The following is a 72,089-nucleotide window of genomic DNA, read 5'->3' as shown; positions in this document are numbered from 1 at the left end:
GGAAATAAAAATTCTGGTTATATTATTATTGATTCATGTTATAATTTTTATTCATGGCTAGCCCTTTGCAATGAACACAGATTATGCCTAATGCTCCTTTTACATCCAAAAAAAGATGATTTGACAATTACTGACAATGGAATATATAAATTAAAATTTAAGAAATATGGAGGTTCCCTTTTCCATAATTTATGTTTATTTACCAATTTTTTTCACAAGAATTTATCATGTGTGAAATGACTGTGTGAATGACTATGTGAAATATATTCCACTAGATTCTTAAGGTACACGTTTAAAAAAATAAATCTGTGTCCCCAAGGAGTCTAATGGCAAAGTAGACAAACACGACATGACTGCTTTAATGGAATAGGCACAACACATATAATGTAAACACAGAGGAAGGAATAGCTAAGCTTGCTGAAGGAATTCAGGAAAGGTTTCACCTTAAAGCTGCAGGTTATATAGGCGTTTTTCTGGTGAACTGAAGATGTGAGAAGGAAGTGTTCTACATGGAATGTTTCCAAAAGTCTGGAAGTGTAAAGAGCACAAGTAATTTAGAATGTACAAAGTGCGTATGGGGACAAAAGCTAAGAAGTAATTAGGAATACTAGTGAGGTGTCATATCATGAAGATTTGTACAAAGGAGCTCAGCTCTTACATAATTTAAAGGCAACCAATGGGGAAGAAAAACATTTTAACAAAGGCACAGGATGATCAGATTTTTTGTATTCAAGAGATTACTTTTTCAATAGTTTTAGAAGATGGATTGATGAAGTTTGAGACTAGAAGCAGGAAGACCAGAAGAGAGAGAAAAAATCTGAACGAATGAGTAATAACAAAGAGAAATAAGGACAGATATAAAAGATAAGTAGGAGAAAAAATGGAATTTAACGTGAAGAGTAAAAAAAAATGAAGATGGGTAGGGTGATTCCTGTTTCTGACTTGGGCAACGAAGTGGATTATGTAGCCAAACAGTAAGAGGAAATCCAGGAGGAGGAACAGATTTGTGTGGGATGGGAAGATATGTTCATTTGAATTAAGATGAAAATATCATGTTGTGGGTATACTAAATGAGGCTGTTTTTTGTAAAAGTAGCCCCATGGCTCTCTGTATTAGTCATAGTACATTTATTTATTCAACATCCTTGCAGAGGAATAACAATGCCAAGACAGGGTGATGGGTAGGGCTGGACAGTGCAATAATAAATATGCATGGTCCCCGCCCTTCAGAAGCTTACACTTGAGCTGGAGAGTGGCAATAAATTACACAAATGATCAGTTTGTATCTTCAGAGATATTCAAAAGGATTACTATGAGAATTCAGGTAAGAAAGAGATAATATTTAGTGGCAAGTTCCAGTAAATATCCTTGAAAAAATGGGACTTAAATTATATCTAAAAAAAGAAAAGCATTTTGATAGAAAATTTGGGGAGGGCATTCCAAGTAGAGAAAAGAGAATGGGCAGGGAAGGCAAACCACGTAGAAACATCTCGTGGTTACCCAGTTTGATTGATGTGGGAATTATATTTAAAGTAGTCATGAGCAGTAGTTTTGGAAAACTACAATTTGCCCTTGAAAGAGGCTGGGGAATCAGGACTTAACTTAGTAAGAGTGGGAATCCACTGAGAGTTTCTGAGAAAGGGAATGAATGACCTACCAGAGCTGCTCTTACTGAGATTAATTTTGAAGCTGGTTTAGCAGGGAGGCTTTTAAATGGTTATCAGGGCTTAACTAAAAAATGATTAGCTATGACAAACAAAAGAAGACAAAGGGTCTGATTTGTTGGAGTTGGCAGAACTGAAATAAATGATGACACTAAGGTATCAAACCAACATTACTGGATGTATCACAGTGACATTAACTAACATTGAGAAAAACTTTTGTTTTAGGAGAAAACAGTGAAAGGCCAAGGATGAATGCCCTGAAGCATTCAAATGATGTTGTCTAGCAGCCTTTTGCCAACAAAAAACGAAAAGTCAAGAAAGGGTTTAAGCCTGGATTTACAGACTTGCAGGGTGATAAAAATCAGTAATATATGATCTCCATTGTAAAAATAATGATTCTGTCTTTCCGAAATATTTTGAATCACCTATTTATGCTCGTCCTACTTCAGGTGACTGAATCCTGTATGTGCAGAGGTATCTTTACATCTCAAGAACCTAGAACACAGTAGGTGTCATTGCTGAATGTTCGGTCAGACTCTTTCGGTTGCAATGAACAAAGTCATTTAAACATGCTCCAGGAATAGAGGTCTAATATAAGGCTCAGTAAGAGAGATGAGGCTTACACTGAAATATATGAGAAGGACCCAGAATAGAATTAGGACATGTGGGGATCGGAACTAGATTCAAGGTAGCAATAGGGACCTCAGAAGCAAGAACTTATGGCTCTTCCCTTTAGAGATAGGAGATGAATATGAGACCCCTACCTTCCTTCCCATTCCTCCTTTTTGAGTCGGTTTTGTTTCTACTACAAACTAATGTTATAGTTCTCTTTACTTTATGCTTACTGATAATTTCTGCGTTCTTATACATCTGCGTTAACATCATGCCTTACGGTCCTTATTTGAATTCCCAGGCTCCCTGCATTCTTTCATTTCTAGTTCCTGTTGTTACCTGCCTGATGTTCTCTGTAGATCTTACTATCTGGTCTAGAATATACAGTGTTATTGGCCCACATCATCCCAGTTTTTGCAGAGCTTTTCAGGCTTATTTGCCTTTTAGGCTTCCTGGCTAATCTCTAAATTTCCTGACTTGGGTTAGCTGCTCATTCTTGGCCCCATCAACTAAGATCATGTGGGAGATGGGTGTCTCATGATGGAAAATGTGGCCACCTCGTGCTCTCTGCTCATTACAAGTTCTGAGTGTCATTGAGGTGTCTAGTACAAACACAATTTTTTCCCATTAGACGTCAATTGTTAGCAGTGCATATATTTAATTCAAAATGCCTTGACTTATGTAAATATTATGTCTGTAAAAGCAATATAGAAACATCAAACCATAATTATATTAAATACTATGGAAGATAAATGAATTTATTTAAGTAAAAACATTCCTCATTGTATACATTGAAACTTTTAGGAAATTAACATAATCAACTGTTTATTGTTAATAAACTGCTATGATCATATTGAACTTATAAAGTTAAATTGTATGCAACTGGTGGTAAAGCATTTTGTTTGATTTCAACTTGTAAATCATAGAATAGAGTCGTGGAGGTGACTTTTATTTCATGTTATATTTTAGAGATTTTCTTTTGTTATTTTATTAGTATGTTTTCTTTTTCCATTTATCAGATAAACTACTTCAAGTCAAGCAGTGTTTTCAATTAATATTGTATTCTCCCATAAATCTTAACAGAATTGTGAGTAGACAGTTAAAGTTGTCGGATGGCTGATTGATTTCAGGTTTTATGAATTCACAGTTTTAAATTTAAAGTTTAAGAGGTTTGATATTTATGTGCATATATATATGGGCATGTATGTGCATGCACGCACACACACACACGTTATTAAATGCCTATACATTATAACTAATTAATGTCTCTTACGCCCAATCCCATATAAATGATAAAGGAATTGCTGTAGGGAAATTTCATAAGCAAGTGCATGTATGTGATCACTCTTCCCTGTCTTGTACTATTTGGCATTTGACTTTTTTTATACTTATTAAAAATGTGAAGCTATATAAATAATACAAGTGGGAGCAAGCTCCTTTAGGCTTTTCTGCTCACTCACTCTTATAGCATGAAGGGATCTAACTATATTTATCATTATCTTTTTTCCTTTTTCATTATGTGGAATTAATGTATGTACCTATTAATTAACTCTCAAAGGCTAGTAGCACCCTCAAAAAAGGAGCCAGGGAGTCACTCTCTACTTTCAATATGTATATATGAATACTGAAGACTAGAATCAAATTTTTTTATCGTTAAAACACAACTGTGGGAATTCCCTGGCGGTCCAGTGGTTAGGACTCTGCACTTTCACTGTCTTAGGGACCAGGTTCGATCCCTGGTAGGGAAACTTAGATCCTACATGCTGCACAGTGCAGTCAAAAAAACCCAAAAAGCAAAACATAACTGCTTCTTCTTGTTCTTTCACTTTCCTTTTCTTCATGTTAGCAGTACAGTCAAAAAGGGAGAGCAATGAATGAATAAAGGAGATAAACATTATATTTTTAAAACATTACAGTGACCACTCTGAAATAGCTCCTTTTACTCATGAAAGAATCAAAGATTAAAGATCTTGAATTAAGTCCACACACATTTAAGAACCATTGTGGGCAAGTATTGTGCAGGTACTGGTAATAAATAAATAAAACTGATTTCCTGCCTTTCAAATGTTTATATTATAGGTGGGGAAGACAGACTTGCAAACAAATAAATGGAATAAAGTGTTATAAAACCTATATTTGAAGTTCAGCATGGAAAAAATCTTACTCTTCAAATTCAAGGTGCATGAAATGTGATTTTGTTTTTTTCTGGAATTCAACCTATTTCTATTTTGACTCCCATTCTGCTGGATAACAGAAGTTAATCTCAGAATCTCAGTGAATTTAAGATAGCCTCAGGAAACCTTTTGAGTTCCCTCAGTCATTTCAGAATTTTCCTGGTCAATTCAGAGTCCACCCTCCCACTAATCCTTAGAATTATATCTATGTTCTAAGGGATTTCTCAGGGCCCAGACACAGTGCAGGAATAGAAAAGGGACACTCTGATGAATAGTTGTAATCCTCTATTCATACTTGTCTCTGCTAACATGTTCATATTCTCATTGGCTGCCTAGTTATCAGTCCATGCACGTTTCTGCTTCTTCTTCTTTAATCTTACTTAAACCCTAATCCAGAAGAACAGATCTCTTAGGTATTTATGAGCCCTTACGAAGCATATAACAAACAACTGGTTTTTCCTTACACCACCCTGGGTACAAGCAAACTCTGGAGTCTGTCTCAGGCATTTCTGTTCTCACCCCTCCGAACTCCATGCTGGCAGCCAAGCACATGTTCTCTCTGCTCTCATACTCCATCTTCCCCAAGCCCTCTAGTCTTTCCATTGTATTTTCCTATGAAATGAGGCCAGAAAGATAGGGCTCAGGGTCCACTCTCAGGATGCACCCAGCAACTCATTCTTCCCACCTCCATTCTGACTCTCCCATTTCTCCCCAGCTCATGGAATATTTCTTTCCTCTAGAATGGGAAAATTTTGCTTTTAGATGATCATACTGTTTTCAAAGTCTATGATTTATCAGCATAAAATTTATGATCTGCATCTTTCAAGGGTTAGTTTTGGAAGCTCGGATACCTAAGGTATTATATACATCAAAAGCTTTTGCTTCAGAAATGAAAACAACTTTTTTTCTCATTTTTGGTGGAATCATTCCTCCTTTGAGGCAATGGACACTCACTGTCTACTTTGAATGGAAAATAGGCTATATGGATAAAAGAAATTACTAGAACAAAAGACACATCCGTTGATAATCTGTCTGGCCTCCACCCTTGCCCTCTGGTTTCATACTGAGTTAGGCAAGTAGGAGGGAGGGAAAGGAGATGGGAGAAGGGAGGAATGGGAGGTCAGGATATTCTTCCAGCTCTTTTCCTCCGGGTTCACCATAGGCTGGCTCTGCCCTCTAACTAAAAGCTAGCTTGAGGCATCCATCTTCCTACGCTGCTCCCTCCAAGTTCCAGTAACTACTCTCTCTACCTGTCCCTTCCGGCCCAGGGAGATGACACTTTCTGCCATTGTTAACCTCAGGGAATTGCACTGTCCTCTCTTTGTTTCCATAAATCTTGCCTACACATTTCTGGTTAGTCTCTTTATTATGATCTTTAGATCACCCAGTTTGATATGTCATCCTTTTTCCTGCCAGGACCTTAATTGATCAATGGTACCACAAAATAAGACAGGCATTATGGGCAGAGGAGCCAGTTTAGAGAGAAATATAATGAATACAATCTCTATACCTATCTTCTAGTATCATCTAATCTCTGAGGACACAAGAGTGGTATAGTTCAGCCATTCTCAAATATGGCCTTTGGACTGCTAAGGGTCCCTAAGACCCTTGCGGGGATTGTCTTGGTCAAAATTACTTTCATAGAAATACTAAGAATCTCTTGGCTTTTTCACTGTGTTCACATTTGCACTGGCAGGTCCAAAAGTAATGGTGAGTGAACTGCTGGCACCGTAACGTGATTCAAAGGCAATGGCACCAAGCGGTTCTAGTAATCATTGCATTTTCACGGCCACAACTCATAGTTTAAGAAAAAGAAGAAAAGAAAAGAAAAAACAGCCAGTTTCACCTAAGAATATTTGTGATTGAGCAGCAAAAAATATTATTTTTCATCAAATCTCATGGGTGAGTACACATTCTAGCGCATACCACGTTATGATGGTTAACTCAATGAAAAACACTTGTGTGTGGTAAGAGTTGCAAGTTGAACTGGCCACTCCTTTTCATGGAATACCATTTTTAATTGAAAGAACAACTGACAGACAAACTAGGGTGATTTACATTTGGATATCTGGCCGATATTTTTTCAAAAATGAATGAAGTGAGCCTGTTGCTTTAAGGAAACTAGGTGACCGTATTTATTGCCAAGGACAAAATTTAAGCTTTCAAACCAAAATTAGAATTTTGGACTACTAGTTTCCACCTCTGTGAACTTGACCAACTTTTCTGATGTGACTTGTGGTGACATTAACAAATGTGGGTTTTTTGATGTTGTATAATGAAATGTGTTTGCATAACTGAGTTAATATTTTCACAATGATCAATGCATGATGTTATAATATCACGTATGAATAAAAGATCAATTCAAAGTTCAAGATAGACCAATTGCTATAGACTGAATGTCTGTGTCCCCAAAATTGACATGTCGAAACCTAATCCCCAGTGTGACATTAGCAGAAGTTGAAGGTTTGAATGGGAATATGTAAAGAGAGAAGAGAACAATGAATAGAACCCTGGGGAATGTCCCTGTTTAAAGGAAACACAAATGAAAATATACAAGCAGAAGAAGACTGGAAGAGACAGCCAAAGGTTTATGAGAAAAAACAACAGAGCCTTAACTTAGAAATAAGGGAATGTTCAGCTGTGTTGTCCTGACACAGTAGGATTGATTAAATAAAGAGTGGGGAGCAGCTCAGTAGAAGGTCATTAATGACATAGCCAGAAACAGTTTGGGCAGAGTTGTGAAAGTCAAAGCTAGATGACTAGAAGTTTCAGAGAAAATGGAAGGCTAGAAACTGGAAACATTGAATCTGTCCTAACATTTCCAGAAGTTTGAAATTAAGGACACAGGTCAAACATTCCACCTAGTTGTGCTTACAAGTGGGTATTGTTGCTGTTGTTTAGTTTTGGTTTTGCTACTGGAAAAAAAACTGATAAGCTATGCACAGGAAGCTACACAGTCTGTATCAGTCTGCTAGGGCTACTGTAACGGACTACCACAGAATAGGGCTTAAACAACATTAATATATTTGCTCACCGTTGTGGAGGCTGGAAGTCCAAGATCAAGGTGCTGGCAGGCAGGGTTGGTTCCTGGTGACATCTCCCTCCTTGCCTCGCTGACAGATGGCTGCCTTCTTGCTGTGTTCTCACATGGCCTTTCTTCTGTTCTTAGACATCCCTGGTGTCTCCTCCTCTTATAAGGACACTAGTCTTACCAGATTAAGGCTTCACCCGTATGACCTCATTTAACCTTAATTACCTCCTTAAAGGCCCTATTTTCAAATAAAGCCACATTGGGGATGAAAACTCCAGCATATGAATTTGGGGAGGGGAGGAGACACAGTTAGTCTATAAAAAGCACAGAGAAGGGCACCTAATATTAAGTGAAGTGTCAGAGATTTAGTGATCTGATATCCAAAGGCTGAAAAGTGCAGATGAAAAATAGATGATATTGTAGTTTAGGGCAGAGTAAAAAGTTCAGGAGGCATGAGAGCAAACAGCCTGTCGAGGGAATTTCAGGTAGTGTATATTCAGTACATAACAGGTGAGACAGAGAATACCAGTGGGGTCATCATGAAAGAGATCTTTAAAAAATGTGGAAACGACTTTTATATCAAAAAAGGCTACAGTGGCAGTGTTACAGAAATAATAATTAGTAATAATACATTGCTTTGCCTTTATTTAGTAATAATTTTTTCTTAGGCTTTTACTATGAAAAAAGAATCCTATGATGAAAAATGAATCCGATAACTAATTTGATTTGCCCAAGATTAGAAGTAGAAACCTGCTCTCTGGGTTTCTAGTTTACTCTTCTGACAGGCCTTGCTCTCTCAGAGAATGCAACAATTGTATCTGAGTGGCCAATGAAAGAGACTACAACTTAACTCTGCCATTTTATTTCATCAATTCTCTTCAAATTACATTCAGTAAAGTAAAGAAGGCGTGTCTGTGGGAAAGGACACACAAAATCAAAGGGTGGTTCCTGCAGAGATATTGGCTTGTGCTCCGGACTTCAACTGAGGGGGCAGATTTTACATGTATCCTTGAGGTATTGAGAGCTTCTGATTGTCTACCATTAAAATGGGCTCATACACTCAAATAACAGGACAAAATTTGCAATCAAGAAGAGGCAGGCACAGAGATTCAAAGCACAAGGAGGACTTGATGAAGCAAGAGCGGGTCATATACAAAGGAATGTGGGTGGTCTTTGGGAGATAAGACAGGGCCCCAGCTGACAGCTAGCAAGGAAATGAGGGCCTGCAAGGAACTGAAGTCAGCCCACCATCTGAAGGAGCTTGAAAGTAGATTCTTCCTCAGAGCTCTACATGAGCAAGCCTGGCTGAAGTCTTGATTTTGTCTTTGTGAGACGCTAAAAAGCAAGACCAGAATAGCCATACCAAACTTCTGACCTAGAGAAGTGGGAGACAATAGATTTGAGTTTTTTAGGTTACTACATTAGAGGTAATTTGTGACATGGCTATAGAAAACGAATACAGTTATAAACATTCTGCCCCCCAGTTAGGGAAAACGGAATCAGTCTTGCTTGGAAGTCTTGGGAAGGCTCCATTAGGTTTCAAGGCCCGGGAATATCCTCAGTGGCTTTCCTCCCTGCCTTCTGAGATCTTAGCTGTGAGTCATCCTTCCTTTATCATGAAAGATAGATGCTATTTGCAGCTGAGTAGTAACCCTGCTTCCTGCCAGGATAATTTGGGGATGCTGAGAGTCTCCTTTTATTTCATGCTCTTTCTGTCCCTTACAGTCTCAGTTGGCAGCACCCCTGCTGATAAAATATTCCCAAGTACCTTGTGGCTTTATGTGGCTTTCCACATAAAGGCTCATCCACAGACTTTTTTCCTGAGATAATTCTTTTCTATTTTTGCCTTCAGCTGAGTTTGCTGAAGCACACTGCCCATAAAGCTTCTTAGAGGTCTTCTGGCTTGATTGAGATCTATGAAGCACACCTTTAACCTCGGGTGACTGAACACCCTGAACTTTTGATCTTTTCAGGGTTGCAGCAAAAGGTTGTATAGCCACACCTACAGTTTTTACTCTGTACACACTTTCAGGAGTAACCTCTTAATTTTAGCATCTTTTGCCATCTCTATAGGCTTAGAATGTCCTAAATCAGCATGTCCTGGTTCCTTTTTGCTTAACCATCTCAATTCAATATCCAAGTTTATTATTTACGAGTTCTGCTTTCTATATAACTGCAGGAAACAATTTTCCTAAACTCCCCACTACTATATAACAAGGATCTCTTTTCCTCCAGTTTCCAGTAACGCGTTCCTCATTCTCTGCTAAGCGCTCACCAGCAGCGTTTTTAGTGTCCATATTTCTATGAACAGTCTTTTCAAGCAGTCTAGGCTTTTTCTATCATGCCCCTCGCAATTCTAACAGCCTCAGTTCACTGCCTGCTTTCAAAATCCCTTCCACACTTTTGGGCATTTGTTATGGTGGCACCCTTGGTACCAAAATCTGTATTAGTTTTCTATTGCTCCAAAATAAATGATCACAAACTTAGGAGCTTAAAACAGCATACACTTATTACCTCACAATTTCTGTACATGAGAAGTCCAGGCAGGCTCAAGTTGGTTCCAGGAATTCAAGGCTAAACTCAAGATGTCGAGTGGCTGTGTTTTCATCTGGAATTCAAAGTTCTCCTCCAGCCTCCTTGTTATTGGCAGAATGCAGTTCCTTGCACTTATAGGACTAAGATCCCCATTTCTTTGTTGGCAGTTGGCCAGGAGTCACTCTCAGCTTCTTGCAGCCACTCTCTAAATCCTTGAACATGGCCCCGTCCATCTCCAAAGGCAACAATGGTGTATTAAACCCTTTTCTACTTCAATCTTTTTGTATCAAAAAAAAAAGGTTCTACCTTAAAATAATCACCTATGGTTGGGTTTAGTTCTACTGTGAGGCTTCAACTGTGATGTTTCATTTTTATTTAGTGTATAATTTGTGGACTTTAGTTCTAATGTAACCTCCCCACGTGAACTTGTCAATAATCATTTCTGCCTTGGCCTGAGCACATACCTTGATTAAAATACGTTCTTCTCTCCAACCTCTTACTCTTGTTATCAAATAACCAGCACCTTGTTCCTCTTGAATTTCAGGAACTGTGTGAGAATTTCCTTTATGTAACCTGTGTACCTATCTGAAAGTCTTGCTTTTATCTTATCAATTACAGATTATAGACTGAATGCCAGGTACTTACGTAACATTTCTAAATTATTCTGGAAGCAAATAATGAATGTATACAAACAAATACAAGTAAAAAATAAAATATTCTTTATTCACTTTAATTGGAAGTTAGCCAAATTAAACTACCATGTATTATAATACTTGTTAACATTACAAAGGTTATGTTAAATAAGAAATATTTCTCAATATCTTGAGAAGATATTGCTGATGTCAGTTATTTAGTGTGAAGTTATTTTTGAAAAATGTTCACGTTGATGTATCTTTTAACACACACCAGTTAATTTTTTAATAATTAACTAAAACTAAGCAAAGACTGATACTGAGCAAAAATTCTCCTTCACTTTCCTGTTTGAGGGAACTTCAACCACCAATGACTAAAGAAGATAAAATTAAGTTGCTTTTAACATTTTTAGAGTAAAATAATTTAGAGATAGAATGACAAATTGATTAAAATAAGAACATCTCTATAGAACTAGAAAAGAGCATATTGTCTTTTGTTATGTATTAATTTATATAAGTGACATTCCATTCGAAGTCAAACAAATTATCAGTCTCTGTTCAACTATGATATTCACGTTTTCTGCGCCTTAACTCCCCAAAGTCCTATCGAGTAAAAACATAATTTTTTATAAATACAAACCCTAACACTGAGAAAAATGTCAGTGCAGATGGACATACTTTAAAAAATTGTTTTGACTGTATTCCTGTTTATTCCTGTTAGGTGGCACACTGAATTTAGGGGAAGCTGTTTAAATCAGAATTTCTTAGTTTCTTAATCTGGAGTCCTAGGACATAGAAGGGTATCATTCCTTTAAAATTAACACAGACTTTGTGTATGTGTACATTTTTTTTCTTCTGGTGGAGAGTTTATGTCATTTGTCAAATTCTTAAAGATTTCTATTTGTCATACTTAAAGAAACAGGACCATCCCATCAACAGGTAGAGTCTTTCCCCCCTCTTGAATCAGTCCTTGTGAATTTCTTTGACCTAGAAAATTTGGCACAAGGGATGCTGGGTGAGTTCCAGAGCAAGGCCTCAGAGGCTTTCCAGATTCTGCCTTAGCTCTCACTGTACTCCAAGGCCACCTTGCTATGAAGAAGCCTGGCGAGAAAGCCACCTCATTCTCTGCAGCCAAAGAATGATGACCGAAACATGGGAGTGAAATCAGCTGAATGCACCTAAATGAGGGAGCCCAGGGGACACCAGCAGAGGAACCACTCAGCTGATCCAGAGAATTGTGAGAAATAATAAATTAGTGTGGTTTTAAGCCACTTCTTAGGTTAGGGTATGTGATGTAGCAACAGATAACTGTTAGGTCAAAATCTAACACTCCACAAAAAACTGGTTTAGAGACAAAAAGCGAGTTCACCTTGAAATACTTTTCCCTTTACTACAGAGACTTTTGGACAAATGTGTTAAAAAAGGAGACTATTTATCAACATTTGATGATATCTCTCTTCTGCTCTCGAAGTCAAAAGGACTTAATATTGAGTTTCAGAAAAATGTATTATTATACAATATTTTGTAATAAAAATATATTTAATGGGAAATGGAAACCACCCTACTGCCCATATTGGAAACAAATAATGGAGTAGATTATGGTCAGAAATCACTTGTTCTCAGCAAGGGCCCTCTTTTTTCCTTCTTTCTTTCCTTCCTTCCTTCCTTTGCAAAATATATATAGATATATTTTAAAAATAAATTTTATTAAGTAAAAATTATATATAGATTTTGTTTCCTTTGAAGAAGTCAAAGTTTCCAGGATCATTTTATCAATACAAGAGTTCACAGGCCTAAATTCATATTCAGCTTCTCAGGGTTAGGTAGCCACTTTTGCAGGTAATATTTGCTCTGCCCTATTATTCCCTGATTTCTCTTTTTTCTTGATTTTTCCTCCTTGGCACAGAGAAGTAAGAAATTCTGTGAGGGTAAAATTGATCTATGCCAATGTAGGAAATAGAGCCCAAATCTAGGAAATCTTGTTCTCTAGATTGAGAAGCAAAAGGGTTCAGCAGACTGCAAACCAGGATACACGTATTACATTGACGGGCAATTGCTTTCTTTAAGGAGCCTGGTAAGCTTACCTTGTTATTTTTCTTCAGCCCAAACTCTTACAACACTGTCAGTGGAATTTCTTGACCTTCTTTATGCAAACATATAGAATCTCCAATTTGAACTTTTAAAAGCTCTCTTAGGGGAGAATTCTCCCTCTGAGAAATTGATCACTTTCCATTCACTGTGTCTTGACTCAAAAATAATTATATATTTAGATCATTTATTCTATATCTTCTTTGACCTGTTTATTCCCTGTCTGAATGAGTGCATAGAATATGAATTTAAATGTGGTCTAACTTAAATAGAAGGTGATCTCAATTCACTTGTCACTGATGGTTTACAGATAAATGGTGCTGCTCTTCAATCCATGATTTATTCAGTTGTCATGTGACATTAAAATGCTTAGCTTTCCTCACGCATTTTCATTAAAATAAAATTTTAAAAAATCTTTCAGTTATCAACTCACCACCTGTTTTTATATTAGATTTTCATTGTTAATGTCTTTATTGATTTATTATCAGTGTAACAGAAATATCATAATTTTAAGACAAATTCAAGTAAAATTTCCTCCCTAAGGTTCAGAATGTTAAAATAAATAAAATAGAACTACTTGGTGAATATTAAGTTGAAGGGAAATAATCTGATGCCAATAAAATGAAAGAAATTATTGACTTTCTCATGTCAATTGTTTTCCTAGGATTTAAAAAGAATCTTGATATTTTATTATAAACTTCTAGTCTTCTATCATTTTTCTTAATAGGTGATGTCCTTCCTAGCTTTATTGAACTTCTTCCCCAGTATGCACTGCACAATGGGCCATTTCAATAATGAAATGCATGAACCAAAATAATGCGTTTCCTTAGCCTTCTGCTATTTTTCTTTGACAGTCCCCAGCCCTGGTTTGCCCCTCCTTGTCTGCTTTCTTCATTCTTGCTCCAAGGATGCTGAGCAGTCCTAGAGAAAGTCACAAAGCTATTCAGATATTGCTAAGTGTCTTCACAATGAACTGTCTCTACTTCTTACAATAGAACCCTGATTTTTTTTCAGGGCAGCAATGTGTCTAGCTAATACAATCTATTTCCCAGACTACTTTCTGTAGTTCTGGTAAATTAGATGTGTGCTGAGAATTACTGGGAAAGTTTTACTTTCCTGATAAAGGTGCCACCCATTTCTTATTCCCTAATTCTTCCCTCATCTTCTTCCTGGCCCCAATGGATATGAGAAGCTGGAGGTAGAATGTCATCTTGAGACTATGTAGGGTCACCAACTGTCCTGGTTTACCAGGGACTAAGGAGGTTTCTCAGTGTGTTACTTTCAGTTTTAAAACTAGGACAGGTTGGTCATCCTACCATGAGCTGACAATGAAGTGAAAGATACTTAGGATGGCAGAGAGAAAGATGAAGGGGGCTTCCCGAGTTCTGTTGAGCTACTATATAAGCCATGCCATCAGGCTTTTTATTACACAAGAGAAACAAGCCCTTATGTATTAAGCCATTGGGTGTGGGTTCTGTTACACTTGCTCAGACACAGTCTCTAACCGCACTCACTACCTTGATACAATCTGGTCCGTTTGAAGTGGATCATAGTCCATTTGAATGGTGTAACCTGCAGTTGTGCAGTGAACAGCCTATGCAGCTGTATCTGGTGACCCTTACCCAAACTATACTTCCCTAAAGCCATGAACCTCCTAATGTTTCAACCACGATTTGACCTTACAGACAATCCTCTTTTTCAGATACACTCCTTCTCAAAATATCTCCAAACCATTTCCCTTTCTTTCTTCTATGTGAGCTCTTAGAAAAAAGGATTACTTCTCCTTCTCAAAGTGTACCTCTCCCAGGATAAAGTTGGTCATTTCTCTTCCCACCTCCTCTGGGCTCTCAGTTCACCTGATTTGATTGAAAAATATTCAGTTTTATTATCCTTTTTTGATTATAACAACCAATTTGATGAGATTCTCACATAAAGGTATGATCCTTGGGTAAACCAGTTTGTCCCCATGTTAGATATTCTAGTATTAAAAGTAAAATTTTGATTTTTAATGAGTTTGTTCACCCAAAATTTAGATCTATCTTTTATCTGCATAAGTTTCTTAATTATGTGTTCTTAGCAAAAGATAGAATCCCCTAAGAAAAAAGAAACAGAAATGAAACAAAACCTTTTTATTACTTAAGGCTAATGCTAAACCAAAATGTTTTATTCTTTTTAAATTTTGAAGTAGTCAATCTCTAGGCATTCAGAAATTAAATCAACATTATTGAGATTATGTGCTTCTGATTTAGATTACCCCCTGACACACCATCCCAGTTATATATAAAACTATGTTGGCAAATTGAGAGGGCAGCTTCTGATTCTCATTTATTTTAAGGCACTTTGCTAGAACCAGATGTTTTTTGTTTGAAAATATCATATGGCTGTCTGACAGGCTAGAATCAGAGATGTTCTTGTTGAGTAAAGATTTCTAATATGATAAGAAATATGCAGTGGGGAGAAAAGAAACTTGGAAATAAATATAAATTCTCATTCAGTCTATAAAATTTTAAAAAGTTCACTTCTGTCTCATTTCTCTAGTTCTCAAATGGATAGAAAACTAGGATGGTATAAATAATGTTTCAGTTCTTCAGAACTACTTCAATTGCCCAAAAGACTAGATGAAGAGAGAGACAGAGAAATAACGTAATAATTGCAGAACACTAGGATATTTCTTATTTCCATCAGGTAGTGTTTTAGTTATGTATTACTATATAACAAATGACTCCACAACTTAGAGGCTTAAAATAGCAATCATTTTGATATCTCTTATGGTTCTGTGGTTTGACTGGGCTCAGCTGGACAATGCTGCCAGTGGGCTCACCTGGGGTTCTTCGTGAGGTTGCATTTAATGGTAGCTGGGGCTGGAGTCATCAGGAGGCCCAACTAAGATGCTGGGCTGGCTGGACCTCTCCACATCTCCATTTGACCTCAAGTCCTCTCCATGTGGCCTTCTTGTGTGGTCTCTCCACATGGTCTCTTCAGCAGGGTAGCCAGACTTCTTCAACAGTGATTCCCAAAGTTGAGCATTCCAAGACGGGACACAGAAGCTGCCCGTCCTCTTCAGATCTAGGTCTGGAGTGAATATAACATCACTTCTGCCACATTCCATTGGTTAATGCAAGTCACAGGTCAGACCAGGTACAGTGGTGAGACAACTGCTTAAGCGTGTAAATTTCATCAGGTATGGTTCCTTGGGGGTGTCTCTGTCCTACATACTCTGGACTGGTAGCATTAACAGTTGGAAGAAAGGCATAAAAACATTGCTTCCTTTTTCAGGAGCATGGGGATCTATACACGTGCCTTTCGGAAAATAATTTGGGATGGTATTTTCAGTATGGTTCTAGAATAGCGATCATCTCTGATAGGGTGCTTGCTGTGTTTCATGGTTAAAAGACTTGGCAGATGGTGGACCTCAAACAATTCAGTTCCAGACTTGGGATTTTAGTCACATTTTTCAGTCAGAAGAATTTTTAAAAACAGAGAGGGCTTACTCAAAATTAAATGAACGTGTAAGGGATGAGCTAAAGGAATGATCACATTTTAGGGTAACTGAAGAGTGCTAATAAGAAATATAGTCACCCAGATAAAACTGACTATTAAGGAAATTATCAATTACCTTTCGGAGGTCATTTGACATCTAGCCTAATAAAACAAACGAGCTTTCTGAGAAGTTAACTGCCCTGCCATGGGCCTCTTGGCGCTGCACTGCTATATTGTACAACTGTCTCTGCCTGCACCATCACCATTAATATAAACGAGTTCCCTGGTAACGTGTGTGGGATAGGAAGCGTGGGATTCCCAGGAGCCTCTGTGACCTTCGAAAAATGCCTTCCAAGATGAGTTACTCCCACAGACACTTCGTTCAGCTTATTTTTATGCTTTCTAGTATATAATACTTATCTTCCAAATTAATACAAACCTATCTCTCAGAGGTTGCTAATACCAGGGCATGTTGGCCTAGTGAGTAACAGACCTGGAAAAAGACAAAATAAGGAATGCTTCTACAAGAGCAGAGGACAATAATATCTCTCATTTATCTGGGAACCTATCAAGTTAATAACTACGTACAGCAAATCGAGATTAATTATATTAATATTTCACTGTAATTTGGCCAAAGAATGCATAGTGGACATAATAAAGTTATGCAAGTCTACTTTGATCAATGACATTTAGCATTAGTTTCAAGTTACTATAATTATATCTAATTATTGCTATTTTTACATATAACCACGTGACATAGGAGTCAGGAAGGTAATATTGCTAAATCAGTTTCGATTGTCCTCCTATGTTTAAAATGAGGTTCAGCGACTACTTCATGAATGACTTTTATTAGGATGAAAGATTTGATAAAAGGATGATGGCGACTCTGTGGTTGGGTATGGGCTCATAGAAGAAAAAGCAGGAAAACACAAGTATAAGAATCCATTGGAGGGACACATTTTAGAGGATCCTAATTTGCTTCTTTAAATTCCTCGCTGTATTTGAGAGGTGGACCAGAAGATGAATTCTGGATTCATTCTGTCATGTGTACCGTAGGTGTAATTTTGGAGTCTATGGAGAGTTTTTGTTCTAAAAGATTGTAGATAAGGTGGGGAGCCTTGTAAGCAGCTACTCAGTAACCGCGGCTAGTGTGTCTGAATTCCCCTTGGCTGGTAATTCTGCAAAATAGATCTTATTTTGGAGTTTGTTTAATTCTTTGAAAGAAAGGCCTATACCTTACACATTTTGTAAGTAAAAAACTCTTTTTAGGCTTGTCTTCAAGAACAGGAACAAATACAGCTGGCAACAGTAATTTTAACATGTAAGGCTTAAATAAGCATTCTTTTAAAAAGGGTATTTAAGAGGGCAGCCACAGCTGGATGTTCCTATCATTATGCTTACTTTGTCAATCAAAGGCTTTCTATAGTCTAGGACCACATCAAGTCCAATTAACATAACTAACATAACTTGTGCATGTTTGTGTAAACCAAGCACTGTTACTATTAGTAGTATTAAAATAATCTGGAATAGGTTTAGTAGACCTTCCTTCATATTTATTTCCAGCTTCTACCATGGTCGTGTTTCATAGTGTGTGAGACACATTAGCAATGAACAGAGTTCTTTAAATTTGCAGGGAAATCTGAAAGACTGCCAGCAATAACTCTTTTCCGGACTCTTTCCAGATGCAAAGTAACTAACCCCTTCCTCTCAAGGATAGTGGGCAGGATACTAGCTGAAAAAACAAAATTCAGCTTGATATGAGAGGCTAGGTATAGCCAACTCCTGGTCTTGGTAGTAGTCAGTGAAACTTTCAAGCTTGCTGATCCTACCAGGTCCTTGGTGTGCTAGTCAGGTGTGACCTGGCCTGCTGCTGCTGCCTTTGACACGCATGAACTCACCAGGCTGCCACTTCTCAGAATCAGTGGCAAACGCGGAAAGTTAAAGGTAAGGTATATCTGAAATACATGAAACAGAGGCTGAGTCACCCTGTAATAGAGCATATATCAAGTAGGCTGAATGATTTTACAATGAACAGCGTTCTTTAAATTTGTGACATAATCTGAAAGACTGCCAGTGATAACTACTTAAAGAATTACTTTGTCACAAACTACTATGTAAAAAGTAAATAAGTAACAAGGATATACTGTACAGCACAGGGAAATATAGCCATTGTTCTGTAATAACTTTAAATGAAGTATAATCTATAAAAATATTGAATGTTGTACACTTAAACTAATATAATATTGTAAATCAACTCTACTTCAATTAAAAGAGATGAATTACTCTGTAAATAAACCTGAGTGACCTACACTAGTTAAACTAGAGGACTAAAATGAGTCCTCTAAATTTTCACAGCATTTCATTGAGAATCACTGAAACTCCAAAATCAAAGTGTTCGTCTTCTGCAGATTTTAAAGTATCGTAATTACTGAAAACAAAGGCTTCAAAGAGAAGATACTGAAATTTATCTCTACCAATCAAAGAAGGAATTAAATGTATTACTTGATGAGAGTACAAATATTATAAAAGACCCCGTTTTCAAATTTATAATTGGGCTTTGGATTATCTCAACTTGTGGGGAGAATCTTGATGGAGCTGCTGTTTTTAATTGGATAAAATGATATTTTGTATCCAAATGGGTTAAAAATCAGAAGACATATAATTTTGCAGTATCTAAATTTAATTGAAACCATCAACATAAACATACATAAAGAAAATTTATATGAGGCGCTTTGTTTTGTAAAAATTTTTGTTGAAAGATGTTACTCTGTTTTAAAAAACACACACCTCAAAAAAGATTTGAGCTGAAAAAATTGTACATTTGAGCTGAAAAACAGAAATTAGAATGTATTTTATAAGAATATATTTTCTTTATCAGAGTTTGCTTTGAACTTACTACGTACCTCAGTACTTACAGGAAAATTTTTCAATTAGAATTATTATGGTCCACCGAGAAGCATTAGTTGAAGGCGTCAATAATTTCAAATTTACGCAACTGTGAAGAAGATTTCAGGCAATTTTATGAACAAATTAAAAATACGGAAAATCATATTTAAGAAAATGCATTCTTTAGAAAAATATCAGTACTTGATGGTGGAGAAAATATGCTAAGAAATTGAGTAAAGTATGTGAAAATGCACTGAGAGTAAATACGTAAATACTCTGCCTATGTCATTTTTAGCATTCAGGTAATTGGTAAAAAGATGTTTTGTAAAATTTGGTATGTAAATATATATTTATGTTTTAATATATATTTTATTGTTATTTTTTGAAAAATAATGTTTAAATAGAATATCTCTGTCAAATACAATAGAACCAAGTTTTCAGTCAATAAATAAGTATATCTAAGAATTATACAATTTTAATTGTTTTTATTGTCTCCTTTTTGTTCTCAAAAATGCCCTGGTTTGGTCAATAAATAGGCCCACTAAGCCAGACTTTTTTTTTTTAAAAAAAAACAGTGGAGATTTCAGACTTTTGGTGAGAGAGACAGTAATTTGGCCGAGAGGAGTTGGAAAAAGCTTACAAAATATCATTGCTTCATATCAAAAACTGGTGAGATAAATGGATATTCTGAAAAGAAAGAATGGCTATAGCAGTACCAAGTTTCTTTTGCCATCTGTGTCCATCCATCTTTATAACCTAGCACTATGCCCAGCATAACACCATACCTGTAGTAAGTCTCTAAGTAAGTGAGTGTGACAAAAAGGAACAGACATGCTTTACATGCAAGGAAACTTGCTACATACCTACAGGGGTGTGAAGGGCACAGTCCCTGCTTTTCAGAAGTTCTTCTATTAGGGAAAGCAAAAAGCCATAAAAATGAAACGTGAAATAAACTTTAAAGTAAAAAAAATTCTAAATGGGTCTGAAGATTAATTACAGCTTAGTTATTGCTGAAGTTATTTAGAACAGCTTTCCATGATGGTTAGTTACCTTAAAAAAATAGGCTCACTAAATCAAAAGTTTCTGTAACTTCTCTCCCTATTGGGCAGAAATTATTTTAATTATTGTATTAGCAAATAGTTTAATGGAAATGATTAAACGATGTACATATCTCTTATTTAAAATTTTCTCTAAGCATATAATTTTACAACCATGAAACTGAAGGAGTCAACTTTTCCAATGACAGTAATGTATGGCAAACAAGTTAAGTGGTAATTAAAACTGCTTAAGCAAACTAATATCAAAATTGTATCTTTTTAAAAATCAATTTTCATCACCCTAATTCTTGAGGATTTATACTCTTCTGCCTTTTTTGCTTGTGTTTTGGAAAAGAACCTCAGAATTTGCAACAAATGTGTTAAAGTTAAAGATTAAGATCAACAAACCTCAAATGCCATGGATAGCCAGGGAATAAACAGAATGGAAGAGTAAGCACAAGCACAATCCATTTTTCTAGTTAAGAGTGAGAACTAAACTTTGGAATTCCTGAAAACAGATGGGAGACTGGCTCAACATTTAAGAAATAAGCACATTTAAATTAATGGAGAATGGGAGGAAAGCTCATGGTTTTAGCATAAATAATAACATAATAAAGATACATTTCCTACTCCATCAGTTGACAGTACTTTCCCAGCAGAAATTTGGAATCTAATCCAGGTCCACGTGAATGCAAACAACTGGCTTGTCTAGTTCAAAAGTAACTGCCCTGTGGTCAGGTCCTCTAGGGCAGTTCATGTTATTCTGCATTCTGACCTCGACCATGGTCTTTTTCTCATATAGTGGCCTCTGTGGGTAATCAATCGGTCCAGAAGGGCAGGGGCCTGAGACCCAATCGTGATTGCTTTCAACCTCCATCTGGCCATGTCCTTCACATGAGGCAGGTGGGAACATCGCCCCACACCCCTACGATTTTTAGTTTTACAACCTTCTACCCGGTCTTTACTTGCTTCTCTTAGCCCCAGACTGAGAAAGTTAAAGCATCACCGGAATTTAATAGATTGAAAGGGGACCCGGATGACAGGAATACAACGGGCCTGGAGTGGCCTTTGGGGACAAGAGGGTTAAGGGAGTGGCAAGGGGCAACTCTCCCAGCTCAACTGCCCCTCCTAGCATCGGACACGACCCCCAAAGCCAGCGGAGTCCCTCAGCCTGGAAGACAAAGGAAGGCTCAGGGCCGACTGGTGAAGGGGGGGGCAGCGACTCGCGTGAGCTCGGGGACGCGAGAACGCAGCCCCCGCCCCCTTCTCCGCCCCGTCCCCGAGAAAGGCGGAGCCCCGAGGCCGCCCCCAGAAAGGTCTCCCCGCGGCGCAGGCAGCGGGTCCCAGGCGGCTGCACACGCCCAGGCACGGTTGGCGACTGGACGGCACGGTGGGGGAGGGGCGAGGCAAGGGGGCGGAGCCGGCGGCCGAAGAAAGGCCTGGCGGCCGGGAGGGGCGGGGCTTGTGCCGAAGGGGCGGGGCTGCGGGGCGGAGCCGGCCGGTCTGGGGCTGCCTGAGACAGTCACTGCCCTGACGACGACGGCGGCGGCGGCGGCGGAGGTTGGCCATTGGGGGCTGGGAGGAGCACAGCCAAGGCTGCTGGGGCAGCTGGAACTGGCAGTTGCCGGGGGCCAAGAGGAGGATCTGGAACCCGGAGCGTGCTCCGGGCCGGGTGGAGGAAGCGGCTGCAGTTGGAGTCTGGGGAGCGCTGGCGGCGGCGGCGGCGGCTTCTCAGCGAAGCAAGTGTCTGAAGCTGAGAGTCCTCGGCGGCGGCGGCGGCGGCGGCCGGGACCGAGGTAACCGAGGGGCGGCGGCGGCGGCGGTGGAAGCGAGGCCCCACGCTCAGGTCGGATTCTTGGGGGCATGTGCGTGGGGCTACGACCTGACCCACCCAGCCAGCCACCCTGTCCAGCCTCCGGCCCCAGACCCGACTTCTCCCGTCGTTCCGCCGCGGGCCGGGCGGGGGCGGGAGCGGCGCCCGGGGTAGGGGCGCGGAGCTGGACGCCGACCGGAGGCGACCCCTCCTCAAGGATTGGCAAGGACGTCGGGCACCCCCTCCCCCTTCAAAAGACACACCCCGATCTCGGGGCGGGGCGGGGTGTCGAGGCGTTCCCAGCCTTCTGGAAGGAAGACCTCGATGTGGAGGCTGCACCTCCGTCCGTGGCCTCTCCAAGGTGGCCCCCCTGTGGCTCCTTGGGGCTGTTGAAACCAAAGGTGGTTCCCGTCGCTGGGAATCCCGGAGTTCCCTTTGTCTATCAGCTGAAACTAGAGGCCGGAACTGTAGGCGAACACCCACCAGTCCTGAAGCCCCCTGCTCCTTATCCCTTTCCTGCCTGGAGGGCATGCAGCCTTGTCTCCGGCCACGGTAGTAGATTTCATTCCTAACCCCCGTCCGAAACGTTCCCCCCTTCGGCTCAGAGGAAGGAAGGATTCCCATAGTACGTGTGTTGGATTTATCTTTCGTGTAAGCTCACCCGCCTTTTTTTCTTTCCAATCCATTCCCATCTAGCCACAACCCTGATAATCATCCCCTAGGTTTTTTGCAAACTATCAACAAAGAAGTGTGGCTAGTCGCGTAAACAGAGTCCTTGACTGGCTGGGCTGTGCAAGTTAATGGAGCTTCCTGAACTGGCGCTGTTCTACCAAGCTGGTTGGAAAGACCTTTTTGGCTCGAGTTAAGGATGTTACTGCATGTGCCTAAAGTCTTTTTTTTCCTTCTCTTTCTACAGTGAGGTTTTAAAAATCCAGGGTAACTTGATTAAAGTGTAGCTGTTTGGGAAGCCTAACTATAGAGGCAGAAAAATACAGAAAGGAAAGTGTAGTTATGATTTGGGGGTAGTTGTCCAACTTTTTGAAACTGCCAAAGATGAAGTGAATGGATTTTTGAGATTACTGTAACTGGTAAATTGTATTCTTTGATAAGTAAGCATTTAGCATGTGATATTTCGCACTGAGATATTTTTGTTTTATTTTAGTTACTGGTGGGAATTATTGATTACCTGGACATCTTAAACTGAGAAGCCTGTGAACAGGTTCATTAAGAATCTATCTTGAAAAATGCATTTTATGAATGCTTTGAATTAAGGAGGTGTTAACAGTGGTTTGCCATTTTTGCCACATAAGAGACAGTAATCTGAAACAGTTCCCTCCCTGGCAGTTGCCCATATACTTAAAGCTGGCAGGGTCTAGTACTTTGAGTGACTATACTTCAACAAGGAGTAGAGCACTAACAATCTACTGTATAAATGTAATCTCTTTGGTAGCATTTACTATAATGGACACCTTTTCTGCATCTAATTTTCAGATACAGACTTAACGCTTGCGATCTGGAAAAGCATTTTGTACAAATTGAAAGATTGGGCTTTCTCTTCAGTTTTCCAGATGTATTGTCTCATCTGCATACTTGAAACATCCACAATCACATAAACTCCAGATGTAACCATGGAGTTTTGCGACCCATCAAGATATAGGAAAAGTGTTGGCCAAGGTTCGGAACCAGGCAGTTTTCCATCAGTTCAACAATTCATATAAACTAATATATTCTCTGCTGATGATCAGGAATAAAGAGCCAGATAAAGTCATGCACATTCTGTTGGCAGATGGACTATGTGGCTGTTGAATTTTACTGTAACTGGTTACTCTTGTCATTCAAAGTCAACTTAATATGCAAGTTACGTCCTAATGGATGTAAAGACCTGTGTTGATGTACCCAGATTCTAGCAAATGTTGACGCTAAGAAACCTATTATGACTAATCCTTGGGAAGAGAAAGTCTGCAAAATGGCTCAAACGAGTTTACTGCAGGGGAAGCAGTTTTACTGTAGGGAGTGGGTTTTCCACAAGCTTCAGCATTGCCTCCAGGAGAAAACTAACTGCTGCAACAGTGCTGTCAACACACCACCCCTTGTAGTGAATTCTGGGAATAATGCTAGTGTTGTCTCTGGAAAAGGAGCTGCCTGGGGTGTGTTATTGGTAGGAGGGCCTGGCAGTGGCAAGACAGCCTTATGCACTGAGCTCTTGTGGCCAAGTTCACCTACAAGCTTGCAGAGAGGTTTACATCGCCAGGCTTTGGCCTTTCATTTCTGCAAAGCCCAGGACTCTGATACTTTGTGTGTTGGAGGGTTTATTAGAGGTCTGGTTGCCCAGATCTGCCGCAGTGGACTTCTCCAAGGATATGAGGACAAGCTAAGGGATCCAGCAGTTCAAAGCCTCCTACAGCCCGGGGAATGTGAGAGAAACCCAGCTGAAGCATTTAAAAGGTAACAATAAGTATGTCATGGTGTTCTGGTTTCTGTGCAAAAATTAAAGTTTTTTTTAGTTTTTTTGTGTTTGTTTCTTAACTTTGCCAGTGCTTTTACTACCGCTGTATATTTGGGGATAATCTGTGGTTATGAATACACCTGTTTACTTTGTTGAAGGAAATAAAATTTAAGCTTTGTATTGTAAGGTTATGGATTAAAAGTATATCTTTTACTTGTTTAATAACAGAATGTGAAGCACTGAAGAAACTTAATTTGAGAGGTGTGGTATTCTTGCAGACTTTTTAATGTGTAAGTGCTGTCCAGTAAAACTCAGGGCAAATCTGTTATCTTTTGCTGTGAGCCATCAAAATCAGCATTAGAATTGTTATATCATTCTTAAATTAATGAGGAAATAGGTTAGGCAATACCTGTATCACAAGTATGAGATGCCAGGTTTGATGGACAGTGTTCAATATGGAATCACTGTGTATGGAATCAATAATGCAGTCTTTAATATTAAACTTAACTTTTAAGAGACTTAAGTCTCTGTACATAAACAGCTCTTTTCCTCTTGACTTACTGCTTTTTCTGGAGATACTATCACTAGTTGAAGAGCTGAGTTTTCATTTCTTATAAGTAATTTCATAAACTGCATTTATTGACACCTTAGAAAATGTTTCAAAGAGCTTATAGTCTAAGCTGAACTTAGTCTAACTAAATTATGTAATTATGCAATTTGTCTTATTGGAATTAGCTATGTAAATTTCTAATACCTTTAAATATTTAAAATCAAGTCTGATAACTATATTTTTGATATATACTGATTCTAAGCAAATCTTTCTCTATAGTATCAGATTTTCTTGAAAAAGATCCTTCTACTCAGATGGATTTTCTGTAATTTTTTTTCCTGTGTGAATTTTAGTTACTCATTGAAGGGCAATAACAAGCAAATAGAGCTGTGTGTAAATTGATTTTTATTAATTTTGATTTTCTGATTGACAGAAGGAGCTAATCACTTTGTATTCCCAGTCTGTACTTGGTTAGGGAAAACCTAGTCTTTCCACTTGGACCATTTGGTGCTTTTACTAATCTTCCACTGGATCTTTCAAAAACTTGGGTCACTTTCTTTTTCATTAAAGTAATGAATCATTAAATAAATTAGGTAACTTTGATATTGGAGAAGCTGTTCTGATAATTCACAGAGCTACATTTCCTTTAAGACTGCGAAGCAGTAAGATAACCATAGTCGAATGCAGACATGAGATCATAATTAAAAGTTAAAAAGAAATATTTCTACATAGTCTATGGCATTAGATGATCTAGGCCTCTGCTTTTGGACAAATAGTTAAGATTTCATTGTGGGTTTTATTAGTGACTGATTGACTTGTTAGATAAGTCCTTTAGAGAGTTTTGATAGGAATGTATTTTTGATAGGAATTTTATTTAGGCAGGGTTAGATGTAATTCAACAAGTAGACAATGGAGCAAAAGGTAATTATTTTCAAAGAGTTGCAATATTTTGAGGGAGACAGAGCTGGAGGTAATTATAACATGATGGGAGATGAAATATAAACAAAGAAAAGTATTTTTTTTTTCATTTTTGACAAAAACAACCTCCCAAACCAGTTTGTGTATTGTTACTTTCTTAACATCTAACACTTGATAATATTGATGGCTTCATATATTCATGTGTGAAACAATTTAGTAGAAATAGAAAATTGATAAAGGTAAATCTTAGTTCTTCACAGGTCCACAAAGTTGGGGAAATTTCAGAGTGATTCAGTAATTAATGCTTTTTATCTGCTTTTTTTCAGTTTTACTTCCTAATTTTTTATCCCTATTTTTTTTTCCCCTTAATGATACTAGATACAGTATGTAGTGCGGCAAGCTAACTTCTTACATGAAGTCACGTAGCTAAGTGGTAACTTGTTAATTACCAGTTTTTTGAAATCACATTTTCTTCACGATAATTAAAGACTGAAAGGAACTTTATGTTAATCTTAAACTTCATGTTAAATATTGCTACTTCTTTTTCTTCTGACATGGTAGAGTATAGTGTGTTGATTCTGAGATTTAGTTGTCAAATTTCTTCTGACATCCATTCATTCTTACAGCAAATGTTTATTGAGAGCCTTTTGTGTTACGTGGAATTCAGATGTGGATAAATCAGTGAACCGAACAGACAAAATACCCTGTCTTCATGGAGCTTTAAGTTCTTACGCTAATATTTATCTTATTTCTATAAAAAGAAATAATATTGATACTTAGGGTATCAATATATAGATACTTGCTGTAGATGCAGCATGTGAACATTTTAACACAAATGGAATTAGATCATCTGTTGAAGAGAATGATGAATGAAGACACATTAATTTCTTATTTTTGTTCTTTTCCAGTTTTCTTCGCTGGTTAAAGTGAAAAGCTATTGTTACTACATTTAGAATATATATATTTTATCTGTTTCTGTTGGTGGAACTAAGTTGATGACAATTACATTTTTACTTGTTTTGAGAACCAAATGCTGATTTCTTTCATTCTGCCTCCCACTTCAGGCTTTTATTGCAAAACTTTGCCTTTTGTGTTGAATTGTCTTTTCTAGAGTTAATGTCAGAGGTAGAGTTTCCTAGTAGTCCTCTAACTGTAAAACAAATTCCAGTTGTTTTTGACAGAAGAATCAAGGCACCTAAGTTATGGAATGAGGGAGGGGCTAGTGGTTTTAGATCGTGTGATTTGTTTAGAAGCACAACTGAAGATGGTTATTTTTTCAACCAGAAACTTCTTTCTGAACTTTACTATCATGGTCCTTGAACCCCCAAGGGTCTTTTTTGGAGAGTTAGACGGATGTGGAATGGAAGTACAAAGCTTTGTTCCTAGTGGATATCATTCTCTTTTATTTCTGGTTCACAATCTGCAAGGCCAGGTGTGAGTCAATTCTGTGTGTGACGTCAATTTTTCCGAGTCGAGTAAAAAGATTTTGTTCTGTGTAATGTTGATAGGAATTAATTAAACATCTTCAGTGGTACCACAAATTAAGTGTAAATGGAATAAAATCATGATGAAGAATTAAGGATGAATGACTCTAAACTTTGAGAGTTTAGTAGAAAAGTCATCTGAGAAGTGGTGAAAGACAACAATGGCTTGTTAGAAAAGGATTGGGAGTTGGAAGACTGGACTGTGACCTTTGTTTTTATGTTGAATAAGAATCCTTGGGCTTCCCTGGTGGCGCAGTGGTTGAGAGTCCGCCTGCTGATGCAGGGGACACCGGTTCGTTCCCCTGTCGGTCCGGGAAGATCCCACATGCCGCAGAGCGGCTGGGCGCGTGAGCCATGGCCGCTGAGCCTGCGCGTCCGGAGCCTGTGCTCCGCAACGGGAGAGGCCACAACAGTGAGAGGCCCGCGTACCAAAAAAAAAAAAAAAAAGAATCCTTGAATGGTGAAATTTTCTTTCTAATCTTTTTATCTCCCTCTTGAACATTTTATAGTTCTTCACTGGTATCTCTTTAGATTTTTAACTTCTTTTGTAATTATTTATGCATACATGTTCTGTAATCTCCTCTATTAGGCATATGTTTCTTCGTGACATTATTCATGACTGATTAATATTTTATGCTTACCATAGCGCTTTGAACAGCACTTTGCATATCGTAAGTGCTAAATGATTATCATTTGAAGGAGTGAATAATACTACTTACCTATCTAGAATGTGCTTGAACCTGATTGAAGGACAGCTGAAGTGCTTGCATAAGAAAGGAAATTGAAATGTTATATCATTTAGGTCAGTTTTAAATGCAGACCAGACTGGTACAGTGATTATTAATTTATTAACCTGCTGTCTGCTCTTTAGCATGTATGAATGTGGATTGGTCCAGATAGTTTTACGTGGCCAGATGTCTGTCTTCTGTCTTAACTGTAGTATTAAGAGTATACTCCAAGTATTTTTGGCAAACTCAACAAAGGGGCAAAGAACAGAATGGGACTGGAACGTGTGCTTCCTTCTTACCCTCAGTTGTGGGGTATTTTCAAGGCAAAATATTTCCTTTCCATTATCTGTCTTGAATATCTAAGACTATTTAAGATAACCATCATTATCTATTCTTAAACATTGTCGGATTAAAAGGTCTTGTAAAGGTGTCTTTACAGTTCACATTTTGAATAAAATAAATGAAAATATAATTTTCATAATCAAAATTCTACATTTCTTTTAGTGTAATAGTGTCAGTTTCCACTGAGTTGTCTGTTGCTTCCAGCTCTTATGTTATTTTGACTTTGATATGGACTTCCATGCATTCAAACCCTTGCACTTTCCCTTCCTAAAATCTTTTCCTTTTACCCTAGCCTTTCTCTCTCTTTTATTCTTCATGTCTAAGTGCTGCTTCCTTTGGTTCCTGGTACCTTTATCATTTGCTGAACTAGTCCTCAACATTTAATCAATTCTGTAGTGGCATAACATATTGCTCCGTATTTATACTGTTTAACATCAGCCACGTTCTTAATTCTGCTTGGCCATTTTTTTATTTACTTCTTGATAACTCAGACTTTATTTTGGATCAGAAAGAGTAAAGTAGTGCCCTATAGGTTGAATATATTTTTTATCCACTTCAGGAAATTTCACACACCTATCCAGATTTGGGGGTTTTCTTGAAAAAAAATTGGAAATTCTGATGGTATTAGCTTTTCATTTTTTTTTGAAGCAATAATCTGGTGGCACTGTGTCAGCTGCTGTCTTTATGTGGGGCCTACACATTCTAATTTGATTCCGTCTCCTCCACTCTCTATTATTCTATCCCAAGACTACTTCGTTTGTTTATATATGCCAGCCTGGCTCCTGTGGGCATTTGCAAACGTGAACATGTTTTCTATTTCTCTGAGTAGAGAAACACTATAATTTTTATCTCCCCCCAAATTTGCTATTATATTATCTTGAATTTGTACATGCAAGTAGTACTACTTCTTCCCTATCACCTCATTTTATCTTAGTGTACTAAAATCTGACTTCTACGTCTACATGTTCACAGAAAGATGTTTAAGCATAATAGCTTCTGAATCCACTACTCAGTCGATCTTTAGCCTTAGATGATATATGTTAGGACTTTCTTCATTATTTGTGCTTTCTTACATTCAGAATCTCCTGTCTGAGTGTATTCTTTGGCGGCCCTTCCTCTAGGTTCTCTCTGGCCGTTTGTCCAACAAAGCTTCCTTAGATCTTCTCTCTTTGTATATACGCTCCTTCAGTAATTTTATTTACTTACATGGCTACCAATGCTCATGTCTAATGTGATAGCAATCAGATCTACATCAACAGCCTTTGTCTTCATTCTGATCAACATATATCTTTTCACTGGAGTGTCTGTCACCTTCCTCTGTTCAATCAGCATCTCTTTTAGCATTTCTCTTCGTTGACTCATTCATTCATTTCTTTTTTTATATATATAAATTTATTTATTATTTTATTTATTTATTTTCGGCTACTTTGGTTCCTTGTTGCTGTGGGCGGCTTTCTCTAGTTGCAGTGAGCGGGGGCTACTCTTCGTTGCAGTGCGTGGACTTCTCGTTGCTGTGGCTTCTCTTATTACGGAGCACGGGCTCTAGGCATGTGGGCTTCAGGAGTTGTGGCACGCGGGCTCAGTAGTTGTGCCTCGCAGGCTCTAGAGCACAGGCTCAGTAGTTGTAGCACACGGGCTTAGTTGCCCCGCGGCATGTGGGATCTTCCTGGACCAGGGCTCGAACCCGTGTCCCCTGCATTGGCAGGCAGATTCTTAACCACTGCACCACCAGGGAAGCCGCATTCATTTCTTAAACAAATAATCAGCACCTGCTATGCGCCAGATGTGTGCTAATGTCCAGATAACAGGACTAAAGTGGTGAGCCAAACAGGACACTGAGCTCAGTGGGGGGAAATACATTGAACAAATAATCACAAAAATAAATGTAAAAATGGAGCTTTAGTAAGTGCTAAGAAGGAGGGACACAGGCTGATAAGGAAGCATGTAATATGAGGCTTGATTGTTGTCTTGGGTTCTGGGAAAACTGACTCTCTTATCTACGTTGTTCCATAATTACTCTTATTTCCTAGACCCTTTCTACTTGAAAGTATGATCTTAAGATCAACAATAGTGGCACCACCTGGGAGGTTATTATAAATGCAGAATCTTGAATCCACTGAACTGAATCTGCCTTTTAACAAGATTCCTAAGTGAATTCTGTGCACATTGAAGTTTGAGAAGCACTGCCCAGGCTAGATTCTAGAGTTCTCTTTGATTATTTTCTATTATATTTCTCTATTCTACGGTATTTAATCTTTTTCTTGGAATGGTTCTTGAATTCTTTTCCCCTAATCTAGAATTTTTGTTCATCACGTCCTGGGTGCTTTACTTAGCCTTAGCCTCTCTATATGTATTTCATTTTGGTAACAGTTGGCCAATTAACTGTAGTAAAACAGTGCTTTCTTTAGGTCATTCCTCTGAGCCTGTGATAACCTCTACAACAAATTTAAATTTCTCTGCTTGGCTTTAAAAGCGCTTCATAATTTGGTTCTCTTCCATCTAAAGTATGTATCATGTTTCCAAACTTCACCAGAACACATTAAGCTCATTTATTCTTTCAAGAAATATTTTTAAGCATATGAGACAATGTTAAAGTCGACAAGAGATATGGATAAGAATAGTCTTATTTTTCTTAGTGCTTAGTAAGAACTTGATATACATAGTAAGGATATGGACCTTTTGTTTGTTATATATTTTGCAGATTTTTTTTTAGTTTGTTTTTTAGCCCTTAACTTTGTTTTTAGCAACTTTGCTTTTAGCAGTTTTGCTTTTTAGGAAATATCTATAAAGTATAATGGCTTCTATACAATGAAATGGTTTGATTTTATAAAGTAAAATAAGTAAATACTTATTTTTCTCCCCTTAAAAATAATCTTTGAAGTGTATTCTGATTGGTTGCCTGTCTTTACTGTCTAGTTGTTCTAGTGATGTCTTTGACCATACTATACAATTGTTTTAAATTTCAAACCAGTTTCTTTCATGTTATCTTAATCTCAGAAATATGCCTAATGTCATTTTTTTTCTATAACACATGTAGTGTAGCTAAATATAGTCTGGTAATAAAGTAGAATTTGAAAATGTTCATGTAATTACTTAATAAAAATAGGTACTAATTAAGAGAACTAATTATATCTTACTTGTGGTTATCTTGAGCAATGATTTGGAACATTCCAAAACTGGTGACCTTTTACAGTTGTGACTCATGATTTGAATATATAGACACTGGTGTGGACTGAATTATTTGCTTTTGTTCTTCTTCTCTCCATGTATCCTTGGTCTTTGCCATGTGACATTGCAGTCCTTCTGCTAGAGGAGAAGCGTACTTCTCTGCCTTTTGATTTCGGCTCAGCCATGTGATTTGCTTTGGCCAGTGGGATGTTAGTAGACGTTACCCAGACAGAGGCTTAACATGTGCGTGAGTGATTGGGCTTGTCCTTTTTGTGTCTCATTACCTTCAGAAGAACATGTTCTGGCGAGCTTGTTGGTCCAAAGAAGATGAGGGAGATGTGGAGTAAACCAGACCCAACTGGAAGCTTGACTCCACGCCTGGAGTACAACGAACTCATAGACACAGAAATATAAATGATTGTTATTTCAAGCCACTGCGTTTTGGGGTGGTTGTGGTACATCACTGTTGTGGAAATAGCTAACAATACAAAAATTAAGGAAATAACATTTCAAATAGGAAATCGTTAATTTTCATCAAAAATCTAGGAGTCCTCATTGATTCTTCAATTTCACTCACCCCCTACACTCAATCTGTCAGGTACTTTTGTTCTGTTTCTAAGATAAAACAAATACCTCAACTTTTCTTCATCTCCATTGCTGCCACTCCCATTATCCCTTTCAGTGGTGTCCTAACTGGTCTTCTTCTTGCTATTGTTGTCCCTCTTATCTTCACAAAGCAGTTAAGGATAATCAGATCTTGTTAACTCTCTGCTTAAAACCTGCAGTTAGCTTCTCACTACCTTCAGAATAAAATCTAAGCTTTACATGGTCTAGCCCTTACCTAGCCTTTGACTTCAGCCTGTACTGTTTTCAGCCTTGTTCATTGGTTCTTCATCCACATTGTTCTTATTATGGTTCTGAAATAGGTCACCTTCTGGCCAACAGATTTTTGTATGGCTACTTGCTCTGGTATCACTTAGTGCACCAGCTTTAATGTTACCTCCTCTGAGATCTTCCCTTCTCCACTGACTCTTTACAAGTCTCCCCACCCGGTCATTTTCTTAAATCACAACATCCCACTTTGTTTTCTTTATTTCTTAATTTTCAGTGTCTGTCATGATTGGAAATTATTTTGTGCATTTGTTCACTTTGACTTTCTGTCTACCTTCTGGAATGAGCAGAGTACTTGTCTGTCTTGTGTCTTTATATCTCCAGGGCTTAGAATATAGCAGAGACTCAGTATTTCCTGAATTAATGAGTAACTGTATTTTACTTTAAAACGTTATAATTTTGTCACATTGATAATTTGTATTGCTCAACCATATTCAGCTTTGAAATATTCTATTTTCCTGTGGAATAATACTATACATATAGATTATATAGTTATAGATGAAAAGTATCTAAAACCAGTATTTTTGATGATTTCATTAGTGTCAACAATTCATATTGAAATTAATTTTTATCAATGGAAAATCTTTTTAATAGCATCAGATTTATGTTATGTGACGTGAGTCATATGAGGTCATAAATCCATAGTTTCATCCGCAGAATTCTTATCATTCTTTCAGCCATTGTCATTTAAATTTCATATTCACTTAGAAAGGAGAAAAGAACTTTTGTAGTTTAAATCTCAGCTAATATGTTTGTTAAATTGCTACTTTAGGGAGAGAAGCAACTTGCAAACAGAGACCTTCACAGGAATTTAAAGGGAAAAAATAATGGTACTAAAGGGGAAGAAATTGTAAAAAATAAATTTACAGAGGAAATGATAGATTGCTCCTACCGCCAAAGGTTCAGTTATACAGGAAAGTTAATAAAATTGAAAAACAAAGATGCATGTACTTCCTCATTTTGCCATATTTGCTCTAAATCTGGGTTTCCTGTTTCTGTTTTAAAGAAAAAATAATCCACATTTGAAGCCACCCAGGTATCTCGTTAAGTCTGATCTACTCATACCCCATAGGTGACCCCTCCTGTGAGTTCACTTTTTATGCCTATGTAGTTTGACCAGTTTATATACATAGGGAGATATATATGTATATACACATACTTGTTACATGCTCTAGTTCTGTACATTTTTGATTCCACATCAGCAATTCTCAAACTTTTTTATTCTAGGTCCCCTTTATACTCTTGAAGATTATTGCACACACCAAAGAATTTGTTTATGTGGGTTGTATTTATAAATATTTGCTTATTTAAAATTTAAACTGATATTTAAATATGTATTAATATATTTAATAATAAATCTTTATCTATTAACATAAATAACATTTTAATGAAAGAATATACTGTCCAAGACCAAAAAAAAAAAAAACCACTTAAAGAGTGGCGTTGTTTTACATTGTTTTGCAAATCTTTTTAATATTAGGCTTAATAAAAGACAGCTGGATTATCGTGGTTCTGTTTCTGCATGCAGTCTCTAGAAAACTCCACTTTATCCTTGAGAGAGAACAAGAGTGAAAAAGGCAAATGACATCTTAGTTTTATTATGACACTGAATAGGGGACTCCAAGGGATCCCCAGACTACAATGTGGAAACCATTGTTCTGTATAAATAGTACTATGTTGCTGGCACTATTCTGCAACATTTTCTGTGTAACACTTTTTTTTTATGTTTAGCCAAGTTTTTATATGTGGATCTACATGATTCACTTTACCATATGGTATATAATGTCATCCTTTATACTATAATTCATTTGTTGTCACGTTGATACTCATTTAAGATGTATTCAACTTTTTCAACTTTACAAAACAGTTACGAACATTCTTGGGTATTCTGATGTGCATATACTAGGAATAAAATAGCGAAGGGTGATTCGAGGTTGAATACTTAGAAGTGAAATTTTGGATCATAAGGTGTGTATATCCATCTTCAACTCTGAGGAGATAGTACCAACTACCCTTTAAAATTACATCAGTGTATCCTCTTGTAGTACTGTGTAATTTGAGTTTCCATTACTCTACTAGGTCACCAATACTTGCCATAATGTCAGAGTTCTTTATGTTCTGGAAAGTGAATGTGAAATGGTACCTTATTTCCTTGATCCTGTGGCTCGTCATTTTGCTTGTGAAATTTTTGTTTTGAAATGTACAAAAAAGAATAGAGTCAAATATATCAGTCTTTTCTTTTTTAAAATTGTTTTAGTTCTCGTAACTTTAATAATTTTATTTATTCATTTATAAATTTATTTATTTTATTTATTTTGGCTGCGTTGGGTCTTCATTGCTGCCTGCGGGCTTTCTCTAGTTGCAGCGAGAGAGGGCTACTCTTCGTTGTGGTGCATGGGCTTCTCATTGTGGTGGCTTCTCTTGTTGCAGAGCACGGGCTCTAGGCGTGCTGGCTTCAGTAGTTGTGGCACGTGGCTCAGTAGTTGTGGCCCGTGGGCTCTAGAGCGCAGGCTCAGTAGTTGTGGCGCACGGGCTTGGTTGCTCCATGGCGTGTGGGATCTTCCTGGACCAGGGATTGAACCCTTGTCCCCTGCATTGGCAGGTGGATTCTTAACCACTTCGCCACCAGGGAAGTCCCTCAATCTTTTCTTTTTATGATTTCCTTTACACTTTGGCCTTTTTGGGTCTTAATATTTAAAAACTTGTTTTCTACTTGATTATTCTAGCAGCCATTTGTTGAATGGCTCATCTTTCACTATTGATTTGTAATACCACTGCGGTGACACACACACACACACACACACACACACACACACACGCATGTATTTCCGAGTTCTCTATTTTACTTTGGTTTATTCGTTCATTCGTTGATTTATCATATATGTATTAGATACCAGGAATGCGCCAGATGCCATTCTTAATACTGAGATGTATTAGTAAAAAAGAAGTGGCAAATATCCTCTGTGTTTATGGAGCTTAAATTTTGAGGGTTGGGGTGGGTGGTTAGTAGAAAAATGAAAAGTTAAGAAGATAGTATATAATACGTAGCATATCACTACGCAATAAGTGCTACGTGGAAAATCAAAGCAGAGTTAGGATGGTAAGAGTGGTGCGCTGAGTAGGTTGGGGGAGGAGTGTTGCTATTTATGTAGGGGAGGTTAGGGCATCCTGAAGGAGGTATCCAGACTGAGGATATATCAAGTGCAAAGTCTTGAGGTGGGAGTTGGCTTAATATTATCCAAGAGAAACAAGGGGGAGCCTGAGTGGCTGGAACAGAGTGAGCAAGTAGTTGAGTATATGAGACAAGTCGAGATGTAGTTAGGAGCCACATAATGTATGGACTTGGAGGCCATTGTAAGGACATTCATTTTTCCTTTGAGGAGATTGGAAGCCATTAAGTCTTTTAAACAGAGTAGTGAATGAAACATCATATGACATGATTTTAAAGGATCACACTAGCTACTGTGTTGAGAACTGGGGTGGTAAATGTGGAAGCAAGGAAACCAGTAAGTGGCCAGTGCAGCAGTCAAGGTGAGAGACAGTGTACTTGGACTAAGGTGAAGTAGAGGTGGTGAGAAGTGTTGTATTCTGATTATTTTTAAGATTGACCTGATAGCACGCTGGAAGGTGGAATATGAGAAAAACAGAGGAGTAAAGGATGGTTCTAAGATACTTGGCTTGAGAAGTTGTAAGGATGGAGTTGTCTTTTACTGAAAAGAAGAAGACTGACAGGAGCAAGGTGGAGTTTGAGGTCAGAAGTTTCGTTCTGCATATGTTCAGCATTAGACGTCTGAAGTTAGGTAAGCAGTTAGATTTACGAGGCTAGATTCAAAAGAGAGGTGCTGTCTCTATATATCAGTTTGGTTTCAATGGAATATAGATGGTATTTAAGAGCATTAAGTAGCTTATGTAAGGAATGAATGTAAATAGAGAAGAGAGAAGATCCAAGATCTGAACCTTAGTGTACTTCCAACTTCAAAGGTTGAGAATATATGAAGAAAAAGTAGCTAGTATGAAAGGAGCAGAAAGCCAGGTGACAAAGTGAAGACAGTGTCATTAGAAGGAGGAAGTGATAAGCTAAGTCAGGTATTTGCTGAGTTGAGGATTGATTTTAGTAACATGGAGGTCTTGGGGTATAGGTGGAGTGGAAAATAAACCTTGATTATAATAAGATCATGAATAAGTGAGAGGAGTAAATAGGCAGTAAATATCGGCAGAATTTTTGAGGCATTTTGCTGTAAGGAAGGGGAGCAGCAAAGTTGAATAATAGCTGGAGAAGGATATGTGTTTGAGGGTGATAAAGAAGAGATGAGATTGATGATTCGAGAAAGAAAGGGTAAAGTGCTGGAAATAAATCATTGAGAAGGTAAGATAAGGAAGGATCTGTTATTAGAGTGGGTGGGATAGGAGCACAGATGGTTCATCCATAGTTAGAGGAGGGAAGGCAGTGTATGTAGATACAAGTGCAGGTGGGTTGGGAGAGTAGATGTTCCAGTGAGTTTAGAAGTTCTCTTCTAATTATATATGCCTAGAAGGGTGTGTGTGTGTGTGTGTGCATGCACACATTTTTATATTAAATGTTACTTAAACGTATTTAAATAATTTTTTATTATCTAGGAAGCCAGGTCAATAGTTGCAAGTGAATGTGGGGAGTAAGGAAATCATGGAGGTTTGAGAAGAACGAAGTGTAAAATATCATCTAGGCAAGTGGGGCATGGATGGTTTAGTGTTTCTCCAAGTGTGGTGTAGGCCCCTGCAAGGTCAAAGTTATTTTTAAAACAATACTAACACATAACACAGTATTTGTTTTTTCACTCTTGTTCTCCTTTGAGGGTATAGTGGAGGCCACATGAGAGACTGAGTGCCCAAATATTCTGGCTGAGATTTTGATGAGGGTTGCATTGAATCTTTAGGTGAATTTGTGGGAATTGACCTGTTTGCAGTGTTGAATCTCCTAACCCATGAATGTATCTCCTAATTCAGTGTTGAATCTCTTAATCCATGAATATCATGCTAACAATAGTATCTAGATTATTTAAGTCTGTATTTATTGTCTCTTTTTCCTCTAAATTACCAATCACGTATTTCTGCCCTTTTTCTGTCTGATAATTTTTGATTGTATGTCAGACAGTGTGTTAAATGACTAGAGCTCCAGATAATATCTTTCATCAGAGAAGGTTTTCGTTTTTCTCATTTGAGCAGAGAGAGTGAGGGGCTGATATAATCAGGGATGGAGGTGGGCTGGGGCTCCTTTGTCGTCTTAGTAAGACTGCTAGTTTATTCCTATTATTTTGGTGTGGACCTTCTAAGCTTTTGATTGAGAGTTCCAAAAGGACTTGATAATTGAGTTCTTCCCCAAGAAATATTTATTTAGTCCTTTGACTTCCTGCCCCTTATACCTTCAAATTCTAACAAGTGTGTTGAAGGGGATGGGTTTTGTGTTTAAAGCAAGTACCCTCCCATTAGCAGAATTTTGTCTCCAACATACAGACTATGGGAGATTTCATGCTGGCTTTTAGACACACTCATCCTAGTTCCCTAGCTTTTTAAATACAACCCAGAATTTAGCAAATGTACCTTGGAGAAAATCAGCCTCTTGTTAGGGACACCTCAGATTTGCACTTTCTCTGAAAGAGACATAGCTGACCTCTGAAAGTTGTGCTGATTTTATTCCTCTGGTAGAGTCCCTCAGGGTGGCCCAAGCCTGATTCTCAGTCCATACTTAAAATCACTGTATGCCTCAAATCAGCAAATGACCCCTGAGGAGAAAGCAGCAGGTGGTTTGGTTTTTTGTTTTTGTTTTGCTCATTTTGGATCAACTCCCATCCTCTGGAGTTCTAATTCATTTTGTTCTCTTGCTTCAACAGCTTTCTCCTATCTTTAAAAACGTAAATTTTGTAACGGATAACGTTTTTTTCTAGCTATTGCAGCGGGAGTTTTGGGCTGCTGCCACCTACTGCATTTTATCTGGCAGTGGAAGTCCCTATGAGGAAGATTTCTCTGGTTCTCTCCTGTTTTATTTGATTTGTGGCTTTGCTTGTTAAATAATTCCTTTTTTAAAAATTGGATTTTATTCCCTCTTTTATTTATCTGAATATCACAACTACATTTTCTTTACGTTCTTTGGCAGTTTTATAAGTTACTTTCATTTGGACATGAACACGTATTCCGATTGTTGAGTTTGCTGCTTTCTCTCTGAGCACTATAAATTTTGTAATTTTTTTTTTCACTCTCCTGTTTGGTTCACGAACACTTCTACCTCTGCTCTCCTTGCTCTGATTGCTGATTGCCTCCACCACTCCCCACCCTCAGTGCAGTCTAGGATGAGGGCCAATAATTGAGATACAAAGCTCACACTCCAAGCCGATACAAGTGATCTTGTAGATTTAGTCACTGACCCATGATCATTTTAGGTTCAGTTCCTGTCTCCAAGGAGGCTGATTTTTTGCCCTCCCTGCTGCTTCTTAAAAGCCATAGCCCTAGGCAGTAGTCTGTGCTTTTTGTTTCCTTCTTTCATTAGTAATAAGGAAAGCCCCTGTTCCAGCCCCTAGTTTCATACAGTGAGTCTGAGTCCTGTTAGTAGAGGCAGGGCTACTACCTCGCTCCTTTTACTTCCACCATCTAACCCCCAGGCTGCCATTGCAGACAAGTTTGACAAGCTGAAGTTTTCGGTTCACTCACAGCATTATGCTTCTTTTCTGTTTCTGATACTTTGAAATGTTTATTTTACTTTTGACTCTGGTTATGTTTTTCTTATTTCATTTTGTTTTTATATTCCATCATTCCCTGCTATATTTTAGCAAAGGGGAAACAGTGCATAAAAGCATGAACTTACAACAATATCTTGGTCAAAGTTTTAAGGGAAATTTTACCCTACATTTTGGCCAAGCTCCTTACCTGATTTTAATTATCAATTGTACTTATTAGATTTTTTTTATTGAGTATATAAATTTGATCCCTAACTGGTTTGAGGTATCTTATACCCTGTTCCACATTTTCACATGCTTTAATTTACTGGAGGGTAATTTCATTCCTAAGGAAAGAAAATAGGGAAACAACCTAAGTGTCCACTGACTTAGATAAATTGATAAAGAAATTCTGATATGCATATATACACATAATTCAGCCATAGTAAAAGAAGGAAATTCTGCCATTTCTGGCAGCATGGATGGATCTTGAGGGCATTATGCTGAGTGAAATAAGTCAGACATAGAGACAAATGCTGTATGATTTCACTTGTGTTTGGAATCTAAAAAACCCAACTCATTGAAATGGAGATCAGCTTTGCAGTTCCCAGAGGCAGGGGTTAGGAGGTGGGGGCATTAGGTGAAGGTGGTCAAAAGGTACAAACTTCCAGTTATAAGAGGTGTAATGTACAGCATGGCAACTATAGTTAGCGGTACTGTATTGTATATTTGAAAGGTGCTAGGAGACTAGATCTTAAAAGTTGGAAAAAAAGTTATTAACTGTGAGATGATGGATATTAACTAAGCTTATTTTGGTGACATTTTACAATATGTACATATATGTGTTGTATACCTTAAACTTATACAATGTAATATGTCAATATATATCTTAACGAAATGGGAGAAAAAGAGAAAAGTAAAACCTGTGTTTGTTTTCCTAAGACAAGATATATTAAGTAAGAATTATTAGTGATTTAGTTTTTCTACTTCTCATCTTTTTAAAAAACATTTATTTTAAAGCATAGCCTTTCGAAAGAATTTAATCATTTTATTAATAAAATGATGGGCCAGTATGTCAGCATTGTACTTCCAGATGGTTTTGGAAAGTGCTAGGTATTTAGGATTACCCTTCTAGGTAAACTTCAAATGTATAATATTTTGATGCTAAATTTCACCAGATAGTAGTGAGATTTTAGACGGCAGAATTCAAAGTGGGTAATCTGGTAATATTATGTATAATTTTTTTTTTGGTTGAAAAAACTTTCCTTTCTCAATTGAATTCCCTTTGCAACTTTGTGAAAAATCACTTCCTGTATTTATACTGGTCTGTTTCTAGACTTTGATGTGTCTGTCTTTTGCAAATACCATACTATTTTTTTAAATTTACAGACTTTATTTTTTTAGGTTCACTGCTTTTAAGGGGAACGTGTAGAGAGTTTCCATTTATTCCCATCCCTGCACACACACAGACTCCTCCACTATCGACATCCTGCATCACAGTGGTGCATTTGTTATAAATGATGAACCTGCATTGACATATCATTAATACCCAAAGTCCATAGTTGACATTAGCGTTCTCTCTTGGTGTTGTACATCCTATGGGTTTTAAGAAATATATAATAAATGTATCCACCATTATTGTATCATACACAGTAGTTTTACTGCCCTAAAAATCCTCTATGCTCTGCCTATTCATCACTCCCTCCTCGTAGCAACCACTGATCTTGTCACCATTTCCATAGTTTTGCCTTAAGAATGTTTGACAGTCAGAATCATACAGTATGTAGCCTTTTCATATTGGCTTTTTTCACTGGGTAATATACATTTGATTCCTCCATGTCTTTTCATGGCCTGATAGCTCATATCTTTTTAGTGCTGAATGATTTTCCATTGTCTGGATGTACCATAGTTTATTAACATTCACCTACTGAAGGACATCTTGGTTGCTTCCGAAGTTTGGCAGTTATGAATAAAGCTGTTATATACACCATGTGTGCAGATGTTTGCATGGACATACTTTTTCAGTTCATTTAGGTAAATACCAGGGACACAATTGCTGTTTTGTATGGGAAGAGTATGTTTAGTTTTCTATGAAACTGCCAAACTGTCTTCCAAACTTGCTGTGTACCATTTTGCATTCCCACCAGCAACGAATGAGAGTTCCTGTTGCTCCACATCCTTGCCAGTATTTGGTGTTGTCAGCGCTTGGATTTTGGCCATTCTAACTTATATGTCGCAGCTTGTCTTAATTTGCAATTCCCTAATGACATTTGATGTTGAACTTCTTTTCATACGCTTACCTGCTATCTGTAGCTTCTTTGGTGAGGTGTCTGTTCAGGTCTTTTGCCTATTTTTTATTCAGTTTGTTTTCCAGTGTCCAGGTGCATCTGCCCCAGGTAAGTAAGTGCTTGCGTTCTATGTCTGCCTGCAGATGTCTGTGTCACCTTAGATTTTGGGCTAGTTGGTTGCCCTGTGACCTAAGCACTCTCGTAGGTTCATGAAAAGTCTTGAACTTGCAGTTTGCCTGGCTTATTTTGTTGTAAGACTGGGAGGGAGGCTCTTAACTAGTTCTCTGCTCCTGAGGGAGTGAGCCAGAGAATGAGATGAAACTCAATGTTCAACAGTGAAAACCTTAAGAAACTATTGTACGTATAGTATCTGTCTAATAGTATACTCCTTACAATACTTGTAGGAGCTTTTAAAAGTTAATTAGCCTCTTGAGAAAGAGGCAGTAAGTAAATTCACTGTATTAAAAAAAAATGGATTTCATTTCATAATTGCCCTAATGGTCTTTTAGCTGCCTTTCTGCCTGAAAATCAGAAGGCCAGCTACAGAAGCATGATGCTGCCAGCGCTTATTTTCCACATAGAATTGAAAATGGGGGGAGAGCTAGCTCAAGGACTTTAAATTAAATTCATAAAAGTATTAGTGTAATATACATTGCCTGAATTTTAATAATGCACCTAAGAAATGTAAGACATTTAATAACATATCTACACAGGTAAAATCCTGCGGCACACTGCTGGTTTTAAAGATGGTGGTTATCTTTGTATGAATGTGATAATCTAATACTATCACATTATCTCATTTTGAAGATAATATATACATATATATTCACAAACAGAGGAAAATCTGTTTTAGACTTCTAAAGCACTCTTGCTTTGTGTGTGTATACTTTGATGGGATTGTCATTTATAAAATGATAAAATGTAATCTGGTAGAGATGTGCATCTGTGTGTCACTTGGTGGTGTAGGTATCCCCATATGGTGCTTTTGATGGAATAAATAAAAGGAAACTGAATATGGGAATTCTGAGTCTAGAAAATTTTTTTTTTTTTTTTTTAGAAAATTTTTTATCTAGTGTTTCAGAGTAGCAGTTTTCCTATTAATTACCATTCATTCATGAAGCAGATTTTACTGAGTGTTTGTGATGTGCAAATAATGGTTTTGAGTGCTGGGAATCTAGCAGTGCACAGGACGGGCGCCATCCCGGGGGAGGCAGCACGGAAGTGGAGGAGCTTCACCCCAGCCTTACAGTGAAAGCGGTACACGAGATAACGCAATAAATTACTTTGAGGATGGGATCAACACTACAAAGAAAACAGGATGAGTTGTTAGAGGAACAGTAATACACGATGAAGGCCATTTAAGACACGGTGACCAAGGAAAACCTCTTCAGGGATAAACTTTGTGTTGAAATCTGAAGGAAGAGAAGTTCGGCCTCGGGGAGCTTTCTAGGCAGAGGGAGTACCAAGTACATAGGCCCTGACTGGAGGAAAGCTTGCTGTTAGGGCTGAAAGGGGGACAGTGGCTGGAATAAAAGGGAGGACTCAGGAATTAGTCCTAGGATTTTGACTTAAGAAACTAGGGGGGTGATGGGATACCACTAACTGACATGGGGAAAATGGGTGGGGAGGAACTTATTTGGGGGGTAAATTGAGAGAATGCTTCTTTAAACATGTTAAATTTGAGACGCCCGTAGGACATCCACATGGAGATGGTAGCAGACAGTTTTGAGTTTAGAGGTGATGTCAAGACTAGAAAAAATTACTCAACATTTTTAAAGCCATAGTTTGTCTTCTGGTTTTGACATGACTGACTAAGGCCTGGGAAATAGTCTAATAGCAAGAAAGTGAAACTATGAGAGACCTGTAAACCCCAGCCTCAAGATAAATGTGGAAGTTAATACCAAACTGAGATGCAGACAAAACTGACACAACATTTACTCTTTGAAATAAATGTATACCCTGAACATCATCAAGAGCATAAAGACCCTCATTTGGAACCACAGAGACAGGTTATAGACTTATGCTAGAAGTTTCCCTGGACCCAGTTAAGCAGAATGGAAGAACAAAGAGTGCTGGGAAGAATGAGTCTCACAGATGAGCTCTGTGCAGGAGTCAGACATCTGGGGGTAATGGCGAGGGGGCTGTGGTGAGAAAGGCCTTGTGTACATCCCCACAGCTTTTCAGCTTAATTGGTTGGGGAGAAGTAGAAGCGCAAAGAAGTTGTTCATGCCCATAACTCTGAGTCATAAGGAGATTCTTAGAAGCCTGTACACTGGACACACTAACCTGCAATTGCTGATCCAGGAAGAAGTTATCTTACTGAAGAGCTGTCACAAGATATGTAAAAATATACCTCAAAACCAGTAGGGAGAAGGGGTCTAAAAAACAGCACCAGACTAGGACTTCCAAAACTATGTTGCATAAGAGTGGCGAGGGTGGACATCCTTGTCTTGTTTCTGATCTCAGAGGAAATGCTTTTAGTTTTTCACCATTGAGGACGATGTTGGCTGTGGGTTTGTCGTATATGGCCTTTATTATGTTGAGGTAGTTCCCTCTATTGCCCATTTTCTGGAGAGTTTTTATCATAAATGGGTGTTGAATTGTGTCAAAAGTTTTTCTGCATCTATTGAGATGATCATATGGTTTTTATTGTTCAGTTTGTTAATATGGTGTATCACATTGATTGATTCGCATATATTGAAGAATCCTTGCATCCCTGGGATAAACCCCACTTTATCATGGTGTATGATCCTTTTAATGTGCTGTTGGCTTCTGTTTGCTAATGTTTTGTTCAGGATTTTTGCATTTATGTTCATCAGTGATATTGGTCTATAATTTTCTTTTTTTGTGATATCTTTTTCTGGTTTTGGTAATGGATAAAGAAGGCACATATATACAATGGAATGTTACTCAGCCATAAAAAGAAATGAAATTGAGTTATTTGTAATGAGGTAGATGGACCTAGAGTCTGTCATACAGAGTGAAGTAAGTCAGAAAGAGAAAAGCAAATACCATATGCTAACACATATATATGGAATTAAAAAAAAACATGGTACTGATGAACCTAGTTGCAGGGCAGAAATAAAGAGGTAGACATAGAGAATGGACTTGAGGATGTGGGGTGGGAGGGCGAAGCTGGGGTGAAGTGAGAATAGCATCAACATATATACACTACAGAATGTAAAATAGTTGGCTAGTGGAAATTGGCTCGGTGCTTTGCGATGACCTAGAGGGGTGGGATAGGGAGGATGGGAGGGAGGGGATATGGCGACATGTGTATGCACATGGATGATTTGCTTTGCTGTGCAACAGAAACTAACACAGTATTGTGAAGCAACTATACTCTAATAAAGATCTAGTAAAAAATGATTTGCTTTGCTGTGCAACAGAAACTAACACAGTATTGTGAAGCAACTATACTCTAATAAAGATCTAGTAAAAAAAAATCTTATATTTTTAACAGTGTATTTTAAGTGAATAACAACTTAAGTTTGAAGGCATAATAAAGCTCAACATTTTACTCTTCCTCCAAAAAAAAACACCAGCACCAGAAATGCTCACCAGAAAAATATTGCCATGGAACAAAAAGAAAACCATAGCCAAACATATTGTCTTAAATGAAAACATAATTAATGAGCAATTGCCTGACTTCAACAGTTGCATGAAGCAGAGATATAAGTGCTTGGAAAAGAGATGGTGAGACAACAGAATGAGATGAAACTTAGCCAAAATATATATGGGGATTTACTCTGTCTGTGAAAAGAGAGATATTTCAAATCAAGTCAATAAGAGAAAGATAATTTAGTAAATAGTTTGGGGATAACTGTGGAACCATGTGGGGAAAAAAATTGGAAACCTAGTTCACATCTTATGTCAAAACTAATGTGATTAAAAAATAAAATTTTCAAAGCTTTTGAAGAAAACATGAGGAAGTGTTTTTTTTAACCTTTAGAGTAGGGAAGTCCCCTCAGAAATGAAACATATAAAACTCAGAATTCATAAAAGAAAAAAGACTGATGTGTTAACGTATAAAACTCAGAATTCATAAAAGAAAAAAGACTGATATATAAAGGTAAAAAAACAGAGAAGTTGTACATTAAAAAAAAAACCCTTTAAAAGTCAAAAGAAAAGTAACAAATGATGGAAAATATTAGCAACAAAATCATTTTCTTAATACTCTCCAAAAAAGAGAAACATTAATCTTTTGGAAAATGGATAAAGGATATGAAGACACAGTTTAAAGAAAAAGAAATAAAACTCCTAGACATTTGTAAATAAGATTGACCTCATTGTAAGGAAATGTCAACTAAAAGCATAATGATGCTATTTTCTGCATATCTGTGGAAAATAATGTTAATTGCTATAATGGAGGGGCTAGGGAAACAGGCACTCTTACGCAACTGTTGGGAGGGTATGTTTATATAATTTCTAGAGGGTATTTTGACAATATCTGTGAAGATATACACAGATATGCCCCTTAACCTAGCAACTCTAATCCTAGTAATATGTCCTACAGATATACTTGTATATTTTAAAATGGTATGTATAAGAATATAGTAAATTTAAACTGAATCATATGAATAATCACATTAAATGTAAATGGTAAATACACTAGTATAAATGGCAGTTTGTCTGATTTAGATAAAAATGTAAGATCTAATTATATGTTACCTAAGACAAATATACATAAAGAGACATATAGCTTAATTAAAAAAAAAATGAAAAAATATATACCTGACTGTTTTAGCTTACTGCCCTTGGGTTCCTTTGTTTTTGAGGCAGAGATAGCAGTATGCTGATTTTTTTTTTGAATTTTATTATATTTATTTTTTTATACAGCAGGTTCTTATTAGTTATCCATTTTATACATATTAGTGTATATATGTCAATCCCAATTGCCCAATTCATCACACCACCACCCCCACTCCTCGCCACTTTCCCCCCTTGGTATCTATACGTTTGTTCTCTACATCTGTGTCTCTATTTCTGCCCTGCAAACCGGTTCATCTGTACCATTTTTCTAGGTTCCATGTATATGCGTTAATATACAATATTTGTTTTTCTCTTGCTGACTTACTTCACTCTGTATGACAGTCTCTAGATCCATCCACGTCTCTGCAAATGACCCAATTTCATTCCTTTTTATGGCTGAGTAATATTCCATTGTATATATGTACCACATCTTCTTTATCCATTCATCTGTCGATGGGCATTTAGGTTGCTTCCCTGTCCTGGCTATTGTAAATAGTGCTGCAATGAACATTGGGGTGCATGTGTCTCTTTGAATTATGGTTTTCTCTGGGTATATGCCCAGTAGTGGGATTGCTGGATCATATGGTAATTCTATTTTTAGTTTTTTAAGGAACCTCCATACTGTTCTCCATAGTGGCTGTATCAATTTACATTCCCACCAACAGTGCAAGAGGGTTCCCTTTTCTCCATACCTTCTCTAAGCAGTATCCTGATTTTTAACTGCACAGGGGCTCGGTGCCCCTAACCCCCAGGTTGCTCAAGGGTCAGTTGTATATAGAACAATTGAACAACACTATCACCACTTGATCTAAAGGACATTTATAGAATAGTCCATCCAACAATAGCACACACAGTCTTTTCAAATGCTTACACGTTTACTAAGTTAGACATTCTGGACCATAGAACAATGCTTAATAAATTTAAAGGTGTGCAAGTTATACAAAGTATGTTTTCTGATCACAGTTGAATTTAAATAATGGTAACACAGGAACATAAAATACCTGGGAGGTCCCCAAATATTTAAAAACGATACCACTCACTTCTCAGTAACCTGTTTCAAAGAAGAAATCAAAGGGAAATTATTTTGAATTGGATGATAGTGAAAATACTTGAGGGAAATTCATGACATTAAAGGATTATATTAGAAGTATGAAACAATGATTTCAGTTTGTATTATAAAGAACTAGGAAAAGAAGAACACATAACCTGGAGTAAGCAAAAGACGGGGAATAATCATCAAATCCTATCAATTTCACCCACCAAATTTCCCTCAGATCTGTCTACTTCATTCTGACCTTGCTGCTTACTACCTTATTTATAACATTGGTTTTAGATAGACAGTAGACCGTCATGGGTAAGAGTGTAGACTAGGGGGTGACTGACCATCCTGGTTTGCCCAGGAGTGGGGCGTGGGGGGCATGGACAGGGAGGAGGAATGGCTGGTTCTCAGTACTTAGAACTGGTAAAGTCCTAGGCAAACCAGGCTGAATGGTCTACCCTTGTGTAGGTTCTAGAGCCAGACCCTGAACTTCAGTCCCTTCCTTGAGCTTTGGATAAGTGACTTCTCCTTGTGTGCCTTGTTTTCCTCATCTGGAAATGGGTATTACAGCAGTACCCATCTTAAAGACTTAATGTGAGAATCAAGTGAGTTGATGCAGATGTGAAGTACTTAAATGCAATAAAGCACTGAATTAAAGTTAGCAGTGATGGCCTTGGTAGCAGTAGTTCAGGATGGAGATTGTTTTTTCTTTTTTTTCCCTTAAATTCTGAGCAGTGGCCTCCTATCGCACTCTTTCCTTCTAGACTTACTCTGTTTCAGGCTTTCCTTCAACTGTAGCCAGTTATCGTTCTAAACACAGGTATAAACATATCAGTTCTGTGCTTAAAGTACTTCACTGGCTCCTTAGTACCCTTAGGTCAGAGTTCACATTTCAGAATACTTTGTAAGTCCCAGCATTTACTCTTTCAGTAATTTTCTTCAGTATGTTGTTCACTGGTCCTTCTCTTCCCCCAGCCTGTGCGTGTCCTACTGCCTTAACTAGATTTTTTTATTCCTGTGTCTGTTGCCTTACTCTCGAACTTTCTCCTGACTAAGCTCCTCTCCTAACTTTGCTGACCTCTCCCCTTACCCTATCCTGATCAAAAACAGGTTAGGTGGGGGCTCCCCCCTGGTGGCGCAGTGGTTAAGAATCCGCCTGCCAATGTAGGGGACACGGGTTCGAGCCCTGGTCTGGGAAGATCCCACATGCTGTGGAGTAACTAAGCCCGTGCACCACAACTACTGAGCCTGTGCGCTAGAGCCCATGAGCCACAACCACTGAGCCCACATGCCACAACTACTGAAGCCTGCACGCCTAGAGTACGTGCTCCACAAGAGAAGCCACTGCAATGAGAAGCCCGTGCACTGCAACGAAGAGTAGCCCCCGCTTGCCGCAACTAGAGAAAACCCGCGCAGCAATGAAGACCCGACACAGCCAAAAATAAATAAATTAATAAAATTTTTTTAAAAAAGTAGTTAAGGTTATGGTCTCTCTCAAGTGGCACTGATTATAGGATATTACTATAGTATATTATGATAGTATATTTTATATGTACTATATATAGAAATATATATATACTGTATATGTATATATGTACTGTATACGTAGGTAAATATATAACACTGGTTTTACGTCAGCCTTCTTTGTTCTCATAGTAGAGGAACTATATACATAAGGTACAATAAAGGACATTTTCCTAAATTTATAACATTCCTTCCGCCAGGATGGCCCTGCCTTCCCTTTATTGTAAAATTTATTGCAAATTTATTACTATTCCTGGAGAATTTTAATTGATCCTTCAAAACTTAGTTCATCGTGAGCACCTAATATTTGAATGTTTCTCTGACATTTTCTTCCTTTCTTATCTACTTCCCTTGAGTTGATCATTTCTTGTCCACTGTGTTAGTAATTTTACTGCTTTTTTTGGTAGCACTGAGCAGCCTACATTGAAGTTATTTGTTTTCCAGTATAGGCTACAACAGTGTGAAGTCTTTACTTAGGATCTCCTATGGGTACAGCACTGCTAGGTTCTGGGGTTATACTCATGAGCGAGACTGACATAGTCCCCGTTCTTTTGATGCTTAACCTCTAAAGAGAGAAATAAGAATTAATGACATTGAGTAAGTTTAACATTACAAACTTGATAATGCTGTGAAAGAGAAATACTTGATGTTGTGAAAGCATATTATAGGGTCTTGGTTTTGAGAAAGTGACTCTCAAGCTTACCATTGAAGACCAAGGAGGAGTTAATTACATGAAGAGAGAAGGGAAGCACAGACCAGGCAGAGGAGACTGCAAACCAAAAGGCCCTTGTGTAATTGTATCTAGTAAAAGTCATGGAAAAAGCTAGTATGACTGGAGGAACATTGTGAAAAGTTTGATCTGCTGCAGTAGGAGCTCTGGAGGGAGTGGCTGGAGGCATGTAGATTAGTGTGGTTCCTGGGTGAACGCGATGACGGCAGTTTGGAGTAGGGTGATGATACAGACCAGGGTGGGTTTGAAGACTTTTATAAAGAAGCATTGACAGGACTTAGTGATACATTGGATCTTGGTTGCTATCAGGATTGAAAGATTAAGAAGAGAGTTGTAGAAAGGATTATCTGTACGTTTCTGGTGTTCATAATTAGATGGATTCTGTCCTCTTCACCGTTGTATCTTTCAGTACCTCATTCAGCATATGGAATGCTCATGTAAATATTTGTTGAAAATGAATGAGTATTGTTTCAGTTATGAAAAACTTGTATTCAACTTCAGTATAAATTATCTGAGTAGGAAATGTGTTGGGATTAAACCTAATAATTTATCCTTTACATTGAAATTTGAACATACATCAAATGGAATCTAGACTGTAGTTTATCTTTGAAAAGTCTTTTAAAATAAAACTTGTGTATGACAAACTAGATGAAGTGCAGTCATTTTGTGAGAGACATGATGATAATGATAAAATCTTCTAAATTCTAGAGAACTCTTGATATCTTTTCTATTACTGAAGTGATCCCCAGTTTCTTTTTCCTTTCCAATACATTTTAGCTTTGTGATAAACAATTCAAGCTTTTATTATTGATAAAAATTTCAGGAAAGGAATAGTGAAATCTTGTTTCAGGTTCTTACTGCCCTTCTTAAGAATGCTGAATCAATAATACACACACACACACACACACACACACACACACATACACACACACTTTATTGTGGAAAACGTTGTTGTTATTGGAAATGTGAACTATTTAGGACCAGTATTCTCATTAAAGTAAGGAATTGAAACTTGTACAATAGTTTTATTCTAAAACATTAATTTTTTTCTTAAAACAATATTTATAACCTGTAATTCTAGTGTTTGGATAATAAACCTTAATATCATAGCCAGTAACATTCAAAATGCTCATATGGATGTGTTTCACAGGTGTGTCCTGCTCCCTCTCTTGGGAATGAAGCCTCCCCAGCAAAGCCTCTATCTGCTTGTGGATTCAGTGGATGAAGGGTGTAATGTTACGGAAGGTGAACAGACGTCTACCAGCTTATCTGGGACTGTGGCAGAGCTTTTAGCTGGTCACCACGAGTTCTTTCCACCATGGCTATTACTTCTGTGTTCTGCCCGCAAACAGAGCAAAGCTGTTACTAAAATGTTTACCGGTAAGCATAATTCCTGCCATCTTCAAATGTTTTTCACTGATGAACTAAATAATGCATGTGTTTCTTTCTTAGAGTACGCAGTTGAAAATCTGGTCATTGCTTCTGCTATTCTGTCAGCTGTTCTATCAGCTGTTTTCAACTGTACTTTTTAAAAGTTGTATTAAAAACAAGCCATAGAATATTTTAAGATCATTTAATAGTACCTTTTTTTTTTTTAAGATTCTTTATCTAACATCTTTAGTAAAGGTTACGAGTATTTCATGCCATATTAGCTGCTTTATATCTGTAGGGCTGCAATTTTTATGCTGATATGTCCTGATCAGCTTATGATATTTCTTCTAACTAGACTGAGAGTAGTGAATATGTGTATTTAAAAATCAGTGGCAGTTTCTCTAAGATGTTTTTCCTGGTTTAAGAGGAGAGACAAGAGTCAACAGCCATTCAGGATACCTCTTGAAGTAGATCCTTTTTTTAACCCTTTTCTGATGTGTGAGAAAACAATCTATACAATGTATAGAACTACCTGATCAGGTTTTTTTCTTCCTTTACTTTTCTTCTTTACTACCACAATAAAGTTGTGGTTTCTCCTATTAGATTATGTAAAGCCCTTTTTTTCTTTGTGCTATGGGAAGTAAAAGGAGCATAAAACAAGGACCACTCACAGGATTTATAGTGTAATTGGAAGGATAATTCAGTTATTGGTTAATTAGCCATATCACTTGTAAATAGTTCTATACATTTTACAGAATGGTGAAACCCTACTAATTTGTTAAAATGGTTTCCTTTAACCAGATTTATTCCCTCTTTTAGATTCCCTTGCTACTAATAACAGCACTTTTGATTTGATTTCCCTTATACTATTCTGTTCTGTTGTTATTGAAAATCTAGTTGATAAAAGTTGGGGGATTAACAGGATAACAGCTAATACTTAATGTAGCTCTTAGTATGTCAGGTCCAGATAAAGTTAAATCCCCTTTTGGTCTATGGCCTCCCATTTCTTTCCCTTCCTCATTTGAGACGACCAGTATTATTAGTTTATTTTCTGTCCTTTCAACTCATATTTGTATTCTGTATATTTTTATAGTTCACATAAATGAAACACTGCATACACCATCCTAGCTATTCCCATTTACTGGCTATGTGACCTTATGCAGCTTACCAACATGACCTGTGCCTCAGTGCCCTTATCTATAAAATGAGGATTACACATTCCTATTACTTTCCCCACAGAGTTTTTGTGAGTCTAAATGACAAATTACATGTGAAGCACTTAGAACAATGCCTAGTACATAATAAGTGCTTCATAAGTGTATTGCTGCTGTTATTATTATTATCACTGTATCCTTTTGTTTGATAGCATTGTTTTTGAGCCCTATTCCTATTACTACTTATAAACCTAGTTCATTGGTTTTAACTGCTCTATATTATTCCTTCCCATGAATAAATCTCCAATTTTTCCATTATCCTATTCATGGACATTTAATTATTTCAGTTTTTCATTATTACAAAAAATGCTTCATGGACGTACTCGAACACGTCTTGTGCACGTGTGCTAAAAGTTTACATTACAAACCCAGACAGAATTACTAGAGAATAGAGTGTGTACGTTTTGAGCTTTAGTTAATTTTGCCAAATTGCTATCTGGTGTGCTTGAAATAATTTATGCTTCTGCCGGCAACACATGAGATTTCCCCTTTCTCTATATTTTCGTCAGTTCACGTTTGTTATTTTCAGATCTGCATTTTCTGCCTTAGGGGCTTGCGCTTGATGTTCCCTCTGACGGGAATGACCTTCTCCTGAACTTCTTACTATCTTAACATTTCCATCTCTTCTCAAATACCAGTCTCCTGCAGGCTTCTCCATATTCTTCTATCCGATTTCTATTTTTGCCACCTCAACTACTTAGTCACACATTTTTCTTCCTATGTCTTATTACTGTTTAAAATTGTTTACATTTTACATTTGTTTTCTTACTTGGGTGTCTCCTCCACTAAGATACAGCCTCCATAAGAACAGGAAATTTGCTTGTCTTGTCCACCACTGTATCTCCTCAACATCTAGATCAGAGCTTCGAACAAAGCAAAGAAATGAATTTGTGTTTCTTTGAACTAGGTCTTGGTGGAGAAAGCAGTGAACCAAGAAGGACTAAGGAGGAACTGAATATGGTCTTGTTCTCTTACCATACTCCTTCTTATTAAAAATGCTGAGCCGTAATAAGCATCAGATCACATCTCTGTTGATGATAGGTTTGGAATTTGGTAGTAAACGTTGAAGAATATTACTAAAGTTATGAATACATATTTTCAGGTTGCTTTCCAGAAAGATATATGTCATATATTTCTACCTGAGAGTGTTGGTTTCTCGGAACTTCCACCAGTATTGAATTATATATTTTCATATTTGCAGATTTAGTGTGTGAAAAATAGTATCTCATTTTTATTTATACTTCTTATTTACTATTGAATTCTTCCCCCTTATGCTTAATTTATCAATTTGTCTCTTTTTTTTCCTTTGAATTAGTACTTTCTCACCTTTACCTAGGTTTCCTCCAGGAAGTTAGTGATATTCTTATTGATTATTAAGAGGGCTTTTATTTCATATTTTTTTATTCTTTGCAGCTATTTTCTTCAGCTTTTTAAAACTGTAGTAATTCTTTTGAAGTCCCTTATATTCACTCTAATGTATTGTCCTTTACTATTGTATATTCTTATTTTTACATTTAGTGATTTTTATCCTTATAGTATATATTCTACCGAATGGTGTGAAATAAGACTCTTATCTGGATACTTTATCAAATCACAGATCTTCTCAGCACTGTTTATGAACTCCCTGTACCACTAGTTGTCAGTGCTTCTTTTATCTTAAGTGTAGGCATATGTGCATGTATGTGTGTGTGTGTGTTATTGATGTATTTCTAAACCATCTGTCTGCTCTTCTAAACTGTCTGTTGGCGTTTTTATGCAACTGTCACATTGGTTTAATATTTTAAATTTTCTTGTACGGTTACTTCCCAGTCGTCCTTGCCATCAATATTATCCTAAAATATGTGTTTTTACTTTTATTCCACTAGATTGACTTGAACAGCTTTTTAAAAATTATAACTACTAATGATGTAAACAAAATTATTACATTTGGTTAAAATTTAGGAAAAGTTTGACATTTAAAATATGCTTTCCTTCTGTCCATGAACATAGCATTTTTTCACTTATTAAAAATTTTTTTCAGCGTTCCTTATGTCCTACATGTTTCTGCTTTCTACTGTTGTTTTAATGAAATATATGGATTTTGAATTGAGATGTATGCATTCCAAATTAGAATTGTCAGGTGCAACTTATCTCACAGGCTTGACATAAGAAGTGTTATGTATGATAAGTACTGGAAGTGCTGCTTTAAAAATAATTGACTGTCAATAAATGTTGATCTCTTATATTTCTTTCAGAACCAAACCTGTTACTGTGGAGGGTTAGCCTAGATTCTGTCTTAATTACCTCAAGTTTCAATCATGGTATCTTAGTTATGTAGGTTTAAATTACAGATATTTATTCATAATAGGCCATATGATCTTTCATGTCAATCATTATCTACAAGATCACTTCGGAAACTTTAAAACACTGTACAATGTAAGGTGGTAGTTATTATTTTTAAAAATCCTTTTTATTAGCAACATGCCAGGTGTTTTCCAGCTTAAATTATTTTAATGAATTTATAAAGTCAAAAGCAAATGAACACACAAAAAAGGTTTGGAGGCAAGTTATCTCATATCACTGATAAACGTAGAATGTTATACACTTCTAGGCATGTTTTAAATTCTTCAGATCAGGAGTGTCTTTTCGTAATTAAAATTTATCATTTGAAATCAATTCTGTTGAGACTAATCAATCAATTGAATGTATGTAAATATATATAATTACAGATTCCATTTTATATAGATTTAGAGGTATGCAAATTTGTTATTTCTTCATGTGTCATTCCTGGTAGGTTGTGTTTTTCAATAAATTTGTCCATTTCATCTAAGTAATTCAAGATTAGTGTCACAAAACTGAATTTTTCAACTTTCTCTCCAAACCTGTTGTTTGTCCTTTAGTGGTCTCTTTTTCCATGCTTTTGGCCACACCACAAAAGAATCTCAGCTTTGACTCCTGTTCTCTTTCCTTCTCCACACTTACTAAGCTCTACGCCATCTAGCTCTTATTAGTAATTTCCAGATCCAACTTCTATTTTTATCTGTTGCTGCTACTGCTTTGGTTGTTGAGGTTTTCAGTGATTCTTTTTTGTTTTTTGAATTTTATTTTATTATTATGTTTTTATACAGCAGGTTCTTATTAGTTATCTGTTTTATACATATTAGTGTATATATGTCAGTCCCAATCTCCCAATTCCTCCCACCACCACCACCCCTTTTTTTTAAATTAATTATTTATTTATTTTTTGTCTGCATTGGGTCTGCGTTGCTGCGTGTGGGCTTTCTCTAGTTGTGGTGAACAGGGGCTACTCTTCGTTGCAGTGCGTGGGCTTCTCACTGCGGTGGCTTCTCTTGTTGTGGAGCATGGGCTCTAGGCGCGTGGGCTTCAGTAGTTGTGGCACATGGGCTCTAGAGCGCAGGCTCAGTAGTTGTGGCGCACGGGCTTAGTTGCTCCACGACACGTGGGATCTTCCCGGACCAGGGCTCTAACCCGTGTCCCCTGCATCGGCAGGCGGATTCTTAGCCACTGCGCCACCAGTGAAGTCCTAGTGATTCTTATGTAGACTTTATCACAGCCTCTATAAGAGGCTTTGCCTCTTGAGTTGACTCCACCTGTTCATCTTTAGTGATGTTAGAAGTCTTTCAGAATGCGGGTCTGCCTTGGTCCTCACTGACTTCTCACCACAAAGTGAGAGTCTCATTTCCTCACATAGTACCTGGCATATAGTAGGTGATATATACATTTGTTTTATTCAATTGAGTAAGAGTATTTTACTCAGTATTAATTGACCATCACTAATCTTTGCTGAATTTCTAGATTTACTCCTCTTAAGAGAGTTCATTCACTTAGCAGTTTTTTCTTTTGGAAGATGAATTACACAGTTGTCTAATATAATATATATCCATGTCTATAAAACAGGATATCATCTTGCTTCGGAAAATGATATGGTTTCCTTTAAAGAACTTAAAGTGAGTTTTGAATAGCTGTAACTAGTATGGTTTTAGGTTGGTTTGAATTTTATTAAGTTGCTTTATTTTCACAGTGCTGAAATTTTGTTAGCATAATTTGACCAAGTTGCATCTTCAGATTCAAGCTGTTTATTGACAATCTAAGATTTAATTATTTTAACTTGTTAACAAGTTAAATGTTAAATAACATTTAACAAGTTAAATGTTAACAAGTTAAATGTTAAATAATGTAATTTAAAGGCAGTGACAGGTGATATTCTAACTGTATGCAAATATTCAATTCCATAATTAAGACTAGTGTACCTTCAGTTATGTGGATAGAAATATGTAAATTTTGCACGTGGAAAAGATCAGCTTATAAAAACAAACAAACCTTATTTATGTCTCCTGCAACTTTTTTTCCTAATCATTTGGGGGATCAGAAAATCTTCCCGATATGCTTGGCTATGTATGGAAGATGTCTAATGCTCATTTAGTATCTCTTATCATGGAAGCTGAGAGGAGCACTGAGCCACTAAACGAATAAGAAATAGTTCCATTTGTGGATAGGAAAATGAAATCGTTTATCTGCCATCAGTGTGTTTCTCCAGAAGGAAAAGAAAGCTGACTCATATACTTCTAGGTATCTATTGACTGGTTTATTAGTATGAATTGACTTATTATTGATCTATTTGCTTCTCAGTTTGTCACATGTTGAACATTCTCTTTGACTATATGGAAACTTTGATAATCATTTTCAATTGACATCTACTTTTTTGTCCTTAGGTTTTCGAAAAATAAGTTTAGATGACCTTCGGAAGGCATATATCGTTAAGGATGTTCAGCAGTACATTCTTCATCGCTTAGATCAAGAAGAAGCTTTGCGACAACACCTCACAAAAGAAACTGCAGAGATGTTAAATCAACTGCACATTAAGAGCAGCGGATGCTTTCTTTATCTAGAACGAGTTCTCGATGGAGTTGTAGAAAATTTTATTATGTTAAGAGAGATTCGTGACATCCCAGGAACTCTAAATGGTCTGTATCTCTGGCTGTGTCAGAGACTTTTTGTAAGAAAACAGTTTGCAAAGGTTCAGCCTATTTTGAACGTGATTCTTGCAGCCTGCCGACCTCTGACCATAACGGAATTATATCACGCAGTGTGGACCAAAAGTATGTCATTAAGCTTGGAAGACTTTCAGCGCAAGTTAGATGTCCTCTCCAAACTTCTTGTTGATGGACTAGGAGATACTAAAATACTGTTTCACTATAGTTTTGCGGAGTGGCTCCTGGATGTGAAACACTGCACCCAGAAGTATTTATGTAATGCAGCAGAAGGACACCGAATGTTGGCTATGAGTTATACCTGTCAAGCCAAGAATTTAACACCATTGGAAGCACAAGAATTTGCATTGCACTTAATTAATTCAAACTTACAGTTAGAGACAGCTGAGTTAGCTCTGTGGATGATATGGAACGGTACACCTGTCAGAGACTCCCTGTCCACACTAATACCCAAGGAGCAAGAAGTGCTACAGCTGCTGGTGAAAGCTGGTGCTCACGTCAACAGTGAAGATGATCGCACATCATGCATAGTCCGACAAGCCTTGGAAAGAGAGGATTCCATCCGGACATTACTAGATAATGGAGCATCAGTAAACCAGTGTGATTCAAATGGGAGGACATTACTGGCTAATGCTGCTTACAGTGGCAACCTTGATGTGGTGAATTTACTCGTCTCTAGGGGAGCAGATTTAGAGATAGAAGATGCTCACGGGCACACGCCACTTACCCTAGCTGCTAGACAAGGACATACCAAGGTGGTTAATTGTTTGATTGGTTGTGGAGCAAATATTAATCATACTGATCAGGATGGCTGGACGGCATTAAGATCCGCTGCTTGGGGTGGTCATACTGAGGTCGTTTCTGCACTACTGTATGCTGGCGTCAAAGTGGATTGTGCAGATGCTGATAGCCGAACAGCTTTGAGAGCAGCAGCCTGGGGAGGACATGAGGATATTGTACTTAACTTGCTACAACATGGTGCTGAAGTCAACAAAGCTGATAATGAAGGTCGAACTGCTTTGATAGCAGCAGCCTACATGGGACATAGAGAGATTGTGGAACACCTACTGGACCACGGAGCAGAAGTGAATCACGAGGACGTCGATGGCAGGACTGCACTCTCTGTGGCTGCACTTTGTGTTCCTGCAAGTAAAGGACATGCGTCGGTTGTTAGCCTTTTAATCGATCGAGGTGCTGAAGTGGATCATTGTGATAAAGATGGCATGACTCCACTGCTGGTGGCTGCCTATGAAGGACACGTCGATGTGGTTGACTTGCTTCTAGAGGGGGGAGCAGATGTCGACCACACAGATAACAATGGTCGTACACCCTTGTTAGCAGCAGCTTCTATGGGTCATGCTTCGGTTGTAAACACACTTCTGTTTTGGGGTGCAGCTGTGGACAGCATTGACAGTGAAGGGAGGACAGTCCTCAGCATAGCTTCAGCCCAAGGAAATGTTGAAGTTGTACGTACTCTACTGGATAGGGGGTTAGATGAAAATCACAGGGATGATGCAGGATGGACACCTTTGCACATGGCAGCTTTTGAAGGTCACAGATTAATATGTGAAGCACTTATTGAACAAGGTGCTAGAACAAATGAAATAGATAATGATGGGCGGATACCTTTCATATTAGCTTCGCAAGAGGGTCATTATGATTGTGTTCAAGTATTATTGGAAAACAAATCCAACATTGATCACAGAGGTTATGATGGAAGAAATGCACTGCGGGTTGCTGCATTAGAAGGACACAGGGACATTGTTGAATTACTTTTTAGCCACGGAGCTGATGTGAACTACAAAGATGCTGATGGTAGGCCTACTCTTTATATTTTGGCCTTAGAAAACCAACTTACAATGGCTGAATATTTTTTAGAAAATGGTGCAAATGTAGAAGCAAGTGATGCTGAAGGAAGGACAGCACTTCATGTTTCCTGCTGGCAAGGCCATTTGGAAATGGTGCAGGTTCTGATCACCTACCATGCTGACGTCAACGCTGCAGACAATGAAAAGCGCTCTGCTCTGCAGTCTGCAGCCTGGCAGGGCCATGTAAAAGTGGTGCAGCTTCTGATCGAGCATGGCGCCATGGTGGACCATACCTGTAATCAAGGTGCAACTGCGCTCTGCATTGCGGCCCAGGAAGGGCACATTGATGTTGTGCAGGTTTTATTAGAGCACGGTGCTGATCCAAACCATGCTGATCAATTTGGACGCACTGCTATGCGTGTTGCAGCCAAAAATGGACATTCTCAGATAATTAAATTATTAGAAAAATATGGTGCATCCAGTTTGAATGGCTGTTCTCCATCCCCTGTCCACACAATGGAGCAAAAGCCTCTACAGTCAGTGTCTTCAAAAATGCAGTCATTAACAATTAAATCAAATAGCTCTGGCAGTACTGGTGGAGGGGACGTGCAGCCTTCGCTGCGCGGGTTACCGAATGGGCCAGCTCACGCATTCAGTTCTCCTTCAGAATCTCCGGACTCGACAGTTGATCGGCAGAAGTCGTCATTGTCAAATAATTCCCTGAAAAGCTCAAAAAATTCATCTTTGAGAACTACTTCATCTACAGCAACGGCTCAAACAGTGCCAATTGACAGCTTTCACAGCTTGTCATTTACAGAACAAATTCAGCAGCATTCGTTGCCGCGCAGTAGAAGTCGACAGTCAATTGTTTCCCCGTCTTCCACAACACAGTCCTTGGGACAGAGCCATCATTCACCGAGCAGTGAGTTTGAGTGGAGTCAAGTAAAGCCCAGTTTGAAGTCAACTAAAACAAATAAAGGGGGGAAATCAGAAAATGCCAACAAATCTGGGTCAGCTGGGAAAAAAGCTAAACAAAATAATTCTTCACAGCCAAAGGTTCTAGAATATGAAATGACTCAGTTTGATAAAAGAGGACCTACAGCCAAATCTGGGACTGGTGCACCATCTAAACAGATGCCAGCAGAATCGCAGTGCAAAATTATACCTTCAGCTCAGCAAGAAATCGGTCGATCGCAACAGCAGTTTCTTATTCACCAACAAAGTGGGGAACAGAAGAAGAGAAACGGAATAATGACAAATCCAAATTATCATCTTCAGAGCAACCAGGTTTTTCTTGGTAGGGTTTCAGTCCCACGAACAGTGCAGGATAGAGGGCATCAGGAAGTGCTGGAAGGATATCCTTCCTCGGAGACGGAATTAAGCCTTAAACAAGCCCTGAAGCTTCAGATTGAGGGTTCTGACCCAAGCTTCAACTATAAAAAGGAAACACCATTATAAAAGGTAACATTTCATCAACATAAAGAATAAATGTCCAAAGTGTAGTTCCCTCTACTTAGAATACTCTTCCCTAATCCACACGGCCACCTCATCACTCTTCCTGTCGTCTTCTCAGCAAGACCCTCCCTCATCACTCTTTGGAATTTGAATTCTCCCACCTCCAGCACTCCCTTTCCCCCTTTCCTGCTTTACATTAGCCACAGTACTTACTATTTAACATGCTTTATATATTTTATTTATTATGTTTATTATTTGTCTCCTCTCTACTGAAATGTAAGCTTTGTGAGAGTAGGGATTTTTATCTCTTCGGTTCACCACTGTATTCCAGGTACTTGGAATACTGCTTGGACCTATAGTAGTTTCTCAGTAGAAATGTGTTGAGTAAGTGAATGAATGAGTGGGTGAATGAATATGCTATTTATGGATCTCAGATTAAGAATTCCTTCCTATACAGTCATTTCCCCTCTTAAAAGTTCTCTGATGGTAACAGAGGCAGGGGCTATTTCAGTAATATTCCCTTTTGGGTTTGAATAAGGTAGTGTATATAGTGCTTAGTAGGTAGTTAGTGAAGGTTAATTTCCTTCCTTTTTCCACCCTGGAAGAAATAAAAGATTTAATCATGAAAGGTAATTTTTATTATGACAGATCCCTTAAGAATCTTCCAAGTAAAATTTGCACATATCAAGAATAGGTGTGGAAAGATGATAAATGGATGTATTGGCAAGAGGGTATTCAGGACCCAGTATATTTAGACGTAAGAATTAAATGTTTAAACCTCAAAAGTTATATTTATTAAATAAAAACATTTTTTTTCTCCTTTTCACTACAGTGGATGCTACAGTAATTACATAGGAGAAGTTAATGGGAAAACAGATGCATAATTTTATATTATGGATACTTTTTCTGAAGTACATTTCTCATATTCAGGATAAATTCAGATTTCACTAGGAATTTTTGCTAACTTATACTACAATTATATTTATCCCACTTTGCTTAATCATTTTTCATCCTCTAACAAAATTGTACTCTTTTCTTTAACAAACTTGAAATCTTTCTTTTGCTTTTTTGTCTTTGGAGATAAATTTTTAGGGATGTTTTAGGTAAAACATTATTATAAATACATTTCCTATACCTTCTAATAATAAACACCCTTCACTGTGAATCTACAGACAACTAGTCAAATCTCATTCAACAGTAATTTGTCTAAAAGTAGTGGATACATTCTCCAATGTGATTTATGTTAAAAATATTTAGTTCTGATGGTACAGCCCTCCAACTCATTCTATCTTTTGTAAAGGTTAAGTATAGATATATATTATACAGTAAAACATATGAATTAAGGTAAACACTTTGTGGAATCTTTAAAAGTGATTTATACATTAAATAATGAATCTCTAAAAGGTCTACTTTTGTGCTTTACATAGTAAATATATGTATATATTCTTTTGTAGGGTTTTAAAACTAGATGTAGTTAGATAATAAGTATAATATAGAAATTAATTTTTTTTTAACTTTTGCATTAGTTTCCTATTCTGTGAAACAGAGGACATTGTGATTGGAGTGATTCTTCAGCTACTGGATGAAAACATAAAATGCCTGTTGATTTGCTGAAAAAAAAAAAAATGAAGAATGTGATATCTGCAGTACAGTTACCTTAAATACTGTAATGTGCCTAAATAGTAAGGCTGCCTTCTCAGTGTAACCCTCTGTACTTAAAAAATTTCATTTTGTGTGCTTTGTATTAACTACCCAAGAGTAAGCACTTTTTTTTTTTTAAATGCAGATACATACTGCGGTTCCTTGATAAAAGCTGAAAAAGATCTTGAGTAAAGTATTTTAAGTTAAGATTTGATAAATGTGCATGTGCCATGATCAAATATATATGAAAAGGCAGTGTTCTTTGTATTTATTTTTTTCTTTCTGTGGCAAACAAAACTTAAGCATACTGTTTCAGTTGTATTTGCCTTGTTGTAGTGTATGGCTTGTTTCCTGTATCCTTAAAAATGTCACTCAATAAAATAAATCATACAACTATTTTATGTTCACTACACCTTCAGCACTGGTTAAAAATGTGTTTCTATTTAATGCCACATCGAGGTGAAAAAAGTTTCATGAAAGATTTTTAAAATGTCTAGTATTTTAGGGATCTGCTCTAAGTAGTTTATATTTGGATTTCCCAGTAGAATCCTCCTAATCTTCGGCTAAAGGTGTCAAAAAAAAAGAAAAAAGCAAAAGAAAAGAAAAAAGAAAGAAAAGAAAACTCACACACACACAGACTATAGGCAGAATAAAGTTCTGCTTCGTTCACTGGGATGCAGTTTCACCTTCCACTCACTTGTCATTCCACCTCCAAGAAGACAGATGATCATTCCTGAGGCATGAAAATTCTCAGGGACAGAGCCAGGCCTCAGTGGCATGTGTGTAGAGGGAGATGCACCTGTCTATCTGAGGGTAGATTTTTGATCCCTGAACAATTCATTGACTACCCTTTCTCTCTTCCATCCAGTTAAATAAAATATCTACCACTGTAAATTGTGATGGTAGCTTCTCTCTCAGTTGTTTCTATTTTGTAAATCACTGCATGACCAAAATAGCCCCCACTCAAAATCAATTGGGTCAATTTTAGTGATTAGTTGGATGAATATTCTTGATGAATATAATACGTGTTTTCCTTCGCTGATGACACCACTAACCTATCGGCCATAGCACAGGTGTATTTTTTTTTTAACTGCTATTTGATAAATGGTAGTGATGGATTTGCACTTTTCTGTCCACATACTCTTTCCTGTTTTTCTCTTTGGACAATCGCTTCCAGAATGATGGATGCCAGGGTTAAGGGTGAAGTCTGTAACCCAGGAAAACAAAGTTGACCGCTCAGATGAGCATGTGACCCAGAGCTTTAGCCTCCTGGGTGGACTCTAAACCAGTTGAGCTAGCTTAGTGGGTTGTGTGCATGTCTGGAAAGATTAAAATTTATTGTTTAGAAACCAAGGTTGTAGGTTTGATCTTTGAAAAAGCCCTGGGATCTTACAAAAAAACCCCAGAAATTCTGTTCTTTCTATGTGCATAAGGAGGAATAAGGGAAGAGAATTTGGAGATTCAGCACAAAACCATTGCTACTACTGGAAAAAATCTTTAGAAAATGTCTTAGTAACTGAGGTCAGTAATGTCATCTTCATATATGAAGAACATATACATGATATATTGTTCACAGAAATAGAAATGTATAATTGGTTGTGATAAATGTTTCACTTGATCTTCCTATAAGGCTTTTATTTTTGCTTCTGTTTTTTAAAGTCAGCAAAACTTATGTGTTTATGTCATCAGTAAGTCATAATCAAGAATAGGAGATAAGTTGATAAGTTCAATTAATATTAAGGTGACATGGCAATATTGATAACTCGAATGTGAATGTTTCAAGTATTGAATTTTTGTCCCTATGGGACATTTATTAAATACGCTTAATAGGACTCTTGCAAAGTAGCCTTAAAAGTGTTAATGATTCTGTTAATAAATATGAACACATCCTATTATTATAACCAACTTTACTCATATCTCAAATACAGTACATTTATGTAATTTTAGAAGATGAAGCTCCAATTTCTTATTAGGTGTATTTTTCTTTAGAAAGAGAACCCTGAAAGCTGCCAGTTTTTCTAGTAAACCTTGAATTATTGGAATTATATTTATTTAATTTTATTGTTTTTACAAAAATGCACCTTGTGGCCAAAGGGCAAAGTTATGACTCATTACATAAGGGATTTATGTTTTCTGAAGAGCTAAATGTTTTCATATCCATACTATATACACTTGAAACAGTGGTAGGAAGAGAACCTGTTGGAAAAATATGATTTTCAAAAGTAAATATTCCTCTGGATGTTTTTATATTAATTAAGCTTTGGAATAGAACAGCAATGGCTTTCAGTTAGAATATGGATGAAAAGGGGGCTGAAGATGCCCTGCTTTGCTTATTTGTTTCTGTGGGGATTTATTTAATACCATGACCGACAATAGCTTCTGCTTCACTAAGAGCGTAAAAATAGTCCCACAAATATAAAACTCCTAAAGAGCTATTTTTTAAATAAAAATGTTTAAATTTTGTAAATCACTTGATGCCACAACACAACCATGATGCCATGTGCTTATAACAGTTTTATACCATTCCTTGTGTGCTTCCCTAACAGTCATGAGTTGATAATAAAGGAAGTGATAAAAAATACAGCAATGAAAAATAAAATCTCCATGTTTGTAGGAAAGGTTTTGGAAGGAAAATTGACCAGAACTTAGTATGTCCTGCAAAGTACAGCCAGTTATATCATGTCCTTCGCCCTCATCCCCATGCCTACTGGGATCCTCACCAATAATAGTTCACTGATTAAAAAAAAAGGAGTAAGTACTTTTTCCAATGTTGTTTGCCTATGCAAATGTTTGTTTTACTTTAATGTCCTCCACTTACACTTCTCAGCAAATATAGTTTCAGACAAATGCTTTTTCTTTTTTCATTTTTCCCTTGGTTTGGGGTATGTAAATAGCCTAAAATGTACATTGAATTTCACATTGTAAAAGTTTTATTTTATTCCTTGTATTATATTAAGCAAAAATCCCTATGTATATGAAAGTGCATAATAAATATATTTGCTTTACAGAGGATATCTTGTTTTAATTTTATCCTTGAACCAACAGAACATCCATGTGATTGGAGTGATTCTTACGTGCTTGCAGTAAAAACAACTGCTAGTTGTTTTAAGTTAACTTCTTTTAAGTACATACTGAGCAAATGAATTTTGGAAACATTTCATAAAGAAATGAAATATAAAACCTTTCAAAGGAACGTAGAAAAACAAAAAGATCTAGCCTTAGTATCTTCCTAAAATTTCTATAAGGACTTAATATTCTCCTCCCACCCCCAAAAACATACTGTATCTCACCATGTCAGGTTTCCTGCCTCTGAAATTGCAGTAATCCAATAAATTGTGTGCATGTGTGTGTGCTCCTTGATCCTCAGAGTATCATGGGCATCTTAAATTTGATATTTTGGGGTTTTATTGCAAACAATGGTCATTTTCTAAATAATTTTCTATGTATTCTTCACTCGGTAAACTTATGTCACTTCTTCGAGAACTTCTGCTTCTTCTACCAGAACACAGTGTTGTGTGTGTGTGTCTGTACTCCAGAGGTTTCTAAAAGGGCCAACAAGGCATGTTCTGTTAGGTAATTTTACAATAATTACAGGGTTCTATAGTCATTACCTCACATTCTTTATAAAATTGTTGGAATAATAAAAGTCTTACTCTAAAAATTTTTAATAATTTTTTTTAAACACAAGTGGGTGATGTACATAGAGGAATTTTAAAACGGACTCGTTGACTAAATAAACTTACATGGAATTTTCTAGCTGGTGGTCCAAGGAAATACACTGGGAACTTGGCAATGACTAATGTTTTCACTCCTTTGCTCTAACAGTTGGAGGGAATCCAACTAATAGTAGTGAGATACATATCAAAGGCATAGATTCCCGAATATCTGGGAAAATTTTATTCATCATGCAAATATATGCACTAATCTCATCTTTAAGATAGGGTCTCTGCTTGCTTGTTTTGCTAATATAGTAAAATTAGAATTAGCCAATATTAAAATGGAGTCATTTGAAATTTACTGCATATTTAGATTTCTACTTTTAAATACACACTGTCATTACCACACTGGCAAAATTTAGCTACATTCTAATGACCATATTCTTAGAAGAATATATTTTTAATGTTTAGAAAAAGCCCCTGTGTACATCTAGCTTTCTACTTATTCTTGTTCTAAATTGATACAAAGGTATGTCCCAAAAGAACTGATGCTGTAATTTTAATGAGTGTCTGTTACTCCTATTTTGTTTGTAAACTTAGGTTGAAATATACACAGCAAGAAACACAAATCCTAAGTTCCTGTCCTATACATTTTTATAAAGTGAACAGACCTGTTTAACCATCGCCCTGATCAAGAAGTAGGCCGTAACCATACTCTCAGAAACCTCCCTTGCCACTTCCTAGACATTACCCCCAACAAAGAAAACCACTATTCTGCCTTTCTTCACAATAGATTAGTATTGACTATTTAAGCTTCATAGAAATGGAATCAAACAATATGTCCTTTTTGTGCTATTTTCTTTCCCTTAATGTTATGTTTCTAAAATTTATCCACACTGTGTAACAGTGGTGTACCTCTTTTCGTTGCTATAGTATTGTTTGTCTTTTAAAACTTGTATAATATTGCATTGTGTGAATTTACCATACTTTCAAAAATCCATTTTACTACTAATGGGTATTTGGATTGTTTTGGTTTGGGGCTCTTGGAAATTCTGCAGGCAGTTACATTTTTGTGCATACTTTTGGTGTCCATGTGTGTACATTTCTTTTTCATGATGAGTGAAATTACTGCATCTTATGGTATGTGTATGATTAGCTTTAATAATGTCAAACAATTTTCCCAAGTGATTGTATCAATTTCTACACACATCAGCCATATACAATAGTCTCTTATTGCTCTACATCCTTGTCAATACTTGGTATTGTTTAATTTTCTTCTTTTTTCTTTTCTCTTTTTTTTGTCATTCTGTTTGATTGTATTCTAGTATTGCATTTGAGGTTTGAATTTGCATTTCCCAGATGACTAAAGAAATTAGACATTTTACATATGATTTTTGTCTATTCGTATATGCTGACTTGTGAAGAAATTTGCCCTTTTTCCCCCTTGGGTTTCTTGGTTCTTAGAAATTCTTTTATGTTTTGGATATAAATCCTTGTTATAATATATACAATGCAGATATCTTCTCTTGATTCTGTGCTTTGCCCTTTCACTCTCATGATGGCATGTTTTAATAGAGGTTCTTATTTAATATTTTTTAGAAGTTAATGCTTTTTTGTGTCCTATTGTATAAATATTTGCCTGGCCCAAGGTCATGATGATAGCCTCCTATGTTTTCTTCTAATAGGTTTTTGTTTTACCTTGATGAATTATCAAATTAATCCAGCATTATCTATTTCTCATTGTATTTTAGTATCATTTTGTCATAAATCACGTATTCTTATATGGGTAGATCTTTTTTGTCCATCCTTGAGCCAATATCAGACACATTTAATTACTGTGGCTTTAGAAGTTTTAATATCTAGTAGTGTGAATCCTCCCACTCTTTTCTTCAAGATTGCCATGGCTCTTCTTAGCATTGTTTTGCGTTTCTATAGAACTTTTAAAATCAGCTTCTCAGTTGTCATTTCAAAAAGAAACTTGCCAAGAGATTTCGACTGAGATTGCATTGAATCTGCAGATCAATTTGGAGCTGGGTGAATTGATCTGTTTATACATTTAGTCTTCCAATCAATGAACTTGTGTATCTTTCATTATTTTCAGTAATGTCTCTTAGTTTTCTGTGTAGAGGTATGTGCATCTATTAGATGTGTTCCTAGATAATTTGTTGCTCATTGATGCTGTTGTAAATGGTATTTTTATTTCATTTTCTATTTGTTATATATAGAAGTCATTTCAGTATATTGATCATGTATTCATAAGTCTTGCTGAATTTTTTAATGTGAGGTATAACTCACATACAATAAAATTCATCCTTTTTAAGGCTAGTTTGATGAGTTTTGACAAATGTATACAATATCAACACCACCACAATTGAGATATAGAATATTTCCATCACTTCATAAAGTTCCTTTGTCCCTTTGGAAATCAATTCTCTCTTCTCACCCCCAGCCTCTGGCAACCACTGGTCTGATTTCTTAATAGTTTTGCCTTTTTAGAGATATCTTATTTGCATTTAGATATTTGTGTCAACATATGATTTCATTTGTCTTGGGTAAATATTTAAGAGTGGGATTGCTGAGTTGCGAGGTACGTATACCTTCACATTTATAAGAAATTAATGAAGCCCTTTACACGGTGGCTCTACCATTTTGCATTCTTGCCCACAGTGGATGAGATTTCCAGTGTCTCCACATTTTCACCCACACTTGGAATTGTCAGTCTTTTTAATTGAAATTGTCATTGAGATGACTGTAGCCTCACATGCGGTTGTAAGACATAATAGATACCCTATGTACCCTTTCTCTAATTTCCTCACATGGTAGCATCTGGGGAAACTACAGAACAATATCACAGGCAAGATATTATCATTGATAAGATCCACCAATCTTATTCCAATTTCCGTTTTACACGTTCTCGTGTGTGCGTGCACGCACGCACACGTGCACACATTTAGTTCCGTTCAGTTTTATCATTTGTGTATGTTCCTATATCCAACACAACAGTCAAAATACAAAACAGTTCCGTGCCTACAAGGATCCCTTGTGTTGCTTTCGTAACTACACTCACCTGCTTCCTGTCCAGCCCCTCCATTCTTAATTCCTGGCAACCACTAATCCAGTCTCCATGTTCATAATTCTATTATTTCGAAATTGTTAAATAAATAGAATCATAGCGTATGTAATGTTTTTGGCTTGGCTTTTCTCACTCAGCAGAGTTCCCTTGAGGTTTATCTAAGTTGCGTGTGTCAGTAATTGTTTTTCTTTTTACTGCTGAATATTTCATGGTGTGTACATGCCACAGTTTAGTTGACGATTCACCCATTGATGGGCATGTGGACTGTTTCCAGTTTTGAGCTGTTATGAATAAAGCTGCTATCAATATCTGTGTATAGATTTTTTTTGTGAATATAAGGTTTCATTTCTCTAGAATAAATGCCCAGACTTCAATTGCTGAGTCACATGGTAATTGCATGTTTAATTTTTTAAGAAACAGCCACACTTTTCCAGAGTAACTATATCATTTTACATTTTCATCAGCAATGTGCGAGTGCTCCAATTTCCTCACATCCTTGCCAGAATTTGTTGTCACTGTTTTTTATTTCAGCCATTCCGATAAATATATAGTAGTCGCTCATGTTTCAATTTGAATTTCTCTAATGACTAATGATGTGGAACATCTCTTCATGTGTCTATTTGCCATCTATATATTCTGTTCAGTGAAATGTTTGTGTTGTTTGCCTATTTTCCAATTGGATTTTTTGGGGTTTTTTAATGTAGAGTTTTTAGAGTTTTTTATTTGTTCTAGATACTAATCCTTTGTCAGATACATGGTTTGCAATATTTTCTCACAGTCAGTAGCTTGTCTTCATTTTTTTCGTATACTCTTTTACAGAGCAAAAGTTTTAAGTTTTGGTGCACTCCAATTTATCAATTTTTTTCAATATGGACTGTGCTTTTTCTGTCAAATCTAAGAACTCTTTTCTTAGCCCTAGACCCTGAAGACTTTCGTCCTTTTTTTCTAAACGTTTTACAGTTTTTACATTTTACATTTAGGTTTAGGTTGAGTTCATTTTTTTTGGCTATGAAAGTCCAATTACTTTCAGCAACTTTTGTTGAAAAGTTTATTCTTCCTTCACTGATTTGCTTTGGCACCTTTGTCAAAAATCAGTTCAGCATCTTTGTGTGGGTCTATTTCTGGGTTCTCTATTCTGTTCTTTTGATTGAATTGTGTCAATTTGATTGAATTCAATTTGATTGAATTTGATTGTGTGTCTCTTACTCTGCCAATACTGCTCTATCTTGATTGCAGTAGATATACAGTAAGCCTTAACATAAAGTATCATGATTCCTCCCATATTACTTTTTTTCAGATTTTCTAGGGCCTGTGCCTCTCAGTGGAAATTTTAGCTAGTCTAGAGCTAAGTAAATGTATTTATATCTTTGATTTCTTTCATCAGCTTTTGTAATTTTTCATTTACAGATCCTGTAAATGTTTTGTTAAGTATATATCTAAGAAATTCATGTTCTTTGAAGCAATTATAGATTGAGCTTTTAATTTCAGTTTACACATGTTCTTTGTTAGTGTACTAATTTTTATGGGTAATCTTGCAGAATTCACTCATTTTCATTTAAGTGAATTTAGCAAGGTCAGTACACAAACACAAAAATATTATTTATACTAGCAACAAACTGGAAAAAGAAAATTTAAAAATACTATTTACAAAAGCATCAGAAAAAAATTGAAATACTTAGGGATAAATTTAACAAAATATGTGCAACAAATATACACTGAAAACTATAAAACATTGCTGAGAGAAATAGAGTGATATATTGTCTTCATGAATCAGAGAACTCAATATTCATAAGAAGTGCATTCTCCCCAAATTATCTATAGATTCAATCAAGGTTCCAGCAGGGTATTTGTGTGGATATTAACAAAATGATTTGAAAATTTACATGGAAATGCAAAGGACTTAGGGTAGTCAAAATATCGTTGAAAAAGAAAAAAATTGGATTTACTGTAAAAGTAATCAAGATAGTATGGTATTGGCATAATGATAGAGATAGATCAATGGAACAGAAATGAGTTCATGAACAGATCTACACATATTTGTTCCACTGACTGTCAACAAAATGCCAAAGTAATTCAATAGTGAAAGGATAGTATTTTCATTAAATGAATATTTGTGTCTAAAATAAAGAACTTGTACTACACAATAATAAGAAAACCTAATTTCATCCTAGTTGAAAGAATGGGCAAAATATTCAAAAATACTACATTAAAGAAGATATAAAGATGGCAAATAAACATGTGAAAAGAGGCTCAACATTAATTTGCAGGAGAAACCAATTTAAAATCACAATGAGATTTAACTATATATCCACAAGAATGGCTAAAATTTTTTAAAGGCTGACAAAGAACTTTCGATTCCAATAAGGTGGAACATAGTCATACCCATGTTTTACATATTCCTTATGGCTGCTCTCACACTATGAAAATATAGTTAAATAGTTGCAACAGAAATTGTATGTATGACCCATTAAGCCAAAATTACTCACTATCTTTCCATTTACAGAAAAAAAAATTTGCATTATTTATTTGAGATCTTCTTTCAAATATAATAATTTAATGCTACAAAATTTCCTCTAAGCACTGCTTTAACCACATTCTACAAATGGCGTATTGTTTTTCTTTTGTATCCAGTCAAAAGTATCTTCTGATTACCCTGTGATTTCTCTTTTTGACCCAAGTGTATTTAGATATGTATTGTTTGCTTTCTAAATATTTGGGTATACTTTCAGATTTTTCTGGAAAGATACATTTTGATTACTCATTCTTGGCTACTCCATTGGCATTAGAGAACATACTTTTTATGACTTCAATCTTTTTACATTTGTTGAGGTTGTTCCATGGCCCAGAATACACCTATCTTAGTAATGTTTCACGTATGTACAGTTGAAAAAACACTTATACTGTTGTTGGATGAAATGTTATATATATATCAATTATGTCAAGTTGGTTAAGTATTGTTCAGCTCTTACGTTTTCTTGTTTACTTGTTCTATTGAATGAACAAGGAGTACTAAAATCTTTAATTATAATTGCAGATTTGTCTTTCTCCTTTCAGATCTTTCAGATTTTGTATATGAATTTAAAACCATTGTGCCCTCTTGATGAATTGACCCCTTTATCCTTATTCAATGTACCCCTTTATCCTTGGCAAAATTCCTTATTCTGAAGTCTCTTTTGTCTGATATTAATGCAGCCATTACAACTTTCTTCAAAGTCTTTTTTCCTGGTATATTCTTCCATCCTTTTACTTTCTGCTTTTTTATTATTGGAGTATAATTGCTTTACGATGTTGTGTTAGTTTCTGCTGTACAATGAAGTGAATCAGCTATATGTGTACATATATCCCCTCCCTCTTGGATCTCCCCCACCATCCCACCCATCTAG

The 72,089-nt window shown here is 36.9% G+C and overlaps 1 protein-coding gene across 1 annotated transcript; it reads left to right on the top strand.

Annotated features, from left to right (window-relative positions):
• Positions 1 to 21,638: 21,638 nt before the first annotated feature.
• Positions 21,639 to 64,989, top strand: ANKRD50 (ankyrin repeat domain containing 50). The gene is made up of 6 exons (XM_060148683.1): positions 21,639 to 21,934; positions 22,648 to 22,812; positions 23,443 to 24,396; positions 50,648 to 50,877; positions 56,795 to 60,342; positions 61,863 to 64,989. The coding sequence occupies exons 3-5, from the start codon at positions 23,885 to 23,887 to the stop codon at positions 60,337 to 60,339; spliced, it is 4,287 nt and encodes a 1,428-aa protein (XP_060004666.1). The 5' UTR covers positions 21,639 to 21,934; positions 22,648 to 22,812; positions 23,443 to 23,884; the 3' UTR covers positions 60,340 to 60,342; positions 61,863 to 64,989.
• Positions 64,990 to 72,089: the final 7,100 nt, after the last annotated feature.

Source organism: Lagenorhynchus albirostris, chromosome 4, assembly GCF_949774975.1.
Source record: "Lagenorhynchus albirostris chromosome 4, mLagAlb1.1, whole genome shotgun sequence".
NCBI classification, from domain to species: Eukaryota; Metazoa; Chordata; class Mammalia; order Artiodactyla; family Delphinidae; genus Lagenorhynchus; species Lagenorhynchus albirostris.
Note: the sequence above shows the minus strand (reverse complement) of the source record. Positions and strands in the feature narration are given on the sequence as shown.

What these genes read in the sequence shown, in the direction of transcription:
- ANKRD50 (XM_060148683.1), top strand. Translation starts at nt 23,885, where the DNA reads ATGACTAATCCTTGGGAAGAGAAAGTCTGCAAAATGGCTCAAACGAGT. An exon ending in CCAGCTGAAGCATTTAAAAG is followed by an intron (nt 24,397 to 50,647) that starts GTAACAATAAGT and finishes TGTGTTTCACAG; the next exon opens with GTGTGTCCTGCTCCCTCTCT. An exon ending in TGTTACTAAAATGTTTACCG is followed by an intron (nt 50,878 to 56,794) that starts GTAAGCATAATT and finishes TTTTGTCCTTAG; the next exon opens with GTTTTCGAAAAATAAGTTTA.